The sequence below is a fragment of the Electrophorus electricus genome, chromosome 1 (assembly GCF_013358815.1).
Source record: "Electrophorus electricus isolate fEleEle1 chromosome 1, fEleEle1.pri, whole genome shotgun sequence".
NCBI lineage: Eukaryota > Metazoa > Chordata > Actinopteri > Gymnotiformes > Gymnotidae > Electrophorus > Electrophorus electricus.
In genome coordinates, this window is record NC_049535.1 from 29,397,259 (window position 1) to 29,469,087 (window position 71,829).

Consider the following 71,829-nt stretch of genomic DNA (forward strand, 5'->3'; position numbering starts at 1 on the left):
TGCAGGAAGTATGTTTTTAAAATTAAATAAAAAAATCAAATACTTCCACTATTTCTGATGTTTGTTTTGCAGTCTGGTTGCCTTGCATTATTTTATAATAACAGTTACCAAGTATGGCAGCATAAAAAGCAAATGGTCAATTTTAAAACTGTAGGTTATGTCAACCAGGTTAGTTTAGTGTTTTATTTTCCTTTGTGACAGTCCTATGCACACACAGCCTCCTTAGGTGACATGTGCAGAGGTGTTCTGGAGACAAAACGACATCCTCTACACACATTTAACAGAGTGCAGAGGTCCAAATAAATGAAATTAGGAATGGAAACTAATTATGAAGATATCCAAAGAGAATAAATAACGGTAAAGCTGTTTTCTTATCATAAGGTAGCACCTTCATATTTAAAGAAGTCTGGATTAATAAAATAAAATTGCAATCCCTTTATCTGACTTTTATGAATTTCCAGTGTTAACAGTCAAATTAAATAATATAAAATTTAAATAGAAAAATAAAGCAAAAGTATTGTGTTTTTGGTTACATAATATATAAGTATCTATTAAGTGGTTGGAACTTCAATATTGCATGAGTTAAGAACCTCGACATTAACAAATAATGCAAATACTACATATATTTTGATTGTTTCACTCTGTGTTGGTAAATGAAATTCTGGAATCTGCTGCATGGTCTTAGACTCTGCCAGTCTCTTTTTCATGACTGAATGAAAAGGATGAATGAAAATGCTCTTCTTTAATTAATGCCAGTGATCTATGTTTAGCTCACACCTGGATGAGGTGATGCTGGCCACACCCTGATGAAACACATAATGGCATACCAGCCACACTAGTCAAGGCTCCAGTGATCAGTTACTTGAGAAACCAGGTTACAGCACAGTACAACAGCTATGTTATTAAGCTTTGCACTCGTGAAATACACTAGAGCATAATATGTATTCATGTGAGCTGCTCCTGTATCTTTTTCTTGGTTTCTAGACCAGTCTTGTCATTCCATGAAGCATCAAGAGGTCTTTGCCTTTGCAAAGAATTTCAAGACTTGTATCTTCATTCCAGATAGCGTCTATACCAGTCTTTTCAATTCCTTAAAGATTACAGATCACTCTTTTTAATCCAGAGGGGTTTCAGACCAGTCAATCCCATTCTTGAATGATTCTAGTCCAGTCTTTTCCATTGCAGAAAGCTTCTAGACCTTTTTCTCATGTCCAATATGTACTACATATTTCCTAGCATGCCAGGTACAGGACAGAGACAGAGGTTGTTGCCCCAGGTTATAATGAGGTGCACACTGCCACCATGTCTGTCCCAATCCACAGCACACTTTCATTTTTATACATCCTTCTCCATAAACTCATGGTTATGTCATGGGAAAAAGGGTGGAAATGTAGCTCAACTCCCAAATGTCCATCAAATGTTCTCCCAAGAACATGGTTGTTAGATGAGGATTAGTACTACTGTGTGTGGACGTCCATGGATATAAACACATGAATAATGGCAATATTCAGGAACGTGCCAATGCCTGCACCATCATGGCATCTTACACATCTGTATGAGAGAGAGAGAGAGAGAATTGTTATCACTGGAATTGTCATCACCAAAACCCATCAGTAATAATAATAACTTTATTGATATGATTATGTTCATAATGGCTTGTCCCATTGATGTGGTGTGTGTGTGTCTATTATCTATCTCACCATTGCACACTACATAAGCATTGCCCTCATGGCGGCCTTGCTGATGCGGTTGCGTTGTTTCCTCCGTTTCTTGGAGGGACGAGAGGGCGGTCGAGGGGGCGGTCGGGGGTGTGTGCGGGCGGGTGGGTGGGGTGGGGACACTTTTGCCAGTGCAGATGTGGTTTCTATGGATATAAATATGGAAGGCTTTAAAGAGCAACACCAACAACTTTAAAGAGCAGCCGTTTTAAAGAGCAATAGGGTGGTGGCTCTTACCTGTTTGTTGTGTGGTCGTATAGGTGTGATGGTGTTTATGCTGTGGCTGGTGCTCTGTCTGCTTCTCTTGGTCACTGAGTTGTGTTTTTAGGAGATGCTTTTGCTTTTCTTCATCGAGGAGTTTATGCAGCACAAGCAGCTCCTCTTTCTCCTCCTCTAGCGCCTCCTTCTCCTTCAGCAGGGCGGAGTTACTCTGCCTCCCTTCTTTCTCCTCCTGTGTCTTCTCTGTCTCTGGAGCCTCATTTCCTTGCAGCTTTTGATTGGTCCCGTCTTTGGGGCAAGGAGCAGGCCTGTATGTCTGACTGGTCGGCCTTGCAGGAGGGTCATTGTGCTTCAGGTTCTGATCAGTCTGTGCTTGCGAACTAGACTCACTGTTCATTTCAGTGCGGTTTATCCCCCTTTTATATGTTTGATTCATCAGCCTGTGGTTAAACATTATAGTTTTCACTACTTCTACATTGTCCTTATGCAATTGCTCTTTCTCTCTTTGTGTCTCTCCTGGCCTCGTAACATTGTGGAGTGTTAAACCTGCCTCTGGCTTTTCTCTCTCTGTGTGATTGGGCAGGGGAATGGTCAGTTTCTCAGAAGACCCTCGTCTTGTACTACTGGAGCTGCCATTATACTTCTTCCCATCTCCATGGTAATGACCTGTGCTCCACGGATGTTCTGTCTTGTTATGACTCCAGTCTTCATTTCCAGGATCAAGCTCATGAGCATCTGAAGGGAGAAAGCCGGTGGACATTACTAAGGCGGTGAGCTTCTCCCTGGGTGGCCAGCTGTGACTGAGCAGGTCCTCCAGCCGGAGCCTCTGGTTGTGTTTGAGCTCATCCTGGTGGTGCAGCTCATCTTTGTAACGAAGTTTACCTGTACGATGTTTTACTTCCTGCTTGTGTGCAGGAGACTTCTTGCGAGGAGTAGGACGCGGTGCAGGCTGACAGCGGCACTCCACGTGATCGCTGATGGACACCACAGCTTTGTCATAAACTGGCCGCTTGTTGGCATACTGGATCTTCATCACCTGAGGAAGAGTAGGAGATTACTGAGGGTTTGCCTTAACAAAGCTATAAACAAACCTGCTGCAACATCTCTGCAAGTGTTATGTGTGAAACTGAATATATGTGAGTTTGGGTTTGACCACATAAATGTGCGCATGTGTGTTTGTGTGCGTGTATATCAGTGTGTGTGTGTGTATGTGTGTGTGTGTGTGTGTGTACCTGTAGGTAACGTGTGTGAGTGAGTACAGGCACACACTTCAGGTTCTTTGTGTTGCAGCAGCCCGAGCATCTCTGCACCTCTACACATGGCGGCCATAACAGGAAGTGAGCATTGCTGCGATCCAGCATAGAGCGGGTGACCTCCATGACCTCCGTCCTCACCTTACACAAGGCCTGCTGTGCTGGCTGGGCATCTACAGGACAGAAACCAGAGATGTTAGAAAGACCCAAGCTACAGAAACCACAATACACATAGCCATCACAAAATATGAACAAATAACAGTAATACCAACTGCTAGTCTATTACAAGATTGTTAGTGCCTTTATTAGCTATTGTCTGCACTTATGGCTCTCAAAGGTTAGCACCTACTCATGACAGCAAATGAAATGCAAATCTATTAATTTACAGATTATATATATAGAGAGTATAACTAAAATAGCAAATGAGTATGATAAGAGCTACTATAATTACATGCTAGCATTATTCTATATTAAATATGACAATCAATGGCAACCACTAACGATAGCTCCTACATCAAAAGTTTGATTACCAAAGGGATTACGAAGAAAGGCTGGAGTATGAATCATTGGTAAGAGGTGCATTTGTGGCAGATTTCTTGACTAAAACTGTAATCAAGAATATTTCAACATTATAATCATCAAGGGTGGTGGTAGCTCAATGGTTAAGGTACTTGACTTGTAATTAGAAGGTTGCTAGTTCAAGCCCTTGCAAATTGCCATTGCTGGGCTCCTGAGCAAGGCCCTTAACCCTCAATTGTTCAAGTTGTACTCACTCATAATTGTAAGTTGCTTAGGATAAAAAAAAGTGTTAGATAAATGTAATTCACCATGGGTTTCAGAATAGGTGCAGTACAAATGAGGGGGCATTGGGTTTGCAATAGGTGTGGAACAAATGATTTACCATGGGGTTTGGAATACATGTGGAACAAATGAGTCATTGTAGGGTTTGGAATAGTTGCAGGATGGATGATACACTGTGGGGTTCAGAACAGGTGTGGCTGTGACTTCAGACAGAGCCTGCTCTGCACTGACAGTAACAAACTGCCTTGCTGTGCAAATGCTCCACATTTTTCTCTGCAGTGAAGGTTCATGTCCTCGAGGGGGATGCTGATTGGATACAGCGGCTTCAATGCACCCCCAGCTCAGTGACTGACAGGCTGATTCACTGACTCAGGAAAATAAGTAATGATGCTTAATTTTTTATGGAGTGACTGTTGGCAGAGAGCCGAAGACCAGTCACACAAACACTGGTATATACACAAGTGCTCAGAGCCAGTGGTCAAGTACATTTGCTGTAATATGGCTTTTCTCTTCACATTAGACTAAAATGGGTTTCAAAGACAGCTGAGGATTTGGGCCACAAAGTCATCATTTCTGTGGTTCTGAAAAATCTTAAACACAAGCTGAAAGAAGGAGAGAGAGAAAGAGAGAAAGAGAGAGAAAGAGAGAGAGAGAGATCACAGCAGCAACTAAGAAAAAAGTATATGCTAAAAATAATGATGAGATGCCGTAAACTCACCCAGAAGACTCCTTGGCAGTCGATTGTTGGTGCTGTTGCCATGGTAGCTTTCTGGATCAACATCTGTAATAAGAAATTAACTTCCAACTTAAGGTACTGATGATGTCAGTTAGCAGCAGTCTACACTTACTGTTAGGAGGTCATGTGTGCCACTGAAAAAGCAGCATCATATTTATTCTTGCAGTCTGTTTATGTGTTCGTGTGTGTGTGTGTGTGAGATAGAGAAAGAGACAGAGAGAGAGAGAGAGAGAGAGACAGAGAGACAGAGAGAGAGAGAGAGAGAGAGAGAGAGTGGGAGTATGGCCCTTGTCCTTTCTTGTAAATAAACACCGGAAAGCCAGAGCCTTGAAAAGGCGTTTGGAAAATACAGCATCATACAGAGAGAGATTGAGGTAGCCAAGTAAACACACAGGACATATCATAAATCTATTAAAGAAACACAATTTAAATCATGTTATGCCACAACAACAATATACATACAGACCTGTATACAGCAACTTAGGCAAAACATGCAGTAATAATAGCCAGAACTGTAAATAGATAAACCTCAGGTCTAAACCAAAGTGCTGGAAGTACATGGACATGAGATGTAAATGCAGCTCTGAGAGACACAAGCCTGTAAGAAGGGGTTGAAACAATGTGCGATGCAGTAAGCACAGTGAGAGTGAGAGTGTGAGAAGAAATGTGATAGTTCAATAAAGAAAACAACCCAGGACATGTCAAATTGTTTTTTGGGGTTTGTACTTTGGGATGTCTGGATTAACAAAATAACAAAAACAAACTATTATTAATAATTAAAAAAAGCCTGAAAAATCTTTGAAAGCACTTTTAAACAATGTTTACAAAGTGCTTTGCAAAGCATACAATAGGAATAAAATTAAATTGACGACACTGAGATAAAACAGAAAAAAATATAATGGAAAGAACAGTACAAATGAAATGGAAAACATTAAGATAAAATAAATGATAAAATACTGGGAAATAAAGTGCAGAATTAAGTAAAATTAATTAAAGGCTAATCTATATAAGTAACCCTCCTTAAATGTGCCTAGATTGTCAAGAGCCCTCAGGCCACTAGGTAGGGTATTAGAGCTTAGAGCCATTGTAAGACAGGAACTACCTGCCCTGTCTTTAGTTAGGTAGTGTGTGTGACATTTTACTGCTGAGAGAACTAAACACTCCTGCAGAAACATAACCTAATGATCAATTCACTGTGACACAGTAGGAAGAAACTATGCAGGCACATGATGATCATTAAGAGGATCATATAATCAATTCTGAAAGACACAGGTTTCTATGCTCCCTCATTCTGGTGCATCTCAGTAGTCTTACCACAGCACTCTCTGCAAGCTGGAGATCTTGGAGATGACAGACCAGAAAGAAGACAGTACAGTAGTCCAGACAAGTTTATGCAAAAGCAAGATTTTCACTGTGTAACGTTTCTTAGTTTGCCATTTCCTTTAACAAGAAAAGAGTTTTGCTTTTGCTTAGATGCAGAACACTATCACACATCCAGGATTTGATGTTCTCAAGAAAATAAGGTGATAAACCTTTGAAGGCCAGCAGGTAAAGACATATACCGCTATGCATCATTTGCATACTTGTGGAAGTATGTGTATAGCAGCGTGTGTGTGTGTGTGTGTGTGTGTGTGTGTGTGTGTATATGTATATATATATATATATATATATATATATATATATATATATATATATATATATATATATATATATATATATATATATATATATATGTGGGGGGGTGGGGGGGTGTGTGTGTGTGTGTGTGTGTGTATATATATATATATATATATATATATATATATATATATGTATGTATATATATAGGCAGGGGATAGAATGTTCCAAACCTTGAGGAACTCAAGAAACAGCATGACACATGAATGTGCAATTTACAAACGCTACATATTCACAGATATTCAGGTATGTTTGGAAGCCATTTAGAACTGAGCCAGAGAAGCCAACACAGTTTTGTAGCTGATAAAGTAGCATCTTGTAGTTATCTATATCAAAAGCACAGCTAAAATCTAAAATAACCAGTAGAGATAATTTACCTGTAACTTAATTCACTCTATAATCATTAAGTACTTTAAGAACTGCTGGTTTTTTGCTATGAAAAGACAGAAAGCCAGACTGTAAAAACTTACTTAATCTATTGTAATTGCGATTGTCAGGTAACTGAATAGAAACCACCTTTTAATTTATTTCGTGTAGGAAGGTAATATTTTAAATAGTTTCTAGATAACTAAGGGCAGTGGTAGCTCAGTGATTAAAGTACTTGACTTGTAACAGGATGGTTCCTGTTTCAAGCCCCATGACTGCCAAGTTGCCACTGTTGGGCCCCTGAGTAAGGCCCTTAACGCTCAATTGCTCAAACTGTACTCAGTCATAATTGCAAGTTGTTTTGGATAAAAAGTGTCAGGTAAATGTAACTGATGTCAGCAGGCTGAGGGCAGTTGATTACTGGATAGAGAGCTGAAAGGTTGTCTGCTAATGTTCAGAAACAGGGCAAATTAACTCACATAATGTATTATTTTTTTTTGACAAAACTACAAGCTGCAAATAACTCATTGAATGTTATCCCATAATATACAGATAGCATTCTTAATACTGTTCTTAATTAAATTGTAACAAAGGGTGGCCCGAGTGCCGCAGGGCGAGGGGCAGGACGCACAGACTCCAATGTCTGGGACGTACATGTATTAACATTTAACATAGAACATTAACAGCACTCAAAGAATCACAACGATTAATACAAATAAGAAACGGTTAACACGTATACATCTAACAATAAGGAATATAACGTTTAACATCACCATTGACAATAACACACCACATTAACACGTTACGTCAACAATGACCAACGACGCTGCACACCCTGACGTGGGTTTAAATACCCATAGATGAAACGAGGTGCAGGTGTGTGCAGGTCTGGCCACAAACGAAGGTCCTCCCACTGCACGTAGCTGGCCAAACCACGTGCCTCATGGGAGGCGAGTGTTCCGTGACATAAAAACTGTAGTTTGTTTTTGAAATCACTGAAATACATCATCTCTGAACCTAATTTTTCTTCTTAAACTTAAAATATGTTTAAGCAGAATCATCTGAAGCGGTATGGTGTAACCAGTCAAATGTGATCTGATGTGAGATGTGGGACTCCACTAAGACATGGTGAGTTTGAAGGCAGCAGATTTACCTACGGAGTCAGAGAGCAGCAGCAGCTCCAGATCTTCTGCAGAGGAGACAGAGCCACTCTTCACTAGCTCAGCCAGAGCTACAGGGAGAGGATCCCTCTGAGAGAGACACACAGAGCTCATTATTAGTGAACACATTAACTGAAGCATTCTCTAAAGCCTTAGACTCATCTTCAGTGCCTGTGTATTTGTGGTACTCTTCTCTGCCTGTGTGAATTTGTGTGTGTGCGTGTGTGTGTGTAGATTGGGGAGGAAGCTGGTTTGTCTCACAATAGCTGTTATGCTTGCAGCAGCACAAGGGCTCTGTTCATAGAGTGTAGTGTCCAGACAGAGGCCACTGGCTGACCACTGCTCTCCCTCATATGGCAGCACTTACCAGGGACACAGGACAGGAAAGGGGGCAGGGAGGGAGTGGGGGATGGAAAGATGAATGCAAGATGGGATATCAGTGAGAGATGGGTATGAAGAGTGAAAGATAGACAGAGAGGAAGAGAGAGTAATAAAGTAACTGTGAAGATGGTTGAAATCTAATTCTAACGAAGTTGCTTGAACTTTTCTGAAACAATCATTTAGAAAGTATAAACAATAATAATAAAAAAAAACCCATATACCAAGCCAAATAACAATAGTACTGTGTGACATTTCTTTCTGAACTCATTTTCATTCCATTACAATGATCTTGAAGGCTCATAAAATTGTTATTTCTCCTTGAAACAATAGCTGTTTAAACCCCCTGATGCCTGGTCCCACTTCAGCACTCTGACAGATGCTGCTGGTGACTTTTGGCTATAAAAATGAGGCTGTAAGCCTTGTCTTCAGGGGTGCTACTGATATGTCTCAAAGCTGTTCAAAAGCTTTCTCAAGCTCCATACGCAAACCACACTAATCGATGCTAATCAGTTTTGAATATTAAGGTACAAAGAGTTACTGACAAGGGTGGCTGCCCTGTGTTCTTTATGGAATACACACCAAGATAATTTGTGTCTGAGTAGAAAAAAAATAAATAAACATGTAACTGTTGGAGAACAACACACACACAAGACATAAACATTTCCAAGCTCCTGCATACACACATACTTATAAGAACACTTTCACTGCGTGAACATGCACAGACACTCCAAAAAAGAAAAGAAAAAAGAAAAACAATGAGACACATTACACACACCAGACACATATACACTTTCTCACACATGTACATGTGATGTTTGGTATTGTTACTAGGAAGAGATATTTAGCAATTCCTCTTACTGTACACAGGCTGAATGCTAAGTATGAATGGTATGAATATGAATGTTATGAGCAGACCAAATACTCAATAAAATGGCAGTGGAGAAAAGCATGCGAATGCAGACCACATGTTAATAATGATATGTAGATTTGCTGATACAAGTATACACATAACCTATCTCTGGCTGATCTTAAGTGTTAATTTTGGTAACACAAAACTATATATTTTTTAAAGCTCTTAGCAGTTTTCTCAACAAATCACTGAGAATTTTCTAAAGGTGCAGCTAAAAGTGAAGAAGCACTTAAGTTAGAGAAGTAACAAAATATTCATTCCTTGGAGCCATCAGTTCTGCCTTGAGGACTGAAAAGAAAGCAAGCTGTCTAGATCTATAACCACACCATGTACTCCCTCTCACTCCCTATCTCCTCCATTTGTAGTGCTCCTCCAGTTACAACGCTCACTCCCCTACATTACAATCCAAACCAGACATTACTTCTATATGTCAAACTAAAAGCCATCGCAAGGCTCTTAATATTAAAATTAAATTAAATTAACAACACTTGCACATGATTTTCCTGCCATTGTAATAACCTTCATGGTGTTTTCCTCTTAGGCAGGTGGATACAAAATATTAATATTCATAAAGACTCACCTGCATTATTTTGACCAAAAATAATCACTCATTGGATCATCTGAATGTCTACATTCATTAAAACACTTACAGAACACTCCTCTGGAATGTCTGAGATTGGTCAGTATGCTCGCAGTAGATAAACACGCTCACACACACATTCACTCACACACGCAACAGCGCTTTTCATGTGGCACTATGTTGACGAATTAAGATCTCAGGCCACACAACAGTTGCTGTGATTAACGTCTGCTGGTGTTACACCTATGCGAATAACCTACTGAAGTCTGCTTAATGGTTGTTTTTAACGGTGGTATCTAACAATGCATACTACGAAACCAGAAGCATGATAAATATTCGGATCGTATCCCTCTCAAACCAACACTGAAACCAACTAAATTAACTTCTGACCATTTTGAAATGTGAAAACACGAGAACCATAACAATTCTCTTTGTCTGCATGATCGTAAAATATTACAGACTTAAGTGGGTTAAAATGTGAAATTCACTGAATCTTACCTCCGCGCTGCCAAGCCGCAGACACGCCGCCAGCACCGCGAGCTGCCAAACCCTCAAACTCATCTTGCTGCCCTGCCGCGAACCTCCGCGAGAGACACGTGCATTTAGAGACGCACGAGTCGCTCTCTTCTCAGCACTCGGGTTGGGGGACAGCGGCTCACGAGCAAATAGCCAGTAATTAATCGCTCTGTGGAAGTCAGCGATGCAGGCTCGAAATTCCACTCTGTAAGTAAACACTCAAATTGCCCTCGACGGCCGAATGAGTCTCTTTTCTGATGAGAAAGCGGTCCATTTAAAGTCCCTTTGAAGATAATTTGTTGATTACAGTGACTAGTTTTAAAATTGAACACTAAATGTAAGTCTCACAGGTGTGAAATTCCTTTAAAACTCAAACCTACGTAGTGTAGCTATCACTACCACAGGGCATGGATTGGGAATTATCATATTAAAATCCAGAAACTTCAGATGACACAGTAAAGCATGAATAATTGTCCTGAGTCTATGCCAAAAAAGAGAAAAAATGTGCAGACAGTTTGTGCTACCATAATTTAAAATAAAGTTTTTAGTTTAATGTCTTCTTGATGGTGATGTTGTCTCTTGTTCACTGCGAAATCCTAAACTTCAGCTCCACTCCGTTAACCACGCATATACGTTTTATGAATTTCATTACAAATTACTCCTTGCGTAATGCATAACGATCTCTCTTCTGTCCATGTTCTTGCGTTGGTCTTGCGGGAATCGACATAAATTGGTGAGTCTTTTAGTCTTTTCCATGGAGGCTTATCAATATCAAACGCTGAGCGCGTGCTAACCGTGCTGACTTGATTAGCCTATACTGAACGGTTAAGCAGACTTGCGCGAGTTTGTCGGTTCTTATCTTTCCCGCCCCCTCAGGGCAGGGCTGCTTCATCCATATTTGGTGTGTGTGTGTGTGTGTGTGTGTGTGTGTGTGTGTGTGTGTGTGTGTGTGTGTGTGTGTGTGTGTGTGTGTGTGTGCTATTTTGAAACAAACGTCTGTAAGAATCACTGGACATTACACATGATATTGGGAAAACTCCTCAAAAACAAACAAAATACACAGCAGAAAATGCTCACACACATTTTACCTTTCCTATAAACATGGCTATGATATTAAGAAAAACCATTCCAGTCAAATGAAAATCAGTAATTCCCTGATGTTGCAAAATCATCCTGAGAGAGCCTAAGCTTATAATACTAGAAAAATCACATTGAAGCAAGAATTTGCATAAATATGAATGAACACATACACAATTTATACTTTGCATAGTCACTGTGCAGTGAAAGGTCAATATAGCACTGCCCTAGCTGAAGAAAGTGAAAGGCATATCTGAATACCAAAGCATTTCAGTACTTTTTAAACATAACCTTTTGTACATGCACAATCGGTGTCTGAATTTGAAAAAAAAAAAAAACCTGAACCAGTAGTTTAAAACATAGTGCCCAAGATTAGTGTCATTTAATAACCCAGTAATGTTTTGCACATGCATAGAGGCATAACTTGTTTATGAGCATAAATTAAATGTGCAAGTAGAAATGTAATGAGCTTGTTCCGCCAGGTTCAAAGTATATGTAGAAATAAGGAGTTTACTTAAGGTTGGGGAAAATTAATATTTGATGTGAAATGTCTTTTTCACAGATTGCTAATTATTGGGTTTGGGAGGAATGTTAATGACCCAAACTTTAGGTTAGAGTTTTCATATTCTATTATCTATCTATATTCCATAACATTGATTGGCATTTAGAGAGTGTGTTTATATGAAGTGTGTGTTGCAAATGTTTATCAGTCATCTCTTGCAGATGTCACAAATTGCATCATAACTGTTGTATCATTGCTGTGACCAGGTCAGAGAAGGACAGCATTAGTTGCTGACTTCTCTATGACTACCAGATGTTGTCATTTCTACTACTGCAGTCTGAATAATGCATTTAAATTCTATTAGGAAGTCAATGAAAAAAGGGGAAAAAATGAAAAGAGATTGTTCAGTTACTGTTCCTAATTTATAAACCATTACATTCATAAAACACAGCAGAGCTTTTACAGACCATAGGCTGCTTTATACTATCATTATGTCATTAGTCCATTAGGAAAATGTGTGGGTAGCTGCAGACACAGACAAAGGGCACTGTGATTCAATAGCATGACAACCATAGCCTCTGACTGCAGCAGAAACCACCGCACTCTGTGTGTGTATGTGTGTGTGTGTGTGTGTGTGTGTGTGCATGTGTGTGTGCATGTGTGTGTTTGTGTGTATGTGTGAAGAGATGACCTAAGCATCTGAGGAAAAGGACAGAGGTCAAGTGTGAACAAGACCATCAAGATCCCCCACAATGGATTCTTCATCTTTCAATCTTTTTCACTTGCATGGTCTCTGCCTGTCTTTGTCTCTCTGCCACTCTCTCTTTTGCCACCCCTCAAAGCTGTAAACTTCACTAATCTTTTCAACCTTTCCATCTCCCTCTCTAGCCGACTTGCCCTCTCATGTCTTTTCTCTTTTTTCTCTGTCTCCCGTTTTTACTCTCTTTCCTCCTCTTTGCCCTTTCTCATCCTTCTGGCATTTTTTCTCTATTCCATTCATCTATATCATGTACAGTATAGTCACTTGTTTATGTGTTCAAGCTCTCTCTCTCTCTCTCTCTCTCTCTCTCTCTCTCTCTCTCTCTCTCTCTCTCTCTCTCTTTCTCTTTCTTTCTTTCTCTCTATGTATGTTCTCCCATAGTGAGATTCACACATGTGTAGCCTGAAAATTCCTTGTAGAGTTTATCTTGGGAATATCTGCATTAGCAAATTCTGAAAGTGTGGACCTTGCCATGTTCCATTCCATTTTTAAGCTTCACATTTTTGGAGACCCTTTGGCCAGGATCAGTGTAAAGGTTAGGCATGAGGTTAGTTTAGAAGTGTAAAATCTGTACAAACAGCCTGAGGCCTAATGATATTACCAGCCACACTACCACAGAGGAAGTTGTACAGTGCTAACACTGAGGGCGAGCTAAAAGGATGATGAATAGAGAAGACTGCTATTGTTTGATGCCACAGAGTCATCGTTGCAGGAAACTGAGCCAGAGGCCTCACTCACAGCAAGACCACTCACACACTCACACAATGGCATTTCAGTTATGAAGCATCATAATCACACAGAGCACTTCATGGATACAAACCTGCTGCAGACATGATGAAAAATTAACATGAAAATGCAATCGTGTAATCTAAATAAAAATGTTGACCAATAATTAATGACTGAGTGCAGAAATCAGGGGTTGCAAATAAAGTTGTTATTCAGTCAGTTCACTGGAAGCAGAATCTTTATTTTTGGTTGCAGTTTTACATTCCAAATGCACCTAAATGAATCAGCTCTTACTTCAAGGCTTAAGAGGGCAATGGGTCAGCCACTGAAATATTTAAATACTTAAGATACTTAATAAGAACCTCTGTGTCAAAGATGTGACAAAACAACAAAATATTCTAAGATCACCAGATTTCTAAAGCTACAGTTAGCAGTCTAGATCACACCGATAGATTCCATGACAGATTACGTGACAGATTCCTGTAAAGGCTGCACACAGGAATAGTGTTATTACAACAAATAGTTAAATGATCCATTATCTAAATAATCAGCAGGTCTTAGTTAAACATTTAATGAAGGTATTATTTAACCTCATTACAGACTGGTTAGATATATAAACTATACACCATGACAATTGTAAACTTTCTCTCTCTCTCTCTCTCTCTCTCTCTCTCTCTCTCTCTCTCTCTCTCTCTCTCTCTCCCTTTATCTCTTTGATTTGTCTGTGAATGTGACTGAAAGAAAGGGAGACAGAGAGGGGAAGAGATAGAGAGAGAAATATAGAATGGTGGCACACAGAGGGCAGCATTGATAGATTAATCATGTTCATGCCAAGCTAATGGAAAAGACTACGATAAATTCCTGAATTATGAGTACTGCTCATTCCTCTGGTCAACTTATCTATGTCAAGGGTCCGTTAGACCTTTCAGTTCTGAGAGATTTCACTGGTCCAGTCAAATGTCCAGTCATCACTTGGACAGTAGAACTAAGAGGGTTCTTTGTATGAATCATTTTGTCGTTGCCTTGACTACTGTAGTATTGTTTCCGCATTTGTTTGTGGATTTAGTTTTGCTCAGAGTTAGCTGAACAGCGGATTTCCTAACCATGCACAATGAAGTTGTGTCATTTAGGTATTTAAGTGTGTAAAGCTTTCCACATTCAGTCTGTGGTACCCTCCCTGAAAAATCCTCCATTACCACCATGTTCTACAGAGAAGTAATTTATACCTATGCTTAAATAAATCTTGATGTTTTACAAACTTTGGGATTAGATAATTGTTCTGTTAAAGTCATATTTTTGGACATCTAAAATTATCTTGGAATCTGATCATCTAAACAAAGAATTCAGTTAGAATGACAGGCGTATGACAGGAGTGACAAAAGCTAGACAGCTACACAAGGATTTGAAGTTTTAATAGACATGTATAGAAAGTAATATCAGAAAATAAAAAAAAGAAAGAAATTCCACTTCCAACCCCACATATTTATTCTCTCTCTCTTTCTCTCTCTGTCTCACTCCTCGAGGCTCTTTTCTCCTCTGTCTGTGGTCCAACTGACTTCCTTTCTAAGATCACACTGGTGGGAATAAACCATAAAGAAACTAAACATGGCTTTGGCTTCAGATGTCCTTTTGGATAATAACACCAAAGGATTAATCAGGTCACAAATTTGGTCTGTTACCATTTTTATATGTTAATTATAGTCTGTATTTTGTTTGCAGTTGCTTGGCTTAAAGCTTTATTTGGATTTATCTGGGAAAAGCATATGAAAACTGATTTACTTGTGCCATGGAATGCTAGAGCCAAGAACTTTTTGAACCCTGCTGAGTCTCTTAAATCTCTCAAATATTTTAGCACTCTTCATATTCAACAGTACATAGAGCTTCACCTCTGAATGATAATGAAATGAATCTGTCAAATACTAAAAAACTACAGAGGTTGTGAGCACAGGTGTACATGCATGTATGAGGACTTTTTCATCATGACATTTTTCAACATGGCATTTAGGTATTATGTCCTTTTCTGTGATATTATACAAGCAAAAAGTGCTAAGCGAATGACAAAGAATGCTTTTGCTGTAACTGTGTATAGTGCTGTAACTGTGTGTAGTGCTGTAACTGTGTATAGTGCTGTAACTGTGTGTAGTGCTGTAACTGTGTATAGTGCTATAACTGTGTGTAGTGCTGTAACTGTGTATAGTGCTGTAACTGTGTGTAGTGCTGTAACTGTGTATAGTGCTGTAACTGTGTGTAGTGCTGTAACTGTGTATAGTGCTGTAACTGTGTGTAGTCATACACTACACACAGTTACAGCAAAAGCATTCTTCATCATTCGCAGTCTATCATTTTTCTGTGTATGTGTGCTTATTAAGCTTTTATGTTGTCAGATGTACAGATTAGTGACAGCAGTACTTGATGTAGCCGTAACAGTCACAGGTGTCTCTGTAGAATGGCAGTAAGCATGGAATCCACTATTTGATCTCAGAAATGTGTTTCGCTGGGAAAATCCCCTTGCAACAAAACTCCTCCCACATAGTTCCTTCCACTTCCACACACAAGAAGCTCAAAGAAGCTCAGTGCTTTTTAGATGACTGGGAATATCTTTCTCTTATTATAAGATCTACAGAATAAATATCTGATTACTGTGATTCATTGCTTTAGAATTTATTTTGCATTCACTGTCCTTAACAAAAAACACTGTCCTTAACAAGGCAAACTTAACTCAAATAAACAGATTAATCATTGTAATCTTCTCAGGGGGACGAGACATTGATAGTGAGTTCCTAACATGCTGGTAAAAACTGAAGGGTGTGAGCACACATTCATGTCTATCTGTCTGCCCTCCATTAGTCTTGGGTATAGGTTTCCTATAGCACGTGTTCAGGACGTTACACTAAATGAGTGAGGAGGCTGAGGTTCATGTCTTTCTTTTCTCACCCATCAGCAGTGTCTCAGGTTGCATTACTCCGAGGAATGCAGCTTTATCCTCATGTGAAAGGAAAACGATTTGAGAGTCTCACAGATCTGCAAATGCCAGGCTCAAAGACAACTTTTGGCATTGTGAGAAGTACAATACTTCTGCACAGCATATTTCCAAAGTGGCTTATTGTCAGTTACATTTGCAGATGGCTGCATGAAGTGTTGCAATACATTATATCAACTTGTCATTTTGACATGTTTGAAAAGCAGAGGTATGTTATTATTGAGGCTGGATGCCAAAGTATTCACCAATGATGAGAAGAGCTCTGAAATGCAGCAACATGCTTGCAGGCTGAGGAGAGAATAACGTGCAGATTATTGTTGGCAGATTGCTCATAGTGTCTGTCACATGGTTTCATTCGACATTAAGATGAGGAGTTCAAGCAAAGTGTCAGATAGATGTTAGAGTGTTAAAAAATATTTAAAACACAGAGAGATGACAATTGTGCATTTAGGGGAGGGTTAATTTGTTCGTAAGGGTGCCTGACCATCCCTGAGGTCAAGTTACAGCAGGGGTCTTGTCATCAAATTCCTACAAAATAACTGTGAGAAAAGAGAAAGAAGAGTGTGTGTGTGTGAGAGAGAGAGAGAGAGAGAGAGAGAGAGAGAGAGAGAGAGAGAGAGAGAGTATATACTGGAATGAGCTGTCTTTAGTAGATAAAATAAAATAGCAGAATGAAAAAGCTATGTTCAGGACTGTGTGTTAAAGACTTTTGGAAGTTTGTAAAAAAAGTTCCATAATTTTTCTATAATGTTTTTTCTATAAAGCACATTTCATTAAGGACTTGCAGTGAAGTACAGCTTTTACAACTTAAGAAATTTGCTCTCTTTGACACTAAAAAAAAGTTAACACTTAAGAAAAGTGTCTCCTTTTAAGACAGGCCTTTTAGAATCTTGTAAGGCTCACACTCCATGCTCTGCTGTGGACCTGCCTCAATATGCTTAATTAGGTGAGCAGTCTGTGTCACAGAGCAATAAAGGTTATGTTAACAAGCAGCAATTTACCAAAACATCCATTCTTCCCCCCCCCCCAAAAAAAATTTGCCTAGATTTTCTGGATTAGTAGGCAGTTTTTGTTTCCCATTTGTTAGATCACACATGTGGATAAAAGTTTTTGCATTACAGACCAATGTACATTAGTCTGGTCCTTTCTCTGTGCGATCCAGTATGTAGATTGATCTACCTCATATATACTATTGTATGTTTCCCATTATTGTGATGTAGGTAAACATTGGGCACTCAGCTGCCGCAACAAACAATTTCTTAATATTTTCATTAACTCTTGTATTTGCCTTCGCAACAGTTTGGACCACATCATGATTGTTGGGTTCTACTGTTAATGATTTTGTCAGAGCAAATGTATTGTGTTCATTCCTCTCACTGTGCTCATTGCTTATTCCTCTCACTGCCTTTCTCTGTCCCTCTCTCAACTGGATGTCCTACTTTTCTGAATTCATAAGCAGTCAAAGGTACGCATGCCTTCAAATCCTATAAGTCAGTGTCTACAACTGTGCATGTATTCACTTGTTGATGTAAGCAAAACTCCTTAAAATCCATAGGTTTTATTTCTGTTCACCATGGGCTGCCACAGTTACTGTAAGGTTCTCTGGGCTCCACATCCTCTCTCTGCATTGTGTGGTGTTGTGTGTGATTGTGTGTTAGGGAGGGGGACTTCCACATAGTGTGGTATTAATATCTCCACGAGTCGATGCCTGCGTACTTACTCCTCTGCCAGGAAATTCATGACCTCAGCACACCTCCTTAAGTGGTCTCCACCTTTTGCTAAAGATATGTTCAATGCACACACACACACACACACACACACACACACATACACACACACACACACACACACACACAGACAGACACACACACACACACAGATACATGCACACACAAATGTATTTGTTTGCTGGCACTACATATGGAATAACAGTATAACACATAGTTAACTAACAGCACCACATATCATTAAGCAGCAGCTCGTGTTTTCTCCATTAAGATGTATTTTATTTATGCAACCACACACCTTCTTAAAATACCTTAGGATTAAAGAGACTTCACAAGAAGTGTGTGTGTGTGTGTGTGTGTGTGTGTGTCTGTGTGTGTGTGTGAGAGAGAGAGAGAGTGAGAGAGAGAGAGAGAGAGATAGAGAGAGAGAGAAAGAAAGGAAAGCGAGGTGCTCCATTGCATGTTTGTTCATCACTGGTTTGCCTTTCCTTTATCTGGTGAACTTCACATCCCTCTCGTCACTGTGTTTTTCCTGTTTACACAACAACTTCTTGTGATCTGCCATTGGCTGCTCCTTTTTAGAAGCTTCCAGTCCTGCTCAAATGATTCGGACTAAAAACTGACTAACGTACAATATTGTAGTGCATTTAAGTATTATTGGACTGCACAGTACTACTATGAACATGCTTGTATGATTGATTTTGCATAATGAGTGTCGTGAGAAAAAAAGGTTTACTGAATTATAGTAAAATAGGCTGTAAGTTCTTCAAAACAATTTGATTTTGACAGGTATTTCTTTCTAAGCCACCATGCAAAATGCAACATTGACAACCATCATATGATTGTCCTCACTGCACATGAAGGAGCTTGTTAATCCTATCCATTATTATATTAAAATATACTGTGCTTTGGGTTGTCTTTAATTTATGCACAAAAAGTGTACACGTGTACACTCCCTACCCACTTTATTGGAAACATTTATTATTCATGAGCACATGGTTATAGCCCATCAGATGCCATGCATAGTTTTTATTAGACATCCTCCAACTGCTCATCAGCATTCCTGGCCACAGAACTCCCCAAACATTAAATACTGGACCACTCTCAAACCAGCAGTGACAGTGACATGTGTAAAAACTCTACAAATAGATACACTCTTACCACCACAACACCTACTACCATGGAACTATTATGTCGGCGTCACTGCTATGTTGATAATGGTCAGCCATCATCAGGTCAGCGGTGATCTTGTGGTCAGACACTAGTGATAAATGGTGTGAGAGGCGGCTAAGAAATTGTATACAGCAACTTGTAATGTAATTGTACACCTATAAAATGCCCCTATAAGATATACTACTGATCAAGTCTTAGGCCAGCCAAGCAAACTGTGTGTAAAAACTATGTTTATTTGTTCTGATGGTAGGCGTTTAGTTGCTAGAGTAAATACTTCCAAGCTTCTCCTTTGGCTGCTTTTTGTTCTTTCCTCTGTCCAAGAGATCCAGCACAGAGTTAAATTAGAATTAAACTATTTAGAAAAAAAATTTGTTAATTTGCATTAATATTATTCTTGTTTTAGATTGTACTTATGTGTCACATAGTGTTTTTACATGCAGATGACCACTAACTGCCTACATAAACAGCTTATTATGTCTAAGTTTTAAAATGTTTGTACAATCCTATAGTTGTGCCTAATAAAATGCCCATTGAGTGTATTAGGTGCAAGGGTAGGTGTTTCTAACAAAGTGGGTGATGTGTGTATGTACATGCATTTGCGTAATGATATTGTAACTATAACTAAAAGCAAAATCAGAATCTGCAAAGAAGATTAAGGTAGTGTAAGGTAAAAGAGAATGCTTCTCATAAAATCTATATAAAGCAAGAGGAAATCTCGATTTCCGTCTGTGAAGTCAGAGGCAGAAGGGGCCCTCTTTAAACTCGGAGATGGGGCTCGTGCGGAGGTTTTCCCCTGTTGGGACTCTGGCTGCTGTTCTGCTATTTTCTCACATCGTGACCACAAAACAGATTGTGTATGGGAACAATGTGAGTTGTCTGTTATTCTCAGAAAGGCCTTGACGGGCCTAGTTTAGCTCACTGACGCCTCTGGAAGAGAGCACGAAAGACCTGTGTATTAGGGCCCCCTGCAAACACATACATGCTACAGAACTCTAAAGCCATTATAGCTTTACTGCTTTCTGTTTCTGAACAGAACACATGGGTAATGTGTTCTACACAGCAATTCAGATATGGCATTGCTGGTCTGATTTTACTTTAGTATTATTCTTTGTAATTTAGGTTAAAGTAATGCACCTGCCAGTATAAAAGCACTTCTTCTGTGCCTGTGCATCAGCATGTGTATAAATATCCTACACTAATGTTTTTATGGTATTGTGTATGTGAAAGCTCCTTTTTTCCAATTCCAGCATGAACACAGTCTAGTCCAGAACACCCACACTAGAGTCTGTGAGGAACTTTTTCAGGATTGTGCATTTTTAACTAGTGGTAGCTCCACCTCTTCCTTGCCTCCGCATGCTCCTGGTTTTCCCATCTCCTCCTACCCCAGCCCCCCCCAACCCCCCCCCCCCCCCCCCAACAAAGCTTCCTGCTCTGTCCAGCCTCTCCACCTCAGGCCTCCAGGTGCCTTCCTGTGCCATGCTGCACTCCTGGGCGTTCTGTGGGGTGTTCTGTGGGATGTTCTGTGGGGTGTTCTGCAGGGCGGGCTGGAATGAACTTCAACAGTAGAAAACAGTGTGCTCTCCTGCCCAACACAGGTCCGTCTACTCCTCCTGTTCTCTTTCATACAGATCACACTCTCACAAAACCTTAAAACACTGCAAACCATAATCACACTCCTCTTCCTTTCTTCCTTTCTCCCGGTCTCTCCCCTGTCGCGACATCCCTTTGCTCTCCTTCTCTCTCTCTCTCTCTCTCTCTCTCTCTCTCTCCTCTCCCTTCCCTCATGTCTGTCCTCATCATCCAACAATAACACATCATGCTGATTTCCTCTGCACTAGGGAACAATAGGAGGATAGCTTTGATGCTGTGTGTGCGTTTGTCATATGTACATGCTAATCTCTCTCCAAAGTCAAAGTACTACAGCTCATACAACTAACAGCTTTTACAAATAGCATGTCAGCTTCTGTCTTACTGCGTTCTACCAAGGTATTGTCAGCATAAGTGAAAGACAACTGGTCTAGGCATTTAGATCTGAAGAGGAACTGAGTTGATGCTTATTACATTTAATTTAATTTCAGTTTAGTTGTCTGTGGGCAGGGCTCAAACTGCACACATACAGACCTTCAATGAACAGTTATATGTAATCTCCATGAATGAGGACAAACAGGGTTTCTAACATGCTGTGCTTCAAGTTCATGAAGTCTTTCTGATGTGTTAGTCATAAATATGAGTCTGTGTCTCTCTTTCTGTCTCTCAATGCCTCCATTTATTCCAGTAGACAGGAGGTCCACTCCAGGTCATCACTGTGTTGGTGTCCAGGTTGCCAGTGGCAACAGCCCCATTGCCCCACCCACACAGTCTCTGTCTCTTTTGTCCATACATCTGACTGAGAGAGAGAGAAAATAAAGAGGCAGATAGAGAGATTGAGGAGTAGATGAAGAGTGATAGTGAGTGTGGGCACGGGTAAGAAAAGAGAGGATTAGTCACGCAAAAATGCCACAAGTGCGCCCCCTGTTGGTGGGGTGGAAAGCACAGCTGGTGGGCGTATTGTGTGTTGGACAGAGACGTGAGCTCAGAGACGCTCCCACTGCTGTCTGGAGAGAGGGGAATTCTCAGGTGGGGACAGAGTCCCTCTGTGTCCGATTTATTCTTCTTCTGTCATTCTTTGTGTTACTTTCTCTCCCTCTCTCACCCCCCCCCCCCCCCCCCCCCCCCACACACACACACACACAGCTTAGTTTGTGTCTCTGTCTCTCAGTCAACTTTACATTTAATGGTAAGGCACAAGCTAGGGGCATAAAATCCTCAATGTTTCTCCTAAAGCAGTGCATACTTGTTTTCTTTTTAAAAGCCAATGTCATTGATATTAATAAAATAATATACTAACATTGTATAGAAACCATCTATGGCCTCCTCTAATTTCATCCCTACTATTCTGGCTATTCTGATAAATATATGAGAAACAGAACTTTAAACAGGGTGTATGGCACTTAGTGTGTGCACTAAGAGCACAGGGTGATTATCTTCTCATGTGCTCATGGATTCCCTTATAAGAGAAAGGCTGGACCAGATAGCCAACAGGTACATACATACATGTTCACATTTGCCCACAGATATAATCATGAAGGATTTCTTGATCATATCTGTGGGTGAATGTGAACATGTATTTATGTATGAGTCACTGAGAAGTGTGCACACCATAACACCTACATATATAACATTGCTGTCTGTTTAATGCAGACAGTATTTGCTTTCACTCACAGACACAAACACACAGACACATATGCACATGTACACACACACGCACAGACATACACCAACAGAGGAAACTGCAACACAGTGATAACGGTTCTGAATACAGTATTCGCCAATTACACACTCATACAAACAGGCCCAGTTTAGCTCCAAGATGTCACACACTTATGCAGTCACTACTAATGTGTTACCTGCTGGAAATACCAGCAAGAATTAATGAGAATTAGAATAAATCGGAACAGAAGAGAGGTTTCTCTTCTTCTCCTTCAGTCAAGGGAGAGTAAGGGTATGACTGATGTCTCACAGCTGTGTCTCAGTCCAGGAGGTGTCAGGTCTGGGCTTGCGAGACATAGACTGCTGGAAGAAGTCCAGACGCTAAGGGCTTTTGGATATCATGTGGATATAACTGATGATGATATGAAACAGAGGTTCATTTTGAGGTATGCATCCAGCAGAGAAGCGCTAATTTTAAATGGGTGTTAAAGTGAATGTACCACGATCAGTTATTAACATAATAATAATACATAAATTAAGTGAAATGATAGTATATGTTATAATTGATTTGAATACTCAAAAGCCCTAAACTCTTCTGGGAGGGTTGGGAGTAGCCACAGATACATCTATTTAAATAATGGTTTGCACGTCAGTGACACATTAACTTTACTATAACCCACAGACTAAGAACATTGAGACTATTACCAAGCAGGCAGGTATGGCACATGCAGAGCCTCTGTCCACATCTGGACATGGGCTTCTAGAAGCATCTAAAATGTCACCATAGTTACGTAATAGAATAGTTGTACATTCTGTCCTACTGTCAGTCCATAGCCGGGGATCCTAAAGGGCTCCATACAGCAGAAAGGTCAGAGTATTCAAAGAAAAAAGGTCTACACAACAGCCATGACGTTGAGCAAAGGTTAGCACACAAAACAGACCACACTTCATACTCCAACTGTTTCTGTGTGCTATTAAATTCACTGTCTGTCAGTTTACAAGATGCAATCAATACATTTGAATGAATTAAGGTCATAATAATTAAAGTGTGTGCAGACAAACATGCTGTGTGTAGTTCAGCATATAAGATTCAGATAATACTCTCATTCCTAAAACAGAACAGCCTGTAATTTTTGCTACATTAAAAGAGAGACAATATATTGGTAAATCTAAAATCAAATTATGTTTATAGTGGAAATTGTAGAGTGCTATGTACATTACAGTGTACAGTACAGTTGTTAGTACAGTGTAAAGTACTAACAAGCAGTCTATTTAATCTATGGACACAATACCTTACATGCTACTTTATTACTATGTCAATTTGTTGGAGAAATTAAAGAACCTAACGTTAACTCCCAAGCTAGCACGCTCCACAGGGAAGTCACATATGACATCATATAGTGGAAATGTCATAAAGTGCATATATACACTACCTTTACCACTAAACAAATCTGAGTTTCATCCAAGACGGCTTCGATCAACCACATTACAATTCCAGTCCTCATGTGAGAAAATCATGAAATTCAGATGTTCAAGAGGGCAAAACAATGTCCAAGACACACCCATATAGTGTATAATTACTGTTTACCCTTATATCCAGACAACACCGCCTAAACCAGAGAAAGAGATGGAGAAATATGCAAAAGCAATGTAGCATCAAAATATGTCATGCAAAGGCAGAGTGTATGTAGAGTTGTACAACTAAACCAGCTTTAGAAGCAATAGATAAAGCTGACGATTTGGATGGAAAAAAAGTCATCTGAGACTAGCAGGAGCAGAAACTTGGTTTGGTGGTGGTCTGTATGTGTGTGTGTGTGTGTGTGTGTGTGTGTGTGTGTGTGTGTGTGTCTGTGTGTGTGTGAATGAGTGTGGAAAAAACGTATGAAATGTCTTAGGTCCATTCTTTCATTTGTTACACCCCTGTTCCACTGACTGTACTGCATCGGTGTGTGTGTGTGTGTGTGTGCGCTCATTGTTTGAAACTCACTCTATGGTCCCCCCTTTTCTCATTGCAATCTTCAGTCATTAACAATAGTCTATTCTCTGTTCTCCCAAATCACAGGCAGAATGGAACACTCCCAGAAATACTGTGTTAGCAGCTCAGTGTGTGTATGTGTGTGTGTTAGAAAGATGCTTGAGTCTGGATCTGTCTTTTTTATTGCATTTTTATTGCATCTTCATTTTTGCAATATTTGTGTGTGTAAGTGGGTCTTTGTGACTGCATGTGCAGGAAGTGTGTGGGTATGGCTGTGTGCCACTATCTGTAACTAATTGTATGGCCATCATGGGGATAAGAATCTGAATTAGTCAATGGTTGCTCTGTCTGTCCCCAGTTATACTCCCTGCTCTGTCTATCCCCAGTTATACTCCCAGTTCTCTGCTCTGTCTGTCCCCAGTTTAACTCTCTACCTACATTTACATTTAAGGTATTTAGCTGGCACTTTTATCCAAGGAGACTTACAATTATGACTGAATACAATTTGAGCCTTGGGCCTTACTCAGAGGCCCAACAATAGCAACTTGGTGGTGGGGCTTGAACTGGCAGCCATCCAATCACAAGTCAAGTACCTTAACCACTGAGCTACCCTATGCCTACCTACACCCTCTTACATTCTCCACAAGCCCTCTGTGTTCAGTATGTTGCTGTAATCTGGAAATTTGACCTTAAAATGTCTCCACCTCTCCATTTAAAAAAAAGCACAATGCCTTGATCCTCACTCTCTCTTATCTTTCTCTCTACAGACCTTCGAGCCAGACTTCCCCTGTTGTCGCGAATATATCCAACAGTATGTCTGTGCGTCTGCACTGGTCCACGCAGATATAATTATATAATTAGGCCTTGTCTGATGGTCCCATAAAAAGTGTGTGGCCTTTTCAGAATTTGTGTGTGCAAGTGTGCACATTTTTGTTCAGATGTGTGTGTCAGCCTGAGTGTGAGTGTGTGTGTTTAGGAATGTGGTGGACTTGGCATTTTTGTGCTAAAGGGCAGCCTCTACAGATGTGTGCCGTGGCTGGGGGATGAGATCACGACTGGAGATGCCTACTCACTGCACCCAGTGGCATGACCCCTGCGCCCTCGTTGTCTGTCTTTCCCCATCCTTCTCTGTTTCTTTCTCTCCCTGCACCTCTGTGTATATCACTCACTCTTTCACCAGGATTAGTGAGGTTTGCTTGTCAGATTACAAAGGAGAAGTTACAGACTGACAAGATCCCCCCACTCTTACAAGATCCTCATACCACTTTTCTTTGAGCCGGCTCCCTGTGGTCAGGAGTGGTGAAGGCCTTCGTAGTTTAGTCCTGCGCAGATAAGCCCTGCAGTGTTTGACAGGAGGGAGCAGGAGCTGTTCAAGCACAGGGACCATTTGGTGTGGAGATAGCAATGACAGCCCATTGTTGACCCACAGAGGCCATGCACAGGGATAACAATAAACTGGACTAGAACAAGCCACAAAACCAAGATTAAACTTTGAGTTAAAGCTACAACCTCCAAGGCATGTTGTCCTTTTAAAACAAAGACAAGTCAAATACATGAAGGCCTGGTTCTTGTGTAAGACGCTGGTGACCTCACTGGCCCCTTGCCAGTCATAGCACTTAAGGGCAGCATGGAACTCCATATCAAAGCGCTCTGGCCTTTGACTGCTCCTGCTGCCACTTAACTTTTTCTGGTTTGACTAATGAGGAGAGTAGCTGCAGCGTGTAGTTCAGCCTGTTCTGCATGTGTATCTCTGTATTATTAACCAGCTGCACCAGCCATCTCCTTTTTATCCCATACTGCACATCCAGCTCTGGTTCTGGCACACAGAATTTGCTGCAACTTAAAACATTCAGTCAACTTTTCAACTTTTTTGATCAACTAAAAATAAATAAACAGAGCAGAGCAAACTGAAATTCAAAGGCAAGCATCCAACAGGCAGAATAACAGATCGCACAAGGGCATTTAAATAGCAAGATATGATTCCCATGGCATTCCAGCACGTCTCTCTCTCTCTCTCTCTCTCTCTCTCTCTCTCTCTCGTTTTCTCTTTCTCTTACTTCACCCCTCCTTTCTCTTTCTCCATAACTGTTTTTCTCTTTGCTTATTTATCAATTTCTAAAAAACACTTAATGAACTAGTTAGGTCTCCACTGGAAGCCATTTCATTCCCACGTGGTTCAAAGGAGCTTGCCATTTTCCTTGTGTCTGTTTTGCTCCCTGTTAGCTACCCCCTTTCTCCTGTCTCTGCCTCTGAGAGCCATGTTTACAAATCCCTGCTATATTTTCCCATCAGAGAAATAACTATGGTTGTTTCATGTCCAAATAAGCACCCATAATGTCATGAAAGTAATAATAACAGTTGGCATGCTACACTACAGTGTGTATTCCCCTGTTTGCTTGCTTATTTAGTTGTTTGCAGCTGTTTGCAGCACTGATGACCAGAGCTGTTACAGATCACAAAGTCACTCTATATAGCTATGCTTTTGATTCAGGAACAGAAGCAGATGACCTGGCTGTCCCGGCATCAGAAACATACTGTATGCATGATCAAAGGCATTCCTTGACCGCAGTAGCCGCCTCTCAGCCCTGTTAATGTAACCCTATGGTCTTGGGCTACACTGACAGGTCAGCAAAAACCTCAATCAGGCAAAAAACCATGATCAGCTGCTCCACTTTGTCACACTGTAAGGCCGTCACACCAAGTCCCTGCCTGTGCTTCTTACGTTTACTGCCCACGTGGAGATTAAGTTTATGGCAACAACGTTAGGCCCTACCCAGAGGCACTAACGCAGTTACTGAGTCCATAATTTACAGCCACCTTCATCCAACCTGTTCAATGCCTACTCCATTCCTCCTTATCTCCTTTTCTCATTCACTTGATTTTGTTAGCCAGCTTGCTGGCGCCTACTTATCAAATTAAGAACTAAAAAAAAGAAGCTATTTAGCGTGTTTTGATGCAAACTAAAATTAAAAATGACCCACGATTTACTAGAAAGAAGCATGTAAACACTTTGTGTTTAGATTCATCAGTGACATGAGCTGCGCTCACGCTGGATTGCTTGTTTTATTAGGTACTTTTCTCCAAATAGGCTACAAATGTTTGGTCACGTGAATGAATACAGAAATTAATGAACTGACAGTAACTTGTTTTGTTTTCTACACATTTGTGCCATGTTTCCGAAAGTCTCTTTCGGTAATTAGTTCAAATGTATATAATCGCTGAAATATAACTTTGTGCTGTATTTGCAAAGTTTACATGAAAAGTATTTAAAACTGCCTTTACAAACTAAAACATCGACCGTTCAGTCATAAACGACCTGGTCACTAATAAAAGGTACCAAAATATTTCACATAACACACAGGGCACAGAATTGCAGCACAGTCAGCTAAATCCAGAGTACAACAGTGGTAGAAGCAGTACAGCTGATTATAAATTGTATAGCAGTCCATTATAAACAGCTATGTAATGGCTGTTATAAAGTGACCACTCTAACAAATTTATATTTAAAATCAATACATGAGTGTAAATGGCTATCTAAATGTAGATGCTAGTATCCTTCAGAGCTAGCACTTTATAATGAAAACACAGAATAGGGAACTTGCAAGCTACCGAGTTCATGTGTGTTAAGATACATGTTGAAACTTCAGATGCAATAAACTGAGACAAAACATTAACTGTAACTTCATGGGTTGTAGTGATTCTATCATAATTGCGCCACCACGCGTCTAATACGTGCTTGTACACATTATGTCAGCATCGGTATGGTAACACATGCGGCGTTAAGCGCCATCGTCATTTCTTTAAGGCTTATGAAGGCTAGAGTCCAGCACGTCACGTTGGGCACATTTGCGTCTTCACCGTTCACTTGCATATAATTGCATAACAACTATAGCCTGTCGTCATTTGATTCTCATAACGTTCCGCAGCGCCGATATCATGTAAAAACCACACGGTCAGACGGTTACTACCTCCCGCTTGAATTAAGTGCATAAAAGATCAGTATTGTCCTTAATACTGTCTGGAAAAACTGAAGATTTCTTATGTTTATGAGTGGACGCTGCACAGATAATGTGTGTGCTCAGGTCCTCATATAATGGCAGACTTCTCAAAGCTAAGGAGCAGCTGTCCTCCATGTATACCTGCCATACTCCAGCCCATGCCAAATTCTCCACAGCCCACGTTCTGACGGATGACGGAGTCCTCAGCAGGTAAAGCAGCATCAGAGCACACTGCACCACATAAACATGTTATGGTATTGGTAGCAAGCAACCGAATACACACCTCCTGCCTGTGTTGCTGCTAGCAGGAAAACATGCCATGACATTATTGTTTAATATGTTTTTTTTGTTTGTTTGTTTTTCTGCTCACTCTGTCCACAATGAAAAAGGCCAAAAGTCACTGCATGCTGACTAAAGATTCCAAGCAACAAGCATTTATTCAAATGCATACTTTTAAAATCTTTTTACAAGCAAACACTTGAGCACTGACAGCGTAGTTGACATATCTCAAGACAGTTTGATGACGATATGCAGAGAAAAATGGGAGATTATGAGGTATTCATGCACCTATGAGTTTGCATGGGGTGGAGGGGGGTGGTAAAAATGAGTTTATACTGCAAACACATGAAGCATCTCTGAGTTCCAATCTAGAAAAGCAGAGAATCATAAAGGGAACATCAAAATGACCTCCTTCTTAAAGATGGCAGTTAGGGTTAGAAATGGGATTTTACATTGCTTAGAAACAATTAAATACAAGGAAACCATTTAATAGCGCTTTTATTGGTGTGTACTGTATGTAATACTGTTGATATTGATCATGTGAGTTTGTCTGTGTATCACATGTCCAGCCATATCACCATATTACTCTAGCTCTATTGAAAGTGCTCCACAGGCAGTGCACTATTTGAACTACTGATTGCCCCTTGCTGCACACATAGGTTGTGGAATTCAATGTGCCGGAACTCAGCAGTGAAAATGGAGAACAGTGCAAAGAAGCACATTAGCACAGTCCACTCACATACAGCTGTTGCAGATCTGAGGCCAAGTTTATAGAACACACACTGAGATGTAGGTTAAGGGTCAAAAGAGGATGTTAAATGTATTTTGATGTGTGGTCGCTGTTAATGCAATTCCTTTCATACTAGCTAAACCAGCACTGTAGAAGTGATACAGTGAAAATGAAAAATGAAACTATGTGATACGATGAAAAATTTAAATTTGCTTATGATTGTATTGTTTAATTATGGGCCAGTCTTTAAGGCAAACAGTATGCCTTGGCTTGGATCAGAAATAATTTTGAAAATATTATACAAACAGTATTTCAGCTGATTAAAATGTAAATAATCTCAACCCTCTGCAGGTACAGTCTAACTGACACAGCTCAAAAATGTATCATGTCAGCTAAAAATGTCAACACCATTGAATCACCTTAACCCAAATAATCTGAAATTACTTTGATTTTATTTCTTGACTGCAGTTACCACAAGGATACTGACAACAACCAGGCAAGCGCAAAGACCGCAGAAGACAATGCGTGCAGGCCCTGCCCACCTCCTGTCATGTGAAGGCTCTGCATGGTAGGTGAGCCATACCTGAACCCAGAAGTAAGCCAAACCCATACTAAATGCCAGGAATTCGGCTGACAAGTGAGCACCCAGAACCACAGTTTGCTAAGGATGAGAAAAACAAACATTTAATCACTCATTCAGAATTGTCTGAGAACTGGAAGGGATTGTATAAAATATTAGACATAGGAATTTAGCAAACTAGGATAGAAAATTTACCATCTACCATCAATAATAAGTTTTCAGGGTCACACATGGACAGGGACGTACCTGAAAGTTTCCCAGGATAGATATTCCTGCTGTAGAGATGAACCCCAGAACAAAACTGACTGTGTTCACATGTGATGCACAATCCAAATCCCTCACCTGCTGGTACCTTATACAGACAATCCATAGAGCTAGAGGCAAAGAGAAAGAGAGTGAGAGAGAGAAGTAAGACTGAACACTGCTGTGGTATATATGTTAAATTGCTTATTGTGATGTACTGATGCAGTAGCACTCACCAAGTACAGAACAGATGTTACATATCTGTGAGAAGAGACAGCTCTGATGGTTATAGGAGCCACATGTGCTGATGAAACAGTAGGTTTTGTCAATTTTGCCAGTAGTTTTTAATGCCTGAATTATTTTCTAAAGCTATTAATATATTATAGAGCAGCTGAGTTATTAAGCCTACCTGATGTATGGGAACTAAACAGTCAGATCAATGGTCCCATTCAACACAGCTATTCCAAACCTGGCATGTAAACACACAGTAATGGAGTAGTGGAAAAGGCACAAGAATAATTTATGATAAAAAACAGAGAGACATACACAGCCCATATGCCAATAGTGCTGACCACTGCCAGGGAAACAGGAAGTAGTGCCCATGCCCACATGATACACTAATCAAATTGCCTGTCAACACACAAAGTGACACACTAATAACAGTAACAGCAGAGTCTCCTAGTTCAAGACATTGATATCCTCTTGTCTAACTACCATGCACCAGTGCATAATGTTAGCATTATCAGTGGTTTGTCATGTATGAGCACAACCTTATGCATCTATAGGTTGCAGAACTAACAATGAACATTGTAGATGTTGTGGATGCATAGCTTGATGTGATGTTTAATTTTTAAATTATTAGTAAGCTACTGTGCATCTCATTTTGTCACTTATGAATCCACAGCCAAAAATAGAAGGCCACATGTAGCCACTTACAGAGAGGAAAAGAATAATTGACACTGAGGCTGAGGGCATCAACATAAGATACTTCCTAACCTCACTGATTCATGGGTATTATTCACAGCCTTACCTATGTACACCCCCACCCCACCCATATGATCCTGTAGGACTTGTCCAGTCTGACAAGTGGTAATGGCTTTAAGTGACTTTGAACATGGCACGGTTGTTGGTGCTGTAGGGTTTATAGAGAATGGTCGAAAAAAGAGAAAAAATCCAATGAGCAGTGGTTCTCTGGGTGGTAATACCTTGTTGATGCCAGAGGTCAGAGGAGAATGGCCAGACTGACTTGAGCTGATAGAAAGGCAACAGTAACTCAAATAACCACTCATTACAGCCGAGGTATGCAGAAGAGCATCTCTGAATGCTCAACACATCAAACCTAGAAGCAGATGTGCTACAGCAGCAGAAGCCACACCAGGTGCCACTCCTGTCAGCTAACAACAGGCAACTGGAGCTACAGTTTACATGGGATCACCAAAATTGGACAACAGAAGATTAGAAAAATGTTGCCTGGTCTGAGTCTTGATTTCTGCTACGATAGATAGTAGGGTCAGAATTTGTTATAAGCAACATGAAGTCATGGATCCAGCCTGCCTCTCATCAAGGGTTCAGGCTGCTACTGGTGGTCTAATGATGTGGGGGATATTTTCTTGGCACTTTTGGGCCCTTATTACCAATTAAACATCATTTAAACTCCACAGCCTATCTGAGTATGGTTGCTGACCATGTCCATCCTTTTATGACCACAGTGTATCTATCTTCTGATGGCTGCTTCCAGCAGGATAATGCACCAAGTTACAAAGGTCAAATCACATCAAACTGGTTTCTTGAACATCACAGTAAGTTTGCTGTACTCAAATGGCCTCCACAGTCACCAGATCTCAATCAAACAAAGCGGTCAAATCTGCAGCAACTGTGTGATGCTGTCATGTCAGTATGGACCAAAAATGACCAATGTGTGATCTATGCTGAGATAAAATGAAAGCAGAAGAGAGCAACTACCGTTAAGGGCATTGTTACAAGACCAAAACAAATAATCTAATTAATGTTAGTCAAAATGACTGACTGAAATACAATGAGATGAAGAAAATGTTCTGAGTCCAAATCACCTGCAATAAAGAATTACACTGCCTGGCCAAAAAAAAAGGTCACACACTCTAATATTTCGTTGGACTGCCTTTAGCTTTGATTACGGCATGCATTCACTGTGGCATCGTTTCCACAAGCTTCTGCAATGTCACAACATTTACTTCTGTCCAGAGTTGCATTACTTTTCCCTAACATCTTTTATTGATGATGGGAGATTTGGACTACTGTGCAAAGTCTTCTCTAGCACATCCCAAAGATTCTCAATGGGGTTCAGGTCTGGACTCTGTGGTGGCCAATCCATGTGTGAAAATGATGTCTCATGCTCTCTCAACCACTCTTTCACAAATTGAGCCCGATGAATCCTGGCATTGTCATCTTGGAATATGCCCGTGCCATCAGGGAAGAAAAAATCCATTGATGGAATAACCTGGTCGTTCACTATATCCAGGTAGTCAGCTGACCTCATTCTTTGGGCACATAATGTTGCTGAACCTAGACCTGACCAACTGTAGCAACCCCAGATCATAGCAGTGCTCCCACAGGCTTGTACGGTAGGCACTAGGTATGATGGGTGCATCACTTCAGCCACCTCTCTTCTTACCCTGATCACTCTGGAACTGGGTAAATCTGGACTCATAAGACCACATGACCTTCTTCCATTGCTCCAGAGTCTGATCTTTATGCTCCCTAGAAATTGAAGCCGTTTTTGCTGGTTAGCCTCAATGACAAGTGGTTTTCTTAAGGCTACACAGCTGTTTAGTCCCAATCCCTTGAACTCCCTTCGCATTGTGCATTGTGGAAATGCTCTTACTTTCACTATTAACCATATCCCTGAGTTCTACTGTTGTTTTTCTACCACACGTTAAAGTGATCGCCGATCACGATCATTCAAGATTTTTTTCCGATCACATTCCTTCCTCGAAGATGATGTTTCCCCACTGTCCTTCCACTTCTTAATAATGCATTGGACATCCAGATTTTAGTAGTTTCAGCAATCTCCTTAGATGTTTTCTCTGCTTGAGGCATGCCAATAATTTGACCCTTCTGAAACAGATTAACATCTTTTCCACAACCACAGGATGTGTTTTTTGATATGGTTGTTTAACAAATGAGAAGCTACTCACTGCATCAGTTAGGGTTAAATAACTTGTTGCCGGCTGAAACAATCACCCATGCAGTAATTATCCAATGGGAGGCGCTTGCCTATTTGCTTAGCTTGTGATTATCATTTAGGAAGGTTATGAACGAACAAAATCATTTAGACCAATTATATGCATATTAGGGTGTTTTCTGTAGTCTAATAAATACTATACCAGAATAAAATGCACATTAACATATATATTAATCAAAATCAAAATCACAAATAGCTACGAAACAAAAAGGAATTAGCAAAACATGAAGAGAGAAAAAACAAATTCACCTTACATTTCACTTCGTTGAGTGCATTCAAATGTCTACGAGTTTTAAATAGTTCTTCCTCTGCCTGAGTCAAGATGCATGTTACCACAGTGTAGATTACATTTATCTCACACTTTTATCCAAAGCATCAGACAAGTGAACACCACTTAAGCAATTGAGGGGCTTGCTCAGGGGCCTAACAGTAGCAGCCTGATAGTGGTGGGGCTTGACCCACCAACCTTCCAATTACAAGTCAAGTACCTTAACCACTGAGCTACCACAGATTACACTGAGGTGCTATTGAAGTGTCATCTTCAATACGAACTACACAATAAGCGTTTCAACTGAGATTTAGTAATAGTTTATCTTATGGGATATTAAATATTATAGTTGTACTCCCCCAAAATGAAAAAATAAAAACAATGCACCAACTGTGGAATGTTATTGACCGCAGATTAAGGACGTCAAACAGAGACTATATTTTTGCAGTATTATGGTAATGTCTTACTCTTTCATCTACTGTGGGCCAGAAGCAGATTTACAACTTTATTTCCGATGTATTCTCTGCAGCTCAAAGAAGCGTATCTGCAAAAATAGTCTAACCTAATCTTAACATTCTTGATAAACCACACAATCCCTGCTATCACTTTGCTTTGTACACCGTTACACACATCAATGGTCTAACCAGCGGCAGCTCTCTGACCCAGAAACGCAGAAGAATATCGTAGCATGCAATAAGTTAAAAAACGCTTACCAATTTCCGGCTAACACGCATGTGTTAGACAAGCTGTTAGTTAACATTGGTATCAGGTTTTTAGCCTCTACAGAAAAAAGACATTCGTGCTTGTTGCTACCATAGTAACACAATTGTTTAACTTTAGTGTGGATCGGTGATATGTTGTCATCGAGGCTGTGTCTTGGACACTGTACTTTTGGATGGTATAGCTAATCAATCTCAAAACTCCACATAGTTCCAGCACAACTAGACACCTGAGCTAATTAATTAGAATATATACTATTAGTGATAAGTGGGATTAGTGATAACTTAATTCAAACAATCAAAGATGAGAAACTAAACACTGGTAGTTTTTCAGGTCTTGATTATCTCTTCGACTGCATCACTGTAAATGTGCTTAAAAAAATTCCATATTGACATATGGAAAAACAGCAATATTTAAATAATGTTTATTCAGAACAGAAAGAGCAGCATACAGCAAAATACGATGATCTGATAACATTCTGTTGCCTTTCCACTTTGGCGGGCTTTGTAGAGACATTTGTGAGCGTGTGCCTCAGAGTTCCAGTTCAATCTTAACATCCATTTTACTCTTATATGGCTCGAGCACAGGCTTGACTTCCTCAGAAAGAAACCTAGACACCTGAGAGAGGCAGGATAAGTATATTATATGTACACGTACATAAACACGCAAGCACGTACAAAGAGTATCCAGGTGAGTATCTGCTGTGCACTGTAGTAGGAGATGTAGATATTCAAAATTGTAGTGAAATACACAAGACTTCCAGAGGAAAAAAGTTCCCATTTCAGCGAAAGGTCCTTCATTACCTGTGCAAGCAAATTGCTTCTGAATTTGTAAGAGGAGGAATCCATTTATATTAGAAAATGCAGTTGCTTAAATGTATCTTAAATTTAAAGCTAAATAAATTTAAAATGTTAAAGAATAAATGTTTAAAATTTGTGGTCAAACGATATGGGTTTTCTAAGGGCCAATGCCGTTGCCAATATTTAAAGAGCAGGGTGAAAGCTGATAAAATACCGTTGAATTAACAACAATAATAATAATAAAAAATGAGACGCACATTTGCTGAATTTAAATGAACATTATTTAATTATAGTTAATTCTTAGTTATTTCCTGTGCTGTCTGTACTCTCTGAAGTGTACTCATTTTAAATAAATAAATAAATAAATAAATAAATAAATAAAGATAACTAAATGAATGCCCACAGGTAAAAAAAATAAGCAAAACAAAACAATAGCAGAGTGCATGAGAGGTATAGTACAGGGTTCTAACTTTCACCACCTTCCCAAAACTCCCAAAGCATATTTTTGTGATTGTTTAGGTTTGTTGACAGATTCATTACAAGCCAAATCTAAGCAGTCAACAAATGAGGGAAAAAAAAACCCAACAAAAAAACACCTTAGCTACAAGCCCATAATGTTCATTCTCCAAAACTTTGTTGTCAAGTTGATAACATTAATGCCAGCTTTCAGAGTCCTGTCAGCATAATCCAACAAGTTAAATGTCCCATTAGCCAATGCAAGTGACTAACTGAGTATTTTATAACCCATCAAATTAATTACTTATGATAGCAGATGGTTGAGATGAGACGAGAACAGTTTTTGAACCCTGCATCTTAGCTCTCTAGGTAGTTCAGCTGGTTGAAGCCTTGCAAACATTACAATTCCCCAATAACATAATTCCTGTTCTCACAAAATGAGGGGAATCAATCCAATTATAGAGACAGTAAACATTGTATATGTTATTATTAGGAGTGACCAATTAAATATATTAAGCTTTGAAAGATGGGAATTAAAGGAATTCCTGTTTTCTGGAAACGTTACATCCAGCATTGGCACACAATATTTCACAGCACACACTGACGTCTGCCTGTTGAAAGGTAAAATGGGCACAAGGGGGAGCTCTAACAAACGTTGCTCCAGAGCAGCCAGCCTGTCAGGGTTGTCGGCCTTGTTTGTAGGCTTTTTTTTTTTTTTTTTTTTTTTAAATTAAATTATCGGCCTTGTGAGCACAGGCACTGGCCGATGCTAGTTCCCACAATGGCAATAATGGGCTTGATATATTGGTCAACCACTAGTTTAAATGTCCTGTTTCTCTGCAACTGTGTACTTCATTACAATTTTCAATCCATCCATCCCACGCATGTGCGCGCGCACACACACACAGGCTTGCGATTACCTGTTGTGGGGCTCGACCAGTGAACGTTTTGGGATCCAGCAGGGCATCTAGTTGGTTGAGTACAGGGGTGAAGTAGGGGTCAGCCTGCACTCGGTCCAGAAGGTCATTATCCCCACCGTCCTGCTTTACCACGGCTGCTGCCTGCTGAGACAGCACTCTGATCTTCTCATGACACTCCTGCTCTCGAGTGGCCGAAAAGGACAAAAATATGTGGTTAAGTTTGTCAAAATGGGACAGTTTTCACTGATGGCTTAGATGCACGTAAATATTGAATGCTTAGTAAACTAGTGAGCGAATAGAAGGCTGTGGCTCTTACCTGCCTGTTCCCTCCTGCCTTAACCATAGCCATAATAATGTTCTCAGTGGCCATGAAGGGCAGCTCCTGCCGGATGTGCCTCTCAATCACCTGCAGAAGGTGTCAAACAGAAGAAACAGGTGCTGAGTGCAAGAGATGATAGAAAGACAAGCACAAACAAGGAACAGTAAAGCAAAAAGGGCAGAAGTTAGAAATGTTAAAACTATACACAAGAATGAAGCGTAAACTGAGAATAGAAAACAAGTGCAGTTGATTTTAAACAAAAATAAATGACGTAAATTTGATGGTAAATATTAACATTTTACTTCTCCAGACTGCAAACATGCCCTTGAGCACACCCCACAATCGCACACCTTTGGGTAGACCACCAATCCTTCAGTGATGTTCTGCAGGGTGCTGAGGATGATGTCAGCTGTGAGGAAGGACTCGGGCAGAGAAATTCTCCTACACAAAATTGAGGACACACGCACTTAAAAAAAAAAAAACCCATAATAATTTACAGCAACTTCCTAAACGCAAATTAGAAATGAGGACCTTGGCAAACGTTTTGCAGTCAGAGCCTGAGGAAATGCTTAGACATCGAAAACATGGACAAATCTGTCAAACATTTAAAAGATAAATCATGCAGCTAAAAATGACTAAAGAGAGAAGTACGCACAAAGGGAATCACCTGTTTGCACTATCATCCAGAGTTCTTTCCAGCCACTGCACTGAGGCTGTCTGGAGCGCATCAAACACCAGCGCCACCAGGTGGCGCGCCAGGCTACAGCAGCGCTCAGCACGCATTGGGTTCCTCTTATATGGCATAGCACTTGAACCTGCATGCACATTATACCTTTACATATTACAAATTATCTTAAAATTTAGAGGCAACTTCAATCACCTAAATATGCTGCGTTGTTCTCCAGTTTGAAGCAAAACACTTGTGTTGGGTAATTCCCCTGTCTCTCAAGCAATGCGAGTTAGCACATTGTGTTAATGTATCCATGGGTAGATGAATAATCGTAGAACAGGCATATGTTGGGCATGCTGTATGGTACTCTATGTCTCCTGTAGTAAGAAGCACCAAGTGGTCACAGTAAATGGTACATACATGTTTTTTGGACTTTAATTCAGATTTGATTAGGAAGTGTGTGTGTGTGTGCGCATATGTAGCAGTATCAAAGTAGCATTGTTATTTATTTTCAGGTTCTTTACGGTCATTTTAGCATTTTAATGATTTGATGATGTAAGCCATGTAAGCATGTATAAGAACATCGAGAGAGATAGACCATATTTTACCAATACCTTCACTGACATGCACACTGATGTATCTCTCTCACACAAAAACCACTTTACTTGCCTATCTGCTCTTTCTCAAATGGTTCTTCAATCTCTTTTTGATTTGCCAGCAGTCGGATATCAGTACAGATCTACAAGACGACACATAGAACAGAAGAGGTGAGCAGTGGTACTGCAAGGATACAAACTGCTACACCACCAAGGTCCCACTACTCATTTTGGGTGGGAGTAGTGTCAAGGAGGCACGTGTTACTGTTTTAGGTCACATGTACACAGTGTAGGAAACACTTAACTTTTGGGTTTACCTAATAAACAGCAATATTAGGGTGTGTTACATTCAACTGATGTAATTCACAATAAAAACCACCTCTAAATTTTATGTGCAAGAATAACCTTGTGTACAGTGGCTCCTAGGCTGGCCAGCACAGACAAAGAGTCGATGTCCACCTTACGGCTGTATGTTTGCCCTGTGACCAAGTACGACCTGAAGAAGACAATAAGTGCTCAAAACAATTTATTTAAGAAAAAAATATACCTACTATGGTGTACAATAATGTTAACACACACACACACTCACTTTTTAAAACCAGCCATTTCAGTAACCATTTTATCCAGCTCCTCCACCTGAGAGAGACATGAGAGAATAAAAACTGTAGTTGCAGACACACACCCAGTTTAAAAAGAGAGAGGGCTGCTCAGGACACCTTATCATGGTCTCCCTGGAAGAGCTGCAGGAAGCTGGCCTGTGTGCCTGTGGTGCCTTTCACCCCCCGGAAACGCAGGTCATCTCGTGCCCTCTGAAGGTTCCGCATGTCCATGACCAAATCCTGCAGCCATAGAGATGCACGCTTCCCTACTGTGGTCAGTTGTGCTGGCCTGGGGCAATTTAAAAACACAAAAAGCTATTAAATCCACACAAATCCCACCACATAACCACACTGTATTGTAGCAGTAGTGGGGAGAGTGTAAACCCACTCACTGGTAGTGGGTGAAGCCAAGAGTTGGCAGGTCTGCATACTTCTCAGCAAAGTTAGCCAGTCTATCAATAACACAGGCCAGCTACAGAGAGAGGATGAGACAGAACATGTAAGGGAACGTGAGAAAGAGGGAGAAACGGGGAGAAAGCACAAGAGCAAGAAAGAATAAGCAAGTGAGGATAGCGATGATTGATGGGAATATTCACTTGAACAACAAAGTATAAACAGAGCTCACCTTAGGCAGTAGGATGTCAAATCCATCACGCAGCATAATCAAATCCTAGTGAGAGAAGAGACCAGCTCTGTATTACAGTCTTGTTCAATGGAATATTTTGGCAGTTTATCTGACTATTTCAACCAGTACAAACCTAATTTAAAAATGGTCATTAATATATGAATGTGAATGTATAAAATGTCTGCTAGAGTTATGGTGTACATGGCCCTAGGTGTGAGTACCCACTCACGGTGTTGTCTCCCACGTAGCAGGAAGTAGCACCCAGATGAATGATGGGAGCAGCAGTAGGGCAGCAGTGGGCAAAGGTGTGCACATGGGCCATGACATCATGACGGAGCTTACGCTCCTCCTCAGCCGCCCTGGCGAAGTCAATGTCTTCCGCGTGGGCCTCCATCTCAACCAGCTGTGCATCTGTGATGGGCAGACCCAGATCCTGCAGTGAGAGAAAGAGAGCGAGAGAGTGAGTCTGACTCAGAGTGTAGACAGTGTAGAAGCTATAAGATGATCAACCAAAATAAACAAAATACTGAAATTACTATATAAAACAACCAACAATAGCAGTGTAAACAATCATCATACGCAGTAGAACAGAGGTACAGAATAACACTGCTGACTGCCACGCCATCAACACCAGTGATGGATGTGGGCTAGGATACCGCCAGGCAGGCCAAACCTAGAGCAAGGGCCTTGCTCAGGGGCCCAGCAGCAGTGGGGCTAGAACCTGCAACCTCACAAGTCAAGCACCCTAACCACCGAGCCACCACATGCCCTCCCCAGACTGTAGCTACAATGCCTGTGAATGGGATCCTTAGACCACACAGAACCTAGCAATGTAAATGGGTGCTACCAGTGACTGCTATGTTCAGTATAGCGCATCACTGACTCCTATGTGCAACCCACTTTACATATTCCCAGTACTGCGTACTGGTAAAAATAAATGCACCATCTGTTCATTGTGTATTGCTCCTGTCCTGTATTTATTTAATGTATGACATTATTGCACTGTATTGTATTGTTTGCACTTGTATTGTATTGTTTGCACTCATGTAGTGTGTTGTCTGTTGCACTTGTTTTGTTTTGTGTTGCACCATGGTCCTGGAGGAACACTGTTTAGTTTTTGCTGTGTACTTGTATATAACTGAAATGACAATAAAAGCCTTTTGAACTTGAACTTTGAACTAACTGCTATACAACTTCCTCTCGTTACTGAGATGTTACCTAAATAAATTAGTACAGCAATTAGTTGCTTAAACATATTACTGCCACATTTTCTGGCATTGGCCACGATTGGCCGTTGGCTACCTTTGCTGAGAGTGAAAGGCCAGTCCCTATGGACACTCTTCTTACATGGACATTTATATATAGATATTTTAAACTGCACACACATACAAACTCAAACTCACACACAGCATAACAATCTGAATAAGTGGTAAACTTTCAAACAGACTTTGCACCAACTGTCTATTACCTTCTCCTCATTGTGCATTGAGAATTAGACTGATGTATCCACAAAAGGCACGATTCTGTATTAGACCAACAACAAATTAGTTGAAAGGATTACACACCCTGTGTCTATCTAGCACTGTCACTAACAGAGGAGAGTCATACATGTGACCTGAAGGGCATTCGACATTTAGCCAGTGCTAATAAAAACACACTGTTGTCTTAATTTGAGGCAGCAGTGACCTAAATACAGCAGGAAACTGCATACTAACAGCTCTGCTACCAAGGAATCCAATACCAAACTACCCATCCAAACAAACAAAAAAAAAAAACCTCTGCCCCTCTGAACTCTCCCTTAGTACACCTTATAATCTGTAGTAGAGCAAATTCCTTACCCATCAGACAGAGATAAAAAAAAAAAAAAAAATTCTAAAGATAAAAGTTATGTGCTTTGATCATACCTGGTAAATTAAAGGAAACAAAGCACAACACATACACACAAATGACCAGATCAAATCTGGTATGAATGTCAGGGAGTGCCTGCAATGTAAGGTATGAATGTCAGTGAGTGCCTGCATCCTCAAATGTGTGCTGATGAAGTAAATGTCTTGCAAATAAATAAATAATAAAAATGTGTGTGTGTGTGTGTGTGTGTGTGTAATGATGGGAGTTCACTTAAGAGATTTGAGTAAGTTTACATCCCCTCGATGGGATTTAAGTTCAGGAGGCTGACCCAGTCAGCATGGTTTTAGGTTTAAGTTTAAACTCGTAGGTTGTGAAATGAGAAGAATTTGTGAACGCTGAGCTCAGGCTAACCTGCCACTAACCAATGCTGTGCAAACACAAAAACCTGCAAAATGCAAATATTCACCAGATCAAGTGAGCACACCAATTAAATCTCTTCTCACCGAGTGAGAGGACGTCCTTAAACCTATTAATAGTAGCAGGCAACTTGAGAACAACTCCCTCAAGGTCGACAACTTCAATCTCTAAATTTGGAACCAGAGAAACCTAGATAACAGTTAGCTAGAACAATGCTGTGTCATGGTTTTGACTCAATATAGGTTAGCTAGAGAATCAATATAAATAGATAGCTAGCGAGCTAGACAAAAACAATCTTTCAAACCTTTTCTGCCTTAGCAAGGAAGATCCACAGCTTTCTCCAAGTTGTAAATTTCTTTCTGTCGCTGAAGTTATAAGCCATTTCCTTGCTGGCGTAGCGGGACACCAACGGCGACCGATATTTCATGAACTCATCCACGGAAGCTTCCATTTCTAAGGAAGACCGATATCAAATTGAGAGAATCACACGTTTATTCGTCTCCAAAGAAGCGCATGGAGCATGTGGAGCTGCTTCTTCTTCTATGCACCCTCATCTCTTCTTTGTTTAGGACATTTTGGCAAACGTAAAACCTCCAATCTGTATTACTGCCACCTAATGCGGAGAAGCACACATAACAGCCAGACCAGCGGTGAATATTTAATTACCGTGATTCGTACAGAGATCAGTCAGAAACCTTACCAATTATTTATGACTCAAAGAACAGAAAATGTTTCACAGAGAAAAAAAAGTATTGGCAGGCCTAGTTTGTGTATCTGCTTTTGCTAACGGCATAGTAAATGAGGTGGATGGACGAGGATTTGAGGTAAATGTCCCTGTACTTTAGGATGTAAAGATCCCTGAGTCCGTGTTTATGAATTGTCTTCCTCAGCTCAACCCACAGCGCGATGAGATTTTGCTAAAAGTATCGCAAACATCTGATTATGTGCTCAGTGAGTCATGAAGATTTGAATAAAGCCTTTCCACGATCTTTTTTTGTGGGATATTTTAGCCATATAAAATATCCCACAACAACCCAACTGTAGCTGTCAGCCACAGCCAAACCTAATACTTTACACAGAGAAATTATGCCTTGAGATTTACAGAGCAAGATGATGCCATATATAGTTAATAGCGTCCCACAATCAATAAAAGCAAAAGTTTTACAATATGAAATTTGTATGCTTTATTTCAGGGTGGGAATATCCTTATCTGCATTAGCCTACATCTTTTTATGTCCTGCCAGAAACCTTTTGTTTTATCTTGTTTATATATTCTCTAATCTTAATATCTTTGATATTGAACGATTGATATAATATTTCTTACCAACAAGGGGACAATAAATGGGAAAGGATTTAAGATTCAGCAAATAAAATGCACGTACAACAACCACAGACTTACATCTGTCTTGTACTTAAACACACTGTTATTGGTATTATTATTATTATTATTGTGTACTATTATTAGGGACACCAAGCATATAGGTGTTTTTATTTATTTATTTATTTATTTATTTTACGCCTACCTTTTAGTATGCATTCCCTGCGAGTTGCATTACTTGTCAGTTTTTTGACCACCAAAGTATTGCTGACTGGATATTATTTGTGTGGCAGACAATTCACAATACTGCATTAGCACTGACATTGCACTAGCGTGGTTGTGTCGTGTTTGTAAACGTTTACAGAGCACAGTAATGTTGCTGGAGTTTTTACATGTATCAGTGTTATCGCTGGGTTGTAAATGGTCCACCACCAATGAACGAAAAAGAAAAGGAACATTATACCAATGTGAAAGTATGTGTACTGTGTCAAAGTGTACTACATTTTTACATTTAAGTATTAAAAGTGAAATATAAAAGAGCATGCCTGAAACTGGAACGCGTGTCATTAAAGAAAAGTTAATGTATGAATACCGAGAGAGTCTGGGCAAGACAACGTTGGGGGGAGGGGGCGGTGTTGGCGGAAGAGTAAAAAAAACTGTCAAGTAAATGTAGTTTAGTAACAATATTAATGTTAATATACAGTTATATCGAGTAAGGTACAAATGCTCTAAAATTCCACTTAACTATAATAAGGGAGAATTAACTACTTCGCACCCTTGTCTGCAACCCAGCCTGTAGAGGTAAGTCGGGGGAACATTTTGACGATAACATTTTGACATTTTGCCCAAGAAGTCACTTAAAAAGTGAACCTACAATGTGTTTCTAATAAAGTGGCTGTTGAGTGTACGTCAGAGTTTGTTTGTAACGGTTTCCAGAGGTGCCAGTAATTGTGTGTGCAACCCTAAACAATAACCTTTGTCCGCACTCCTTCCGATTTAGTCAATCTGGACATGGCAGAAAACTAAAAACAAATGACGTAAAGTCAACCGTTCCGCCTACTTTTCTTTCTTCTGTCTCGTAGGCTACTGATCTAGGTTGCCAGGTAATTAAAACTCGCATCAATATAGCCTACATTCATAAGACAGTTGATTTTCATTTTCTAATGTTTACACCTTTACGTGTTCACCCACGACTGCGTTTTCAGTTTAGCCCAATGTACCAGGAAAACCGCAAACTGGCAGATCTGCTAACCTATACAAGCACAACTCGAGTCATATAGACTAGACGCATCAATTCGTGTGATTAATTAAACGAGCCGTTCAGGAAGATCGATTCCTTCACAGATCTACCATCCTCATTATATTATTCATTCATCCACTAAACCCCTTAATTCCAATTCAGGAGGGCTGGAGCCGATCCCAGCAGCACAGGACTCAAGGCAATCACCACGGACAGAATGCCAGTCCACAAACATGGGAATTTAGAGACTCCAGCCGACATAACACCCACGCCTTCGGAAGGTGTAAGGAAACCGGAGAACACCGCGGAAACAGGCGCACTGAGAGTACGCGCAAAGTTCACATGCAATGGATGGGATGGAAATACCCCTCACTCCCCATTACCCTGAGGAGTTCATTTCGCAAGTCATGCATTACATTGACTATAGCTGCAGATAAAAGTACTACCTGCTGCCACTAGGGTACTACTTGTTTGCGCATTGGAACTTGTAGAAATATTTGCTATTTTTTTATTCATGTTTGCAAATAGTGATTCACACTTACAAATGGTTAGTCATCTTTACACATCATATTTTAGGTTACAAACACATATTTCTGGTATGGAACAGCCTTTATGTCTAGTCACTGCTCTCACATAGATTAATTTTGGATCACTCCTCTCTGTCTGCTGCATGTGCTTTTCCTTATTTTCCCAGGGTTCTACAGACCTGGAAAAGGGGGATGAGGGGGAGCAGAGACAGAAAGCGGAAACAGATACAGTAGAGCAGTAGAGCAGGAGGGGGAGACAGAGAGAAACTGCAGCCCGACACAAAATGGCTACGGTCTCCTCCAGCATGAACATTGGTAAGTGGCTACATAAACATTACCTTCGCTCTGTGCATCCTGGGAGTGTGGTTACATGTCTGAATGACACACAGCTGGCATTTGCTACATTTACTCCCTTCACCTCAGGGGGCTGCTTTGTACACCGTAGCTCTGAGGAGGGCTGCCGTTCTGGAATGAGTTTGTCACTTATAGCACAGTGACTAAAATCAGTATAGCTTGGTAGATGAGTAAAATGGTCCTAGATTCATATGCTACTGTGATATTTCTTCGATGTTTGCAGCAGGAGTGTAAGTGCAAGACCCTGTATTTAGTCTAAACCTTACAATACTGATTACAGAGGGAATGTAGCTAGATTCTCTAGATGAGTAGTACACAGCTTATGGCTGACACAAACCTATGCAGATAACATAGTTGTTATGTAGAGTAACAAACTTTAAGGGTTGCTATTTGTCTAACAGTGGAACTCTCAGGGATAGATGGATATATTCTACATGATGAGTATGTTTTGCATACTCATGAGAGGTATGCATATATTTTTGTCCTTTTACTTGTGTATTATTCAAAACTTAAAATCAGACTATCTCATGCTATTGAATGCTTCCTGCTCCCCTCCCTGAAACCTTTTTGGTTCATTCTCTCTCTCTCTCTCTCTCTCTCTCTCTCTCTCTCTCTCTCTCTCTCTCTCTCTCTCTCTCTCTCTCAAATTGCTCATATTTACTAGTGCTGTTTGGGTACCAGGGCTCTGGCAAGAGCTCATCCTGTATCTCCATCATTGGCCAAGAGGAGTTCCATGGCACACAGCCCACCAAAGAGCCCCTCCTCTGCACAAAGACGCTTGACTGCAAGAAGCTCACGCTGGTTGACACCCCTGGATGGAACCTGGAGGATGACAATGCAGTTGCCATGGAGAAACTGGACGGGGAGAGCTATACATCTGCCCACATCAGACACCTGTGCTACCCAGGTGTGCACACCCTGCTGCTGGTCATCCCCATTGGGGAGCCCTTCACTGAGCGGCACAGGCAGGGCATGGTGGAGCGCCTGGAGACCGCAGGGACAGACGTGTGGAAGTTCTCCATGGTGCTGTTCACTGGTGCTGACCGGCTGTGGGGCAACGGGGTTGAGGAGTTTATCGCGGAAGGGGGCTCGGCCCTCCAGAGGCTGGTAGAGAGATGCAGGAACAGGTACCATGCTCTGGATAACACCTGCTCGGAGAACAGCACACAGGTCAGAGAACTGCTTCAGAAGGTAGAAGACATGGTGCAGGAGAACGAGGGCTCATTCTTCATGATGGATGATGGTATTCGGGCTCCCTGGTCTGGACAGATCCCAGAACGAGAAGTGGGGATGATCACCAGTGATGTGGTGTCACCAATATTTAGATCACCACCACGAGGTGAGTACTGGTTATCTATTAGATGCACTTTCCAAGAGTTATGATTCAACCCTACACTTTAATCCAAAAAGCTTTTTGGATTTCCTCGAAATATGATTACAATAAAAGCATTTTATATACAATTCATGTTTCCCTTTGTCTCTCCTTGGCTGTCCACTGCATCTGTTTGATCTACTTCTCTCTGTTCTTCCTCTTCTTTTATCTCTGTCTGTTATTCTCTCTCTCTCTTTGTCTTCTGCTGCCAGAGTTGAGGATGGTGTTAGTAGGGTGGCAAGGTGCCGGGAAGAGTTCAGCAGGAAATGTGATCTTGGGTGGACGTAGGTTTGAGTCAGGTTGCCGCACCGAGGTCTCGTCGCGCCAGCAGGCATACGTGAGTGGCTGGCGCATCACTCTCGTGGATACTCCAGGCTGGGATTGGTTTTCCTTCCGGCGGACTCCGGTGCATGTCAGGAAGGAGATCAAAAGAGGGGCACGACTGCTTCACCCTGGCCCACATGCCCTCCTTTTGGTCATCCCTGTAATATCTACCCTCACATCCAGAAAGAGGCGTGCTCTGGAGAACCACCTGGAGATGTTTGGAGAGGAGGCATCTCTTCACACGATCGTGCTGTTCTCTTGTGGCGATTGGCTGGGCTGTACACCAATTGAGGAGCACATCCAAAGGGACGGTGGGCAGTACCTGAATCTGATAGAGCACTGCTTGAACTACTATCATGTGTTGGACAGCGCCACTGCAACCAGAGGCCAAGATCAGGTCACTGAACTTCTGCTTAAAGTGGAGGAAATGGTGGCTCAGAATGAAGGAAGACCATTCCTCCCCGTCAAGTGTGAGTCTACGTTTTTATTTCCTAATGCAAGCTTTAAAAAAAGAAGCATGCATATTAATTTTGAGCAGAAAGTAAGTCGACTTCTTTCTGCCATTAGATCTTTTTTTTTTTTTTATTATTCATTCATTCATTTAACCTGTGTCACAAGCAAATGTCAAGAGTCAGTTTAATAATTGATTATTATTGGATCTATAGTGCTACATTACATAAAGTCTTAGACTCTGGACTCATACAATATAGACTGTGATTTTGTTTTCCTGTGTTTTGCAGTAAATGAAGAACAGGAGGATGAGGCAATGTGTGGAAAATGCGCACTCCTGTGAACAAACGAATGGCATGTCTTAGAACTCAAATTCAATTAAATTGCAGTTATGCAGAAGAGAAAAAAATATAAATAAATGAACTTAAATGAGTTTTGTCAGTGAGTTCCCTCACTAGACTGGTCTTATAAGGGTTTATGAAGACATATTAATTTGGAATTGTTTACCTTAACTTTTGTAAAGGTGTCATTATTAAGGTATTTATTTTTCTGAATTGCATACAGGACTATGTAGCTGCATGTTTTCAGCAATATACAAATATGTCACATTTGCCATGACTACACATATCTCCCAGATTGATTAACCAGCCTGAAGGGAAACACATGTTGTTAACACTTTTGCTACTGCGTACTTTGCACTTGATATTTTCAAATGAATAAAGTTTGATTTTTAAAGTCAATTGTGTACCGGTCATGTGGAGTGGTAACCTGCATCATAATGTATATTAAGGCTACAAGCATGACCAAATGTTATTGCCTACCACTGACCAATCAAAGGGCAAAACCTTCTAGAATCATCTGCAAGCAAAGATAAGTATAAGATAAATGTGTGTCCATATTTTTTGGACCTGCTTTAGATTTAATTCACTAAGTATATTGTGCTTTGGTGTGCAATCTTGTTCTCACACCCTGGACATTATGCACTCGGTAATGACTTTATTAGAAACACCTACTCTGCACCTTTATTCGCTGTTCATTTTATAATATTGTAGAAGTAAGCAGTTAGAGACTGTACCCCATGCAGTTTCAGACACTTCTACTATATTTATTACTGGCTGGTTTCTGACCACAGGACGACTTCTGACAAGATACTGTTTGGATGAAGGACCATTCTCAACACTGCAGTGTCACTGCGGGGTTGAGGGTGATCGGTCATCCAAAAATATCCAACCAAATACAGTCCTGTGGTTAAAAACTGGACAATTAAAATTTTGGAGGATGCATAACAGATTGTGGCAAGGGCATATAGTGTATAAGTGTACACACTCAAAGTGTTTCTAATAACATTCATTTATTGATTTAGTTTTGAATAAAAGCACCAGCAATTGCTGTAGTGAATGCTACCAATTTGTAGCCTTCTACAGGAATACAATATTATAAACCTACTATAAACCATGTTGTACAAGGATTTTTTAAACTTCAGTACTAAATAAATGGTCGACGTTGCGCTATGCAAAGTTATAAACGACGGGAAACAGCTATTTAATATCGTATGAGCTACAACAAATTTTTACTTTAAGATCGTCCACACCATTAAACAATACCTCTCATGCACTCTAGTGGGCAATTTAATTTGAAACGAAAAGAAACAGAAATGTTATCTTTGTGCCGGTCTTTTTACATTGTTCTAAGCCCATTTCCTGCATATTGATATTTGAAATACAGTGTTTTGAAGTTTAATGTCAGTAAAGTTCCTATTATATGTTCTGTTTTGTGTGGTGTTATTTGTCTTCGCTCAACATGTAACACACTGGGACAAAAACAAAAAACAAAGAACAACAACAACAACAACAAAAAAAAAAAAACAAATGAAGACGCACTGACACATTGTTCAATCTTTGGGCGACCGGCGGTAAAAAAAAGAAACAAGTTTGTACGCAGGGCTGGACTGGGAACTAAATTCAGCCCTGGACTATTATCTAGACCAGCCCACTACAATGACAGCAACACCAAAGTGAAACTTCAAAAGCCCCCTTCCCCAACTCTGTTGGATTTTCCACATTTTCATCAGTAAACCTCTAAACACTGCTTGAAGTAAAACCCGCACTTTCACATTTGACCAAAATAAATAAGCCTGCTGTCAGTTACCGTGGACGTATATTCAGAGTTTCCTGAATAAAACTGCGTTTTCAATTTTATTTTACAAACAATCCCTAGAACAGTGTTCCTGAGAAGCAAACACTAATGGCACCATCTCAAATTACTTCTTCCGCCCTATATAGTTCACTATTGGACGTTCTCCGCTCCGGCTATTGAGTAGTTACATCTCTGCCTAGTTTACACTTCGTTACTTTGTCTGTTTAAACCCTGTTCTCAGTAAGCCTAGTTGTAGATTATTGTGACTTTTACGTACTGTAACGCTGGTAGCGTCCTTGTTTCTAGCGCCGGTAACTTAGGGTTGTTTTCTAATTCTGTCTATGGATCTGGTCGATAACGTCGTCTCTAGCCTTAATACTGATTTGTTCTCCGTACATCCTATTTTATGTTTGTTTTGTTTTATACTGTTAGCTGGCTGGTTTTGTTTGTTTCCTTCTTGATTATCAAACATCTCTCTGCATTTGCGTCCTGCCTTCCACCTCATCCCTGTTACAACGTTACACTAGTGCTCAAAGTAGGGAGTAAGCATTATTTAAGACGTGGCCGACACTCTCTACTCAAGCGGCAGAATGAACGAACTGGCTAACGTCCCAAGCTGGCTGTGCTTTGAACTCTGAAAATATATTTTCTCCGCTTTGGCCATTTTGTTCCTCACTCCGACGGCCAAACAAGTTGTGAAGTTTGATGCATTCATCTGCATCTTGAAGTATTTTATTTTTGTTTTATCGTGCGCCTTTTTAGTCCCTCATTTGCGCCTTTTTTTCGATGTTTTCTCCATTTTGCTCTCATTACAAAACTGATGTTTTCGCGGTGGTTGTGGCTAGTTAATCCTGGGGAAGGCGCATTAGCTATTGCACATGCACTAATGGCCAATGCACACTTCAATATTACAATACAAAACCGGGTTCTATTGTTAGCCAACCCGGAATGGTCCCGGTACTCCCGATGGTCAGTCGATCCCTCTTTGTAATCCCCACTCACTGCTCTGAAACGGTAAACGATAACTGCGTTTCGTCTCAGTCGGTTATCAGTTGATTAGCCTACCTTTAAGGCGTCAGGAGGATTTTGATCGTTATACCTTTTTTTTTTTTTTTTTTTTTTTTTTTTTATCTGTTCACTAATTAACCCGCCAAGCGACCACGTACAGGCGCAGGCTCACAAAGTTCAACAAGACACAAAATATTTGAAAAGTTTTTTTTAATTATTATTATTATTATTATTATTATTATTATTATTAAACATTATATTAAAACATTTTCTTTACATATTGTTTTAAAACAAATCATACTCAGATAATTTAAATAACTAATCTTAGATTACTGCAAAATGTAATTTTATTGACAATCTAGGCATAAAACAAGAGTAAACCATATGACATTCATAGGACAGTATAAGAACAAATCAAATGCAGTTTTAAACAGAAAGAAACATTTCGCATGGTGATGAATGAGTTACAATGGATGTCACTCTGATCATAAGGCACTGGGTTTCTTACATCTGGACTTTAGCAAACTATTTACTGTAAAAAATTAAAATAAAGAATAAAAACAATGCAAAACAGAATATGCATGTTTTATAAACAAAGTATCATTGTGGATGGAAATAATTTCAGTGTGCCCTTGTGTTCATTTGTGTTTATATACTTTTGTGTGCAGATTAAATTGCAAATACCTCACAATGAAAAAAGATCAAAGTCAGTCAAAACTGCTGCAATTTTTTTTTTTTTTTTTCCTATTTAGCAAACCCTTGGTCATTTATTTCCAATGGATGGCTTTCAATGCCTGAATCCGCTTTGTTCAATGCCTGAATCCATTTCTTTGTTTCATATGTATGTGCTGGCATGCTTATGCAAATCTGCCTGATGTACACAGATGCAGTCCTCAAGAAGACAGGCTCTCTGACTGCCCATAAGATGCACATCCTTCACTTCCCTGTACTCTCATTCCCATTGCAAGACTCCGAATTGGGGAACAACTCGGGGTTCTCTGATAATGTTGACCGAATCCTCTTTTTCTCTTTGAAGCGGCCTGAGTGAGAGACTTTAACATGTCGCCCTTTTGTGGCTGTTTTATCCACGATGCGTTCAAGGCGAGCGTTCAACTGGGTGTCATCGGGCTTTCCAGGTGCTCCGGGTGCTCCAGGTGCTCCAGGTGCTCCAGGCATGGCTTCTGCATTAGTACTGTATTCTGCAGGTATCTCATACAGCACCTTGGGCTCTGATTTCTTTTTGCGGAGGAAAGTGAGCTTCCACCAGGCTGGGGCAGGCTCCGCTGTAGCCATGACCAAGGAGACACGAGCCCTGAGAGAAACAGCAGAGTGAGCAGACAGGGAGGGAATTAGAGCACATCCCCTTACTGAGTGGGCCAGAGCCAGTGGAGGACATAGAGAATGAGGAGGAATTGGATTCCTATTTTTAGAGTTGGTTCTATTGCAATGGTGATTGAAATAATTCTCCAGAGATGGTCTGGGGACATTTAAGGCTTTCACATGCAACCCAGGCACCAGAGTGGAGCACAGCTGTGGAGCTAAGATGCTGAAACTCACTGTAATCCCCAGCTGAAGCCAGGAAGCCCGGAGACTGGAAGCTCTGGCCTTCACATGCCATAATCGTTTTTTTGCTTCAGGCCTCCAATGGGAGTTTACCAAGGAACCTTCCAGTTCTTATATCAGAAATGCTCACCAGTGGCCTTATCCAAGATACATCTATATCTCACTGAGGTTAGCAGTAAGAAAAGTATTGTGATGTGCAATATGAGATCCTAGAGGGTGTGGGCAGCAGTCCATGTTAAGATCTGGTGCTATGGCATGAGAGTATCGCTGAATTTTTCATTGCAATTCAATAGGTGCCATATGGTGATGCTGTGCTAAGGTGGAATCTGTAAATCTCAGGTTACAGGCTTCAAATTCCATAGCAACATGCTGAAGTCAGACTACAAGCTAGCAGAGATGCTAACGCTTAACTGATGTATACAAGGTTCCAGCTGGTGGTGAATGTATGGGGAATGTGCACAGTAGTCTATGCACATAGATTATTAGCCAGTGGATCGTTTGTGACTTTCGATGTCATTTTAATTCATTACTTTATACTGCCTGTCATTGACACTGGTCTTAAGCCATTCATACACAAATACAAAAATGCATACATCCTAGCAGTTCTCTTTTGCAATGTGCCAAATGCATGCCAAATGTTGGCCCAGATGGGATATTAAATATAGCTGCAATGTCAACCTACTGTATGTGTGATCTAAACACTGAAACTACCAACTGTATGTGTGAACTAAACTCTGAATCAGCGTGCTGTATGCATGATCTAAACTCAGATTCAACTTGCTGTATGCGTGATCTAAACTCTGAATCAGCCTGCTGTATCTGTGAGCTAAACTGAATCAACCTGCTGTATGTGCAAACTAAACTTGATTCAGCTTGGTGTACGTGTGCACTAAACTTGACTCAGCCTGCGGTGTCCACTAAACTTGACTCAACCTAACTCAACCTGTCATTTGTCGAAGTTCTTTCTGCCTGGCTATTGTCTGAATGGCTCTCACAGAGCATGACCGCAGTGTAATGTGCTTAGTCATGTTAGAGAGGCTGTTGCGGGGGGCATAATACAACCATAGAAAAAAAGCAAACACAGCTTCAATTCTCTCTCTCTCTCTCTCTCTCTCTCTCTCTCTCTCTCTCTCTCTCTCTCTCTCTCTCTCTCTCTCTCTCTCTCTCTCTCTCTCAAACACACACAGATAAAGCCGCCACATTGTGCCTTGCCCTATTCAAAGGAAACCAGTGAACCTACTATACGCAGTTGCTCGGCAACAGAGTGGTCATTTCCATACTGTATGCTAATATTTATGGTCTCTCTGTAGGCTTTGACTTCTGGCCTTGTTCATGTTTGTATGGAAGCAGAGAGAAACCAGGAGTGGCCCTCTCCAAGGCCAAGATCAGCCTGCATGTGTTTTAATACTAAAATATCTTCTCATCAACTATTTTATACGACTGTATGTACAGGGAATCTATGTAAAATTAAGATTTCCTGCTGTCAGGTGATAGTCAAAGGAGTCAATACTGCAAACCAAATTTCCAAAGTGTCCAAAGTGTCACTTGGCAACTTAATCAACAGATGAATTGGAAATGATTAATTGGTTCATCAAAATCAGTTAAACATTGTCTAAGTTTTGATATGTTTGATAATTGCAGTTTTTAAAAAGCACAATATACTTATTATATTTTTGAAAGAGATTATCAATCAAATTTATAGGTGGATAAACTCCACATATTTCCCAAGAAACATAGAAAGAAACTATAAACTTGTGTTTGACAATATGTTCCAAATATGTTCCAATTACAAATATACTATAAAAGTAGTATAAACAAACACCGCAATAAGCAGTTACAAAGCTTTTGATGACTTCATATGATAACCAAAGAGCACGGCCAATCACTATATCATAAATATTGTGATGATTCAGACTGGAACACTCCTGATAATATCAATGCCTAATTTCATTGGACATAGAGTATCTCAGCTTATTGACACCATTTCTGACCAGAATGGACAGATATTTAACACATAATAGAGATAGTGTATAAATGCCATGTCTCATTCCAAACAAGCCTCTGGACATATTTGCTGAGCCTGAGCTTAGCTTTTGATCTGATCCCAGAGCTTCTTGGTTTCTAAGTGTACCATGCTGGTCCTGGATCAGTGTGTGCTGAGTGGAGCGCATTCACACGCTACATCTGACTGGCTCTTGTTCAGCCCCTAAGGGTATTGTATGACTCTCAGGAAAAGGACACTGATCAAACAATTCCTTTCATATTTGACAGTTATATTGATGGTTTGTGTGTGTGTGTGTGTGTGTGTGTGTGTGTGTGTGTGTGTGTGTTTGTGTGCTGGATCAACATTTGTAAGGAAGTCTGAACTGTGCTATACAACACAGGCCTTCATTTTACAACATGTTCAGAAGTGAAAGGTAAGGTTTTGGCATAGCCAGGACTGTTAGGACATGTGTAAAATGTGTGCTTTCATACTTTCTTGTTAAGAGGCTGTGCTTGGGAAACTGGTCCTAGGTCGGTGTGATATGACAACTTCTACAGAGCATGACCTCAACCTAGAGGGAAATTCTGATTCCACTCAAATAATAAGATAAGGATTGTGATAAGAGTGATAAGGGTGAATTGCTTCCATGGTCCAGTTTCGATGGTATTCTAATCAGATTCTCTAATCTCATTATCATGTATATTCAATAAAAACAGGTCTAGTCTCCAGCTCAAAAACACCTTCCCTCCACACATATTGGCAGGCTACAATACATAAGTATCTCTGTCAATGTCTGCATCCTACAATCTTTGGGGTTTTAACTGAATCATTCCTATTATCTCTACATGCTTATGAGGTCCTCCTGCAATGAATGGTGAAAGTCTTTCTGTTGCAGGTTTTCTACAACTAGTGGAGACTATGGATAAAATGATAGATAAGTTAAAGTCAGACTGACATATGTGATTCAGTTTGACCTGTGGTTTGAAAAACAAAATCCTCCTTAACAACAAACATGAATCTGTGTTGCATTGAAGCTTTGAGTAAGGCACTGTTTTACAAGCGCCATAAACACACAAGACTTCTTCTGTTCACCTCTTATCTCCAGTGAGACATATCCACCATAAATATTTACTAAATGTGGGGCAGGTGAAAGAGATTGCTGAGACTGGGCCAGAAAGGAACCGAGGGGACTACATGGGAAGCACTCTCCCTGACCTGTCTCCCTGGCATGGAGAAGATTTACCTCTTATTTGAATATGAATCTTAGGGCAGGTTTTCTAGATGTGGGTGTAGGCCAGGACTGCCTAAAGCTGCATTTCTTTCCTGAATATCCCTGAACGACAGCATATGTTAGTACAGGAATAGGTTCGAACTGAGGAAGGAACATGAGAGAACTCTGACTGTTTTAAGCAGCATTAATGAGATAGAATGAGAAGGAGGAATGCAGCAAGGATATACTGTATTTCTTTTAATAAATGACACAATAGTTAGAAACTAGGAGCTGTAACTTAACTCCTGCATGATTCACATGCTGCATGGTTCACATGCACACACATACATGCATGTGTTTGCACACACTCAGGCACACACAACATGGATTATACATGTTGCATGTTCTTATACTGCATGATTCACACACACACACACACACACACACACACACACACACACACACCACACACACACACACACACACACACACACACACACACACACACACTTTATTATTTGTTGACTCAGGAGTTTCTACCAGAATCACAATAACTGGACTTCATTTAAAACAATTAAAATACCAACCAATATTCACTTACTTATTTTCAACAAAGCATTTTATTGAACTGAAATATTTCCAGTTCTTTGTTCTGGCCAGTCCAATTTGGACATTTGGATTGGGAATATCAAACATGCAAGCCCTGTGCCAAACATCAGTAATGATGGCAGGACAAGCAGGCCCCAAACCAGCAAGACACAGGGTACACTTCCTGGGCACTGGCTAGTTTGAGATAAATGCTTACTCTGGATTGTTAATGTGTGAGCAAGAAAGCTCTGTGGCCAAAGAGTATCAAAACACATGTTACATACCATAGGATAATATGGATATACTTGGACCTGTGATTTTACTTAAGTTTATATATTATAACTGCATTAATAATATATTTTGTATGTGTTAATATTACATGACATTAGGTTTGCAACTACTGAGAGTGGATCTGACTAAGAGCTCTCTGTGAGGTGAGTGTGCACTTGCCTGCTGCCTGTGCGGTGAATGGTAGCACGAGGATTCTCTCACCTGTGCCAGTGAAAGTGCGTCCCAGAGCCTTGCAGTTGCTGTTTTCTCTCCAGAGGTTACTGGCCTTTAGTTCAGTCCCCTCAGTGCCGATTACAGTCAGGTCCTGTGAGTGAGATCATTGCCCCGTGTGGGTGTCCTGACAGCTCTTTTCCACCTTTACATTTGTTTCTCTCTTTATTGAGCTGTTTCTCTTCTCTCTCTCTTTTTCTCTCCTGTGTATTCTTCTCTCTGACAACCAGGTGCAGCTTTAACAGGTGTATGCACCTCCCACTTTATCACATATGCGCAAGCTCCTTTGCGCACAAATGTGCGCATGACCGAGGACACGCGCACGCACACACACACAGAAAAAGAGAGAGAGAGAGAGAGAGAGAGAGAGAGGCCCCACCTCCTGCTCATGCTTGAGTAAACAGGGCCATGGTGACAAGGTGACAGCAAAAAAAGACACAAACATAGAGCTAAACTTACTAGATCAGTCCCATCCATACTTAGAAGTGCATCCACCTAATCACTCTCTCCTGTACATAGAACTATGCAATCTCACATATCTAAGATAGAAATAAAATGACCAGTTCCAGCTTATCTGTACATACATCTTTGCTCACTAGATCAAACCCAGTTATACATAGAGTTTCATATACTATATAAGATCCATCTGTTCATCGAAGAAACCAGATAATCTTGATAATCAAAGATGGAACATCATCCATTAGAGCAGTGCGACCTGTACATTGAATTAAATTCACTAGATCCATCTAAAGTAATATAGAAGTTGTGAAGGATAGAAGCCCTTCTACTAGCTGCTATGACAATGTATTTCAGTCCTGATCCTGGGGGCCCATTGCATGTATGTTGATTTACAGCATTTTACATGTCTCCCTTTTATCAGTCCATCAGCTCATTAGCAGAGTGATAAATTGCAATGTTGCAGTATGCAGTAAGATCTCACCTCTGTCCAGTAGAGGGCAATCTCTCACTCATTCCCCTCCCCAAATCACTACAAGCAGGAATGCAGGACTGCCAGTTCTGGCAGAGTGCTCTGGCATGGGTACATATGTGGAAGGGTGGTGACCAGACTAGTGTGAGGGGTCAGAGCCAAGCCATTAGGATGAGTGTCTGCTCTGTAGGGGGAGCATGGAGGATGTGTGGCCTGTAGGATGAGAGGCCTCTGAGCTCCTGCAGTGCCCTGTGTGTAGGCTCACAGTCAAGCCATGCAAGCCAACCAAGCCAACAACGTTTGTGACCAAACTTTAATATAAAACCAATTCTTAAGATTTAATTAGTGAAGTATGAGGTTATATTGGTTTGATGTTTTGTTTTATTTGATGTTTTTAGAGTCCCAATAACTCTTAAAAAAATTAAAGATTAAAATTAAAATTAAAAAATCTAGTTAAACAAGATCTTGTTTATGAATATTAAGCACATTTGTAATTTATTATTTATTTGATTACTTTATAATTCTTTATTTTTATTCAACCTTCCAGTTTGTCTTATTCGGTATTTCTTATGTTTGGACCTCACTCAAAAAAACTGTTGGTAGCAGAAATAGCAGCAATACTATTGGTCCCAACCAGAGATCACCGGCTACCTGGCACAGGGCTTCTGGCCATGAATGGAACATGGGTAGTAGATGTGATTAACGGCTCCTAAAACTGCTTTCACGAAGCCACACGCCATTCAAGGATTTGATAAGCTTATGCAGCTTTCTTTCTCATGCGTCTGAAAAGATCACTGGCGTGGAGACGAGCTGCCACTGTTAGGTTGTGTCTGCCACCTTGTGGCTGAACCTGGTAGCACACTATAAGATAGTCTGTTTTATAGTCTGTTGCTTTTGGTGGGTCTCTTCATAAAGCGTTGTGAACGTTCACTTCAGCCACAAGGTGGCATTAAGTAATAAGCATGTCAGACTACAAACAAAACGGCAGGTTTAAACAAGTTACACCACGTTGCATTGAGATGTAAGGAAAATAGAAAGACACAGTATGCCTTTTGTGAATGACTCCAGTAAAAAAAAAAAAAATCCTGTGAATTTTCAGGTTTTGTGCTTCCTTTCATGCTTCATTTATTTTCAGTAACTATTTCTTCAGCCATTTTATTTCTTTGTACTTTGTATGAATTATTTTTGTTCTTTGTACAAATTTACGTAGACAGACACACACACACACACACACACACACACACACATTACCTATTATCTGTTATCGCCGTAGCTACTCGTTATTGAGGTAGCGGAGGAGGGACAGACGATTATGGTGTCCATCAATCAGTACATCTCTTCCTCACCCTATCACTCCATCTTTTTCTTCTTCATGTCTCAGGTGAGAGGAAAGGATAGGATCATACAAATCTTTTCTTCATCTTAATCATAAAGTGAACAACCATTTTATTCACCAAAACGGCTTTAAGGCTCTCACCACCTAGATTGAGTCAACCCATGTTCTGAAACTGAAATGGATACTCAGTATGTTTCGTTGCAGCCCTGTCAAAATGCGCTAGTAAATGAAGTCCACCTGCCCTGAATTTGCTGGGCTGAAATTACATCGACTTGGAGGGCAAAGAAAGTCAGATATCGGACATTTAAATTAAGAGGTACTCTACATAATATTAACAAAGGCTGAATCAGTGTAGTAAGAAATAAGAGTGTACTAGTGAGACTAGCATAGTAAGAAATAAAAGTATAAGTTTAAATATAGAATCACATATGCCTTTGTTTTCCATAGTCCTCTTGGGTAAAACCATTACTCTATTTCATGTGCTAGAAAAAATCTTCTAGAAGATAAAACGATAGAGAATTGGCTGATTAAGGAGAGAGAACAGTGTTGTGAAGTTTGCTGCTGTCCAAAGGACCGCGCGGCCTAGAAACCGAGCCTCGACCACACCGCGGGTTGTTTCGCGAGAGCACCCGCCTCGAAAAAGGGTTCAAACCCGATCGGCAGCCATCACTTTAATCATAATCAACGCGGCTAAAGAGGAGTAATGGAACCCGCGCGTTGGGCGCGCCTGTGTTCCGCCACAGATTAGCCCGTAATTTGCATACCGCCTTTCTTCATCCCCGTCGCCACGACGACAGGCCGTCCTCCTCGGACACAGCCAAGCGTAGCCTCCGGGGCCGCTTTGACAAATGGCCAACCGCGTGCTGCTGTCTTTGCGACCGAGACAGGGCAGCGCGAGCGACAGTGATTGATAGCCTGACGGGGTAAATAGTGCAGAACTTTTCGGTTTTTTTTTTTTTTAATAGGAGTACAAGAGGTGTTTAAAAATCGGTGTAATGGAGAAATATGAAGCCGTGAGGAACAGCAGAGGAGGAAAGGGCGCGCTCGGGGCAGAAAGAGTGGGTGGTCAATGTGTGTGTGTGTGTGTGTGTGTGTGTGTGTGTGTGTGTGTGTGTGTGTGTGTGTGTGTGTGTGAGAGAGAAAGACAGAGAGAGAGAGAGAGAGAGAGAGAGACATCTGTGTGTGTCTGTATGAAAAACAGTTGACGCGTTCCATGCCTAATACTATACTTTAGTCTAATCAGAATATGCTCTTTCTCAGTAAACTTTGGAGCTTCATCATTCTCACCACCACCACCATCCTTGTTTGCACTCTCCAGTAAACACAGGCACTGTGGTCACAGTCCAGTCCACCTGAGCTATTTTGTATTCTGCTCCCACGGCTGTTACGCTAAGAGGCTGTTTGTGAATGGCCTACACCATCTATAACATGCTACCATACCTTTTCTTTTACTGCAGTAAGCATCCAGTATGATGTCATGGCTTCGGCCCTCTGGAGTCCGTAAGATGAGATGTTTCTGGTGAATGAGCCGCAGTCAGTAAAGGCCTCTGTACGGGCCTCTGTACATTTGCCCCAGATGGGAGAGCCTGCCATTCATCCCAGACAGGCTTGGCCCACATGTTTTCTGCTGAAGGATGTACACATGGGTCATTCTCTGTGTAGCTTGCCAGTTTAACCCACAACAAAAATAGACTGCATAGCTAATGGGCAAATTAGGCCTACGTGGCTTACTGGAATTCTACTTAATGTCGTTTTCCAGCTTTAGTACACCTGATTGACCTATTCATTAAAAAAAAAGTTAGTGTGTTTAATGGAATCTAATGGCAAAAATGATCTATTAAGGAGAATTTACCATTATCACGCTCTGCACAAAATTCTGTAGTCTTTAGATGGACATTAACCATGCATGTTTTCTGAACTGCAGTTAGTCCAACTCCCCCTCACCCCTCACTGTCACATACATGCCACACACACATTGTTCATGTACTGTATGTCCCATGAGCATGCCTGTGTGTTTGTATGCAGATGAGTGTGTAATAAGGCAGGATAATGAATTCATTACATGCTATCTGACACCATTACCATAATAATGCCAAACACATACATCAGCTTGCCTTCAACTACACGCCCCACTTCACTCAGCTGGACACGCGAATCATGTGACAGACCGAGCCGGAATAAAGCCAGAGAGAGCACACTGATTTCATTCAGCACTCTGGTATACTGGCAAGATCTGTTGCTAATGCATTATAATTCTATAATTTACATTATTTCCTTTTTTGTTGTGTGTGCTCGTGTGTTTGTGCATATTTAGATGTGTATGTGCATGTGTATTATATATGTAAGTCTGAAAGTCTGAGTGTGTGTTGTGTCGTTGTTGGTGTGTGTGGGGGTTTAAGACTATAACCTCATGTAAAAGAAAATGATCAGACCTGCCTCACCTGCAGAAGAACAGAAATTGGACAACAACAGAGGAGGAAAACTCACAGCAAGAGCCAGACTGCATAATGCTGTTTGCTGTTTCAGGAGGATTTTTTACGCAGAAACAGATAGGAGACATTAGTAGGAAGAATGGTGCAGATTTTTCCTGGCTTCTCATCTTTCGTCAGTGCCGTTTAATAATTTGCTCAGAGTGACGGGGTTAACATGCTATCAGAGTTATCTGTCGTAAGTGGCCGAGATCTATTATAGCTATGAAAACACAGCATCACTCATTTATATTAAAACCCGGCGTCATCAGCTGCTGTGCCGTCCATCAGCTAATCCCCGACCGCATCTACACACTGATAGGATATGTTGGGATATGTTCCTGAGAGAAAAGAAAGCAAAGGAAAAGCTATTGGCTCTTGAAAGTTATAATATCAAATGAAATGATGGACTGAACGTGAACTGAAATTCACTTAATTTCTTGGATTGCACACAGTTTTGTGATTAGATGTTTACACCATAATAATAATAATTATTATTAGTTGTAATAATTATTGTTGTATTAGTTGTATTATTAGTATTAGTTATAATGTTGTTTAATGATATTTAGTAATTAAGTAATTAGTTTTGACAGCAAAAGCTATCATTCTAAGGTGTTTAGGATGCTATATAAAAATAACTAATGCTGAAGAAAGAGTCACTGTTAGGGCTGGACTACAATAACTGGTGAGCTTCCAATATTCGGCAGTGGCTGGGAAGTCAACTCAAGCGATACACTAACAGCTGTATTCATTAATATGACTAATTAAAATGCAACATCCCTTATGGCTCTGTTATAAGATGTGATTGAATATGACAGTGATCAAGCTGTCAAAAAGTTTGTACCTTTAGTTGAATTCAGTGGTGAATACATGCGCACCCATTCGTGTACAGGAGCTCATTCTGTGCTATGTCCAAAGGTATACACACACACACACACATGCGCACACACACACACACACACACACACACACACACACACACACACACACCCTGGAGACCAGTGCAGCCTAAACATACATCCTGTCTCCAATCAGCCACCTAGGTGTCATGTTTCTTCAGTTAGCAGAACCCTGCCAATCAATGATGCTCAAATCCCTCTGTGTGTGTGTGTGTGTGTGTGTGTGTTTAAGGGAGAGAGGGTGAGAGACACAGCACACATGGCCTGCTGACCTGGCACTTCCATTTATTACATGAGTGAAGTTAAATTGACCGTCATAAAGACTATATGAGCACACAGACCAGACACCAGGCTACTGGCAGCACACAGACCTGAACATGGGCGTGCTATTCTCATGTAGCACAAATAAACTCTTGACAGTTCCTGTTGGCCAGCCATTGCTGTGACCTGTACTTTCTCTAAGCCTGAGGATGTGGTTTGGTAATGGCCTGTTCCTGTTCAGGCTAAAAGCTAAAAAATGCATTGGATAATCGATCCAATGTCTTATATCATTTTATCATTAGTAATAATGCTAATACTAATACTAATAATGCTAAATAATCATGCTTGGCAGTATTTAATGATGACAATGTTTCACATGCAGCACACACAAACACAACACATGCACACTCACATGCACACAGCAGATGTCTTTCCAGTCTCTTGTCGCCAGCAGAACTTTCTGTACAAACAGCAGGGGTCACTCAGCGACCCTATGAAAGGTCAAGGGTCAGGTTCCCAGCCTAGGGTAGCCATGGAGACAGCATCTGGAGAGTGGCAGCTAGGGTGGAATACTGTTGCCCTTTCAATCTGTCCCTCACATCTCCAACCCCTGAGCACACACACACACACACACACACACACACACATACCTATATAAAAAGGCTATAATATTCCTGATTTTTCAAAGCACCCTTTATTTACTCACTAAGAGATTCTCATTATCTAGTGTATATATATATATATATATATATATATATATATATATGTGTGTGTGTGTGTGTGTGTGTGTGTGTGTGTGTGTGTGTGTATTTGAACATATGATGCAAGAAATGCAATTTAGCTGCAATTCTGTGTGATTATAATTTCAGCTAGAATGCTGTTCTTTTGGATATGTTGCTTAAAAGGTTCAAAGCATAATTAACCTGAATACACACACACACACACACACACACACACACACACACACACATACAAATAAACACCAATCACCCACTTTGAGTAATCAAGTCTATTACCCAGGTGACATCACTGTCTTATAGAAATGAGTGCCAGTGCCCGTAACTCTTTCTATGAGGGTGCAGATGGGGGTTGAAAGGATTCTTCCTCACCACAGCACTGAACCATGGAACAGTGCTGCATTATGCTTTTTGCTGAGCAGTGTCCATTCTGCCATGCCTAGAGGGGGACATTATGGTCAGGTCGAAGGTTACGGCTGCTGAGAGCTCATGGTACCGATGCGGAACAGCTTGTTGGGTGGCCTCTCCCTCAAAGAACATTACTGTCCACTAAGAACACGATTACAGTCCTATCAAATTCATTAGCATTAGCTGGTAATGTAATTACATGCTATATTTGTTAGACAAAATCCATGCTTTCACAGACACAGCATGGACTGTGGAGGGAATGGTGAGAGCATGATACTTTGTCTCCAGCAGATTTGTCTGTGTACCACATGCTTTGCACATGGTTGATATGGTTCTGTAGTGTTGCACTTTGGGTTAAGAAAGTTATAGAGCACTTCAAAGCCCTAAAGAGATGAGAAAGCCTCATATGGACTCATTTGTTTTAAAGAGATGCACAGGCTGAATCACCACCAACTCTTGCATTTCCGTAGGAGTGCAGTGGGTGTTGCATATTCAACTTAAAAAAAAAAAAAATCTACAATCTACAGTAGCAGATTCATTTTAAAATTATAAAATTATATATATATATACACACACACACACACATACACACACACACACACACGCACAAACAGCACATTTATTAAACTTAGTTATTCATGTTATTTTATAACTACAAATACTTTACTAAATGAACACTAATTCAGACAAAAACCTATTATTAAATGCAAGTGACTGTCTAAATTGTTCTCTTCTGCAGTTTGGCTTAATTAAGGAGGCCAGGAGAAGTATATATAGTGGACAATTAATGCTTAGCTTAAAGTCAGGATAAAGTTAGGACTCTTACTAATGATACAATTAGAGTTTTATTCGTTACATTGGTTTATAGTAGCCATCTGATTCTTATGGTGATTGTGTGTGCATGTGCACGTGTGTGTGTGTGTGTGTGTGTGTGTGTTTGGCACGTGTGTGTGTGTGCGTGCGTGTGTGTGTGTGTGTGTGTGTGTGTAACCCCTATGAGTCTCTGTGCTGTATCAGGTGTCAGATAGGGTGAAGGTAGAAGACAGCTATATGGGGGGTGTTTGATGTTACTGTTGTAAATTCAAAGAGGAGGCTGACAGTGATGCACGTGACAGGTCTGTGTGTATGTGTGTGTATGCTTGTGTGTGTATGTGACCAAGCTGTAATTGCTGTAACCTAAGTGTTAGACAAACAGCACTTTTGCCCTGCTGCTATCAGATAGCAAAATCTCCCTCTACACACGTTCACACATAGACAGACACACACACACACACACACACACACACACACACACACACACACACACACACACACACACACACACACACACACACACTTTCTTTCCCTCCTGCAGTCTTTAGTTTCTAATCTGTGCGTGAGGCCTGTCACTGTCTCAGTAATGTCAAAGTAATCTTACACACACACACACTCTCTCTCTCTCTCTCTCTCTCTCTCTCTCTCTCTCTCTCTCTCTCTCTCTCTCTCTCTCTCTCTCCTTCTTCTCCCATCAGACAGACTGCCCTATCCAGCTCAGACAATAGTCGGACATTCTCACATTCCAACATGCAATTTCCATTGACATCTTCAGCACGCCTTTCAGCTTGCCATCTCAGCTGTCAATCACACCACTGAATTATGGCCTTTCTGAGACGCCATAGGCCTGGTGGATGGGCTATCACAGGCCTGCTGAATTCAGCCTTTGTGAGTTTTTGCACTCTCTCTGTGTGAATGATCTGTGTTTGAAAGGCTCTCCCTTTCTCTTCGCTCATCTGAAGGGCTTGACCCTGTCACCATAAAACACCGACTACACTCCCACCGAATCAAACACACACACACACACACACACACGTAATACCAACACTTACTGTATGTATATGAAAAGCACATGAATTCTATCATTTGCAACACTTCAGAGATGAAAGGCCCCAGCATCTTCCAGTTGACTCTGTGGACAGCCATGGCTCAGGGTAGTGAGTGCTGTCATAACATTGCTGATGGAAAAAAAAAAAGATACCAAAACAATATGTCATGTCCTGGGCATTTCTTTGCTATGATGCTAGCACAGCACACTGGTAGTATGCCATAGACACGGTGGGGGAAGCTTCTCATGTGACCATGCTGCACCAGCACAGTGTTGTGTGATGCTGTGGTTGTTTAGAAAAGCTAGGTAAGAGCAGAGTGAGGGAACTGGGGAAAGGCCTGGCAGCTACTAATGCGTGACCTGATGATGTCAAAAGGCAGGTCTGCCATGCTGATCTCTGAAGCACCATGGCACAGCCGGGCACCGATCTCATCAGCACCAAGGTCTTGTTGCCATAGCGACCATGGCACTGCCACTTCGACCAGCGGCCAGTTCAGAGAGGCTACCGACATAAACAAGGGTTTAGAAGTAGCCAATTGAGGTGGAGAGTAATAAAGCTATATGAGAGGTTTAAATCCTCGAAATGCCATTGTTTCCAAGCTGAGCTTTGGCTTGCACAGCCACTCACTGTAGCTTGGGCAATCGAATTAAGAATGAGGATACACTGTGTGAGTGTGTGCAATTTGCATTGAGAAGGCAAAGATGTTCCCAGCAGTCCAGAGTAGTTGCCAGAAAAATAGATATCATTATGGAACTGTTTGATATGCATACTGACATGCTCAGGCTCCCCATGCTCCCACACACACACACACACATACACACACACACACACACACACACACACACACACACACACACACACACACACACACCCACACGTGCGCACACACACACACGCACACACAGAAGCACCTGACACTCCATCATGATGTCGTCCCTGTGCCTCCCGGGGGGCTGCAGGCGCGAGCCAGCGTCAGAAACACATTACAGAGGAGAGATTGAGGAGCCAGAGGCCATTATCTCTTCTCTACAGCACAGCACAACTCTCCTCCTGCAGAGAGAGCCAAACAGTGAGAGAGAGGGGGGGGGGGGGGGGGGGGCAAGGAAGATGGGAGAGAAGAAAAAGGGAAAGCGATATAAAAAACTGTGTGTGTGTGTGTGTGTGTGTGTGTGTGTGTGTGTGTACATATATGTTAGCAAGATATTTTATTCCTTACTTGTTGACAAAAAAATGACTTATATGACAAGAACTCAAATAAAAGGAAAGCAAACATCCCACTCAAAGTCACCTGAACGGTGAGGGTAGCTGCCTCCTCTGAGACATTGCTTGATTTCTGGGAGATTATCTAACGGCTTTTAAAATGTTTCTATTTCCTATTGTTCTTTTATTGGGTTTTCTTTTCTGCATTTTTTTTCCATTTAATTGTTTACCATGAGGCACAAAATATAATCTGGTGTGTGATATATCATTTTGAGTGTTGACCTTTTAATTGTATTGATGACTCAAATGTAGAGTGAAACGTATGATAGATTTTTAAGGTATTGATGTTTTGTCAAAGATATTGACATCTTTGTATTTTTAAAAAATATATATTTTGTCAAAATAATGTTTTATAGTCATATTAAGGTTTTATGGCTTGACATTTTAAATGACACTTCATTGATGGTTTTTAGACTTATTAGAGGCTATAAGTATGGATGTTTGAGAACTTTATTATTAATATTATTAAATAATAATAATCATTATCATCGTCATCATCATCATCATCATCAGTTGCTTCTATTTTAATTGTGGCTTACATTAATACACGCCATTTTCATATAAACTTCTTCAGTATGGCATTTTCCTCTTTAGTTGCAGCATTCTGGTTTTTTTTTTATTATTATAGCTGTACTGTTAAAATATTTAAGCAAACATGAATTTACTCCTTTGGCATGAGAAAGAAATATTCAGAGAAAGCTTATCTTATCATCAAGATCATAAATTTAAAAAATATATGAAATGATTACCATTACACTAAACAGTGAATGATTTAATTCATTAAATACATTTTATTAAAATATTGGACTGTGAAACTAACTAAACTAGGTAACAACTAAGCCTTTTAGATTAAATTGCAAGGGTTTCTAAATTCGTGCTTTTGAAGATCTCCTTTGGGTATCATATATTACGCTTCAATGCAGTCCCTTTGAAAATGATATCATATAATCCTTCTGTTGAAGGACTGTGTAATAACAGAGCTGTTTCTGTTTGTGTGTGTGTGTGTGTGTGTGTGTGCGTTTGTGTGTGTGTGTGTGTGTGTGTGTGTGTGTGTGTGTGTTCAAATGTACGTGTGCGTATGGCACGTCCGTGTGTGTTTCTAGACACTGCAATGGCCAGTTCAGGGCCAGGCAAGGGTCATAGACCAGATCCACCAGGCAAGACAGATGTCCACTACTGATTTCATTTCATCTGGAGATAAACTACACAACACTGCACTGAAGGGGCAGGGAAGCAGGACGAATGAAAGCTTGTAGATGTGCAGAGAAGGCCCCTTTATGTCACATATAACCGCCTCATTCTCAGCTCTGACATGTACAATGACAAATTAGGATTAACCAACGCCTCCCGCTTTTCCAGCTGCGAGCGATCATTAGGGAAAGATGGAAGTTGTCCTGTCTTCAACCGGCGACGGGATAAAGGTGCTGTTAATGAATCGTCTTCGATGGCCTGATTACGGCGTGTTTAGAAACACACAGCATGGTCATGTGAGCAGGACCAGTGTTGCATTTTGACAATGGCATCAGACATTATTTCGATAGTTTTAAACAGTCATGGAAATTCTGTCACAAACTGTTTGGAACCATGATGAAAGAATTCTAAAGTCCTGCAAAACATATTTTTCTTGAGACTTCATACATTAGTTCTCATACAGTTAAGGTCTAAATGTTGCTTAATACTCAAATAGCATTTATATTTAAAACTATAAATAAATGGTCACATTTTCAAATTTATTATGGATTGGAATTTAAAATAGACACTTCAATAAACATGCTTCAAAGACAATATTTTAAATATTTTAATATTTAAGTATAAATAAAAAAAATAAAATGAGGAATAAAGTGCATAAACTTTTAAAGGACCTGGAGATGGCCAAATCCTTTAACTAATTTATTATTATGATTTCTTTAACATTGTGTTTGTCAGTTTGACCCAAAAGTTCTCTGACACAACATCACAAAATCATAAATATAAAATGACAACTGTCACATGTGAAGTTCGCCGCGCTTGACTTTACCCCGCCCCTCAACAAACTCGAAGAGTTTTGATTGGTCACTTGATAAAAGTCATTCATCATGACTGAACATAAACCAACGCCAGTGCTTATGACAGCTGCCATGTTCTCTCACTGTATTAGAATCACAAAATGACAGAGTCTGTTGGTGAAAGTGTTACTGACAAACATTTAATCAAGCGAAATGTAACATCAACAGCCAGAAGGGACTTTCATAATGAGGAGTAATGAAACCAGCCTTCTGGAGGTTTGGAAATGCATTCCGCTCAATATTAACCCTAACATGCAATGACTGCTGTCCGTTGTGCACTGGGAATAATCAGAGCTCTGCATTTATGAATTAAGATACCTAGGTGTGTCAGACTCTATAGTTATGTTAGATAGCATTAAAGCGTGCTGAAGTATGCTGTTGATACCATGAAAGAGATGTGGCAAAGAGAAAGCCCAGATTAGAATGTGTGTAGGTTTGGAGGGAATAGTGTGCAGACCGTCAAAAACAAAAGAACACCGGAGCAGAATCTGCTGGAAAGGTGGAATCTGGTAGCAGAACCCCTGCACTGAGGATTGAAATAACAGCTGCAGCTTCCAGAAATTGCCTCCTTCAGCTGGGTTATTGCATCAGATGCACGAGCACGGCAATAACTTATTAGCTAAATTGGGCCATTTTTTTCCACACCATCCCATCTTGTTACTGCCCCTGTTCCTCTTTCTTTCTTTCTTTCTCTCTTTCTTTTTGTTTCTTTCATTCTTTCTTTCTTCCTTCTCCCACGTTTCTCAGCCCTTTCACCTGAAGAGGCCTAAAGAGGCCTGAGAGAGAGAGAGAATGGTAAAACAGCAAAAGGGAAGAAGATCAGAGGACAGGACAGGATACAGCAGCACTGAGCCTCGTAAACTGGTAGGCCTCAGGCACCTGGAGCCACCAAGAACTGAACCAATGCAGGAACAAAGAAAATGGGAAAGAGAGTGAACTCTCTCTCTCTCTCTCTCTCTCTCTCTCTATATATATATATATATATATATATGGGAAAATATATAGGAATAGTAATGGAAAGAAAGTGATAAAAAGAGAAGGGTGCAGCTGCTGCTCTGCCCCATACACAGGAAAGGTTCTGGAGAGCGAGAGTGTCTGGGGGTGTAAAGCAGTATTTGCCCCCGGGGGTATGTGGCAGGGCAGGGGGGAAGGTGGGGGTCTCGACCCTCATCAATCTCACTCAAAGCCACAGTAGAGGGCCCCAGCCCAGGGGCACAGACAAACCCCCCCAGCAGCCTGTTCCATACAGGGGCCACGGAAGAGACCCTGCTATTGTACACAGCAGGAGGATGACACACACCAACGGCCCGGAGCTGACAGGCAGGGAAGCTCCTGTGGGTGAGGATGGAGGTAGAGAGAGAGAGAGAGAGAGAGAGAGAGAGAGAGAGAGAGAGAGAGAGAGAGAGAGAGAGAATGAGAGAATGTGTAAAAGAGAGAGAAACTGTAGCAGTAAAAAATGTAAGCAATGATTTTAACATAAGTGAAGCTTTTAGAAGAAGTTCTCAGAAGTTCTTTTCTGTCAGTGAATCCTTATTTCTTGTATGTAAAGATCAAACCCACACTGACTTTATCACAAGGTTTGGATAAGATATTTTCAATATGGAATGTCAAATCAATTGACTAATTCCATCAGAAAAATGATAAAAGCATTAGGATAGAGATTATTTAGGGTGAGTGTGTGTGTGTGTGTGTGTGTGAGAGAGAGAGAGAGGGGGGGGGCAGAGAGGTTGTGTGTGTAGGAATGTGTGCTAGGATGATAAGGAGGATAATTAATTTGTTTTAATTAATAGTGAAAATACTGCATTGTGTTCCAGGAAGAAGAGTATCACACACCTCCACCTCCACCCTCAACCTGGGTGTAGGTCAGTGGCAACTGCTTTTAGTGTCACTTTTATCTGGAATATTTGACATAATATAATGATATAACACATAACCTGGATATTACTGTTCATAACAAAAATTAAAACATGCACACAGACACACAGACACACACACACATGCACGCATGTACACACACACACACACACACACACACACACATATATATATATATATATATATATATATATATATATATATATATATACACACACACTTCAGTAGCGCAAAGCAGCAGAGGAAAGATGCCCACGATCTCTGTCGGACTTTATGTATTTTGCGTATGAAAAGTAGAGTGTAAAGTCCATTATTTTTAGTGACTGTTTTCTCATATATAAACAGGAAAGATATATAGAGAGGGAGAGAGAAAAAGAGTCAAAAAAGAGAATGGCAGAGGACAAGGACCAAAATGCAAAAATCAATTTGCCAACTAAAACAGATGACCCTAAACCCTGCATGGGGCCGGTAATGGTAGAAGGCCCTCCCACGGTAAATTCAATTTGCCCAGCCCCACCAACTCAATTTGTGCTTCCATTTGGGGGCAGGAAAGAGGAGTGGCGCCACGGGATCAAACGTCCCCACGGCCCCCGCGGCTCCTCTACATATGTTCCTCTTCCCAAACCTAATCAGACTGCTTTCATCTGGAAGGTTTCTCTCTCTCTACCTATCTCTTTCCTTCTTGCTCTCCCTCACACTCTATTTCTCTCTCACACACACATTCTATATGGGACTGAAGACGCAAAAACCACTTAGTCACCAGTGAGTTAAACAGCAGATGAACTTATTTTTAGTGTGAAACAGCATTTTCACTTTGGAATATTTATCCAGTTATTCTAGATATTCCTTCTCTCTTTTGCTCTCTCTCTCTCTCTCTCTCTCTCTCTCTCTCTCTCTCTCTCTCTCTCTCTCTATATATATATATATATATATATATATATATATATATATATATATATATACTATATATATATAGTACATTCTATTAATAATAATAATAATAATAATAATAATAATTATCTAATAATAATAGTACATTCTACATTATTAAACATGCAAACAAGCATTCTAGAAACCTCTGCTTTGACCTTTTAAAATTCTTTAAGGGCTAAACAAAAATGTAAATGTATGTTCACTAAATCAATGCAACTACACCAATGTTTCTACTAGTACAAGAACTGATACTACCCAAGACAAATGTACATAGATAATAGATTTAGATTCATATTTTTATGTTCTGTAGGGTACATGTTTTTGTACTGATCCATAAATGTCTGATTCAGTTTAAAAATTCTAATAAATATTGTTCATGCAAATAGGAATGATTACCATAAACTCCCGTTTCTGATGGATTCTTTTGGTAAAAATACAGTTAAAATAGTTCAAAAATCAAGTTTTATT

The 71,829-nt window shown here is 40.5% G+C and overlaps 5 protein-coding genes across 10 annotated transcripts in view; 1 reads left to right on the top strand and 4 right to left on the bottom strand.

The window, feature by feature from the left end:
* Window positions 1-11,129, bottom strand: part of pdgfbb (platelet-derived growth factor beta polypeptide b) — an 11,358-nt gene extending 229 nt beyond the window's left edge. Inside the window, exons 1-8 of one of the 3 annotated variants that reach the window (XM_026997924.2) lie at window positions 10,300-11,129; window positions 7,924-8,020; window positions 4,710-4,772; window positions 3,170-3,363; window positions 2,820-2,973; window positions 1,956-2,672; window positions 1,701-1,864; window positions 1-1,551 (exon numbers count right to left, since the gene is read on the bottom strand). The exon at window positions 1-1,551 is cut by the window's left edge and continues 229 nt beyond it. In XM_026997924.2, the coding sequence (XP_026853725.2) occupies window positions 1,710-1,864; window positions 1,956-2,672; window positions 2,820-2,973; window positions 3,170-3,363; window positions 4,710-4,772; window positions 7,924-8,020; window positions 10,300-10,362 (1,443 nt within the window). In that variant the 5' untranslated portion in view covers window positions 10,363-11,129 and the 3' untranslated portion in view covers window positions 1-1,551; window positions 1,701-1,709. Of the gene's footprint in view, window positions 1,552-1,700; window positions 1,865-1,955; window positions 2,974-3,169; window positions 3,364-4,709; window positions 4,773-7,923; window positions 8,021-10,299 lie in introns of those variants that run through there. The other 2 variants (XM_035529281.1, XM_035529288.1) reach the window with 2 other exon arrangements.
* Window positions 11,130-28,986: 17,857 nt separating this feature from the next.
* tmem150b (transmembrane protein 150B) lies at window positions 28,987-31,545 on the bottom strand. Its single transcript, XM_026998017.2, is given in 6 exon segments — window positions 28,987-29,545; window positions 29,969-30,154; window positions 30,320-30,447; window positions 30,553-30,620; window positions 30,726-30,785; window positions 30,863-31,545. Coding segments are annotated over 6 exon segments (696 nt in total). The 5' UTR covers window positions 30,928-31,545; the 3' UTR covers window positions 28,987-29,356.
* Window positions 31,546-34,932: 3,387 nt separating this feature from the next.
* adsl (adenylosuccinate lyase) lies at window positions 34,933-42,342 on the bottom strand. Its single transcript, XM_026998042.2, has 13 exons — window positions 42,079-42,342; window positions 39,739-39,942; window positions 39,510-39,554; window positions 39,277-39,356; window positions 39,002-39,173; window positions 38,875-38,921; window positions 38,691-38,781; window positions 38,359-38,428; window positions 37,687-37,834; window positions 37,370-37,460; window positions 37,017-37,106; window positions 36,701-36,877; window positions 34,933-35,142 (listed from the first exon to the last, which is right to left on the bottom strand). The coding sequence occupies exons 1-13, from the start codon at window positions 42,223-42,225 to the stop codon at window positions 35,056-35,058; spliced, it is 1,449 nt and encodes a 482-aa protein (XP_026853843.2). The 5' UTR covers window positions 42,226-42,342; the 3' UTR covers window positions 34,933-35,055.
* A 1,417-nt stretch (window positions 42,343-43,759) lies between these two features.
* Window positions 43,760-48,099, top strand: si:dkey-110g7.8 (GTPase IMAP family member 8). 3 transcript variants are annotated; one of them, XM_026997981.2, is made up of 6 exons: window positions 43,760-43,893; window positions 44,495-44,657; window positions 45,027-45,174; window positions 45,878-46,552; window positions 46,798-47,379; window positions 47,650-48,099. In XM_026997981.2, exons 3-6 carry the CDS (start codon window positions 45,144-45,146, stop codon window positions 47,700-47,702), a joined length of 1,341 nt encoding a protein of 446 aa, XP_026853782.2. In that variant the 5' UTR covers window positions 43,760-43,893; window positions 44,495-44,657; window positions 45,027-45,143; the 3' UTR covers window positions 47,703-48,099. The 3 variants fall into 3 exon arrangements, with proteins under 3 accessions (XP_026853782.2, XP_026853781.2, XP_035384494.1); XM_026997980.2 differs by lacking the exon at window positions 43,760-43,893 and adding an exon at window positions 44,177-44,195; XM_035528601.1 differs by lacking the exons at window positions 43,760-43,893; window positions 44,495-44,657 and having other exon boundaries at window positions 44,887-45,174.
* Window positions 48,100-51,428: 3,329 nt separating this feature from the next.
* Window positions 51,429-60,130, bottom strand: prr15la (proline rich 15 like a). 2 transcript variants are annotated; one of them, XM_026998040.1, is made up of 2 exons: window positions 60,054-60,130; window positions 51,429-51,815 (listed from the first exon to the last, which is right to left on the bottom strand). In XM_026998040.1, exon 2 carries the CDS (start codon window positions 51,794-51,796, stop codon window positions 51,440-51,442), a length of 357 nt encoding a protein of 118 aa, XP_026853841.1. In that variant the 5' UTR covers window positions 51,797-51,815; window positions 60,054-60,130; the 3' UTR covers window positions 51,429-51,439. The 2 variants fall into 2 exon arrangements, with proteins under 2 accessions (XP_026853841.1, XP_026853840.1); XM_026998039.2 differs by lacking the exon at window positions 60,054-60,130 and adding an exon at window positions 56,341-56,520.
* Between the last annotated feature and the right edge of the window lie 11,699 nt (window positions 60,131-71,829).

What these genes read in the sequence shown, in the direction of transcription:
- si:dkey-110g7.8 (XM_026997981.2), top strand. Translation starts at nt 45,144, where the DNA reads ATGGCTACGGTCTCCTCCAGCATGAACATTG. An exon ending in CTCCTCCAGCATGAACATTG is followed by an intron (nt 45,175 to 45,877) that starts GTAAGTGGCTAC and finishes CATATTTACTAG; the next exon opens with TGCTGTTTGGGTACCAGGGC. An exon ending in ACCATTCCTCCCCGTCAAGT is followed by an intron (nt 47,380 to 47,649) that starts GTGAGTCTACGT and finishes TGTGTTTTGCAG; the next exon opens with TAAATGAAGAACAGGAGGAT.
- prr15la (XM_026998040.1), bottom strand. Translation starts at nt 51,796, where the DNA reads ATGGCTACAGCGGAGCCTGCCCCAGCCTGGTGGAAGCTCACTTTCCTC.
- adsl (XM_026998042.2), bottom strand. Translation starts at nt 42,225, where the DNA reads ATGGAAGCTTCCGTGGATGAGTTCATGAAATATCGGTCGCCGTTGGTG. An exon ending in TAGGAGCCACTGTACACAAG is followed by an intron (nt 38,429 to 38,690) that starts GTTATTCTTGCA and finishes GTCGTCTTGTAG; the next exon opens with ATCTGTACTGATATCCGACT. An exon ending in AGGCAGGAGGGAACAGGCAG is followed by an intron (nt 36,878 to 37,016) that starts GTAAGAGCCACA and finishes ACTCGAGAGCAG; the next exon opens with GAGTGTCATGAGAAGATCAG.